Source organism: Onychomys torridus, chromosome 14, assembly GCF_903995425.1.
Source record: "Onychomys torridus chromosome 14, mOncTor1.1, whole genome shotgun sequence".
Taxonomy (NCBI): domain Eukaryota; kingdom Metazoa; phylum Chordata; class Mammalia; order Rodentia; family Cricetidae; genus Onychomys; species Onychomys torridus.
The window spans coordinates 83556467-83628555 of NC_050456.1; positions in this window are offsets into that span (position 1 = coordinate 83556467).

Below are 72089 nucleotides of genomic sequence, written 5' to 3' on the forward strand. Positions count from 1 at the left end.
CAATGAGAAGGCAGAACAGAAAGTCAATAAAAAGACAGACACACAGGAAATAGGTCTCTTTCTGAGGGAAGGACAGCAGCAGCAGTGAAGGGTAAGAAGGCAGTTTTAAGTCTCATCTCTGACCTCTTGGGCTTTTAACTCTGCATTTGGCTCTGTGTTTCTTATTTAATAAGACCGCTCATTACATCTACATGTCTGTAATATTTTTCCATTGTTTTACATATGTTTATCAAGAAACTTCTTCCTAGCCAGGCATAACTGTGGACACATACAGTCCTTATATTCTGGGGGCCTAGACAAGACAAGAAGATTGTCTGAGTTCAAGGCCAGCGTGAGTCAAGAAGAGGGAGAGGAGGTAGAAGAGGGGGTAAAAGAAAATTGATGAAAAAGTTCTTGCTTACTTTGTGGAGATACACCTGGAGTTTGTCTTCCTTCCTTTTCATGGGTGCTGGAATGTGGGGTATGCCCTTGACATTTAAATGGATGGCCACGGAGAAAGACATTTAGTTCTTTCTTTGACTTAATATATTTTCAGTTTTTAGGCATAGCGACAATTTTGCTGTTTCTGACAGCCACATAAATGACAGCAAAGAGAAAGTAAATGTCAGCAGAGAGTGCTCCTGGATGACCCAAGAGCTCTCAGAGTTGTGCGGCACACTTCGCTTTGTCATGGGCTACTCCAACAGGAAGAAAGGGCAGCAGGAGAAAATCCCAATTAGTACTGTACGTATTAGGCTCCAGACAGTTACCTCCACGACCATTCTCTCAGAAAGCTTTTACCACAGGCTTGCATTTGGAAAGAAGCCCTTTCATTCTCCTGGTGTGCTTGATGCACCCTTCAGGAGTGCACCAATTGCATCCAAGCAGATAAAGCAGGTTTTTATTTTTATGCTAGTTTTGTTTTATGTTCATCTTCTGTGTATATGGGAGTGGAATGGCGATGGGTTAGTGGAAGATGGTGAAGCTTGTTAATTTTTTCATAAGATCATTTTTCCCTTGACATGCAATTTGATGCTTAAGAATTTTTCTGAAAGTCAAAAGGAATACTACATTTTCTAATTTCTACAGCACTATAAATAGCCCACACAAAACATAATTGTATAAAAGAGATGACACCTCTTTATGGAAAAATTTCTACTGGAAAGATAAAAGGAGGTCAGAACTCTTATGTGAAGCATGTATTTTCAAGTATTCATAAAAATAGAAATCATCAGCAGTGTGAAAATTCTTCATGATAGACAGTCTCATAGAAGATACTGGAGCCAAAGCCATTTTTACAGGCGCCAACTGTAGTGAGAATGGAACTCAGCCAAGAAGTGGCTGCTGGGCATTTAGCTCACGTGCCAATAAAAGGGAGGAGTGTGTGCGTGTACACACACACACACACACACACACACACACACACACACACACACTCCAGCTTGGGGAGGTATTTGCCAGAAACATTTTTCAGGCCTCCCTCTGCCATCTGGTTCCTACAGCCAACTGTGAGGTCCTGCAGTGACTCCAGTACCCAGAGGTTGGATAGTATGGAACAGAGAAAGAAGAGGTCAGAGGAACACCCTGCAAAGCTGAGGGGTAGGCAGCTACAGAACCTTTAGGAGTTCAAGACCCCAGCTAACATGTAATGATGTCTGTGGGGTAAAGCTCTGTGGTAACTAGCTGGAAGTTGTTATGTGTTCACTAGTACTGACTTTGCCATTTAGCAAGCACTGCAAATATATACATGTGTGTGTGTGTGTGTGTGTGTGTGTGTGTGTGTGTGTGTGTGTGTGTGTGTGTATCCAATATTTACAAAATGTTTGAAAAGACCATAACTGCCTAGCTGGATTTATAGGCTTGCGAAGACATTGTAAGAAACATGATTTTTTTTATTTGTTCATTTGATTATTTTATGTGTACTGAATGTTTTGCTTGCATGTATTTATGTGTACCATAGATGTGCATGGTGACCATGGAAGTCCCATGGTGGAGTTGGATCCCCTGGAACTGGAGTTATAGTTGCTTGTGAACCACCATGTGGGTACTGGAAATTGAACCTGCTTCTCTGCAAGAGCAACAGGTACTCTTAACCACTGAACCAACTCTCCAGCCCCATATGAATTATTTTAAAACCATTTGCAGTAATGAAATTGAGCTAATTTCTTGAGTTCTTTCTATCTGGCAGACACTGGGTTAAGGCTTTACATACTCAGAAACTCTTGATTTTAGACTGGAAAATATTTGCAATAGCCTCATTTTACAAAGAAACAATCTTAAAGGAATTAAGTGGCTTGCTCAATACTCCACAGTATGCTATAATGTAGTTATAGCATTCGAAACCCATGTTTCTTCCTGCCTCTGCATGAGGTGATGTGGAGCCAGCCCTTTTGGCCGAAAATGAATTGCCTGTAACTTGCCAATGTTTTGAATTTACAACAAGGGGCCTATAGACCACTGACTGGCATTCCCCATGCCAACGCATCTCCTGGACTCACCCAGCTCAGCAGGAGAAGATATATAGCTGTATGTAGGTGCACAGATGCCAGGCTCCTCTGGATGATGGTGGTTGCTTCACTCCCCATCCCTTATCTGCAGGGCTTCTGTGATGAGACCTTGGGTCCCTCAGTTTTTGTGGAGAGTAAAGCATTACAGCTTACTTCTTTTCTCTATCCCTTGGAGGATGAGTGTTAGGGATGGGATGAAAGCTGTGAGTTAAGATTACTTCCCTGGCAGCAAACATTGCCCTCTGGTTGCTTCCAGGCTCTGCACATCTCTGTTGATTACTTCCTGCTGCAAGCTCCGTTATTACACATAACAAAATGGTGGAAGGGAGGAGAAGAAAAACTAGGTAGGGTCAGGTTCTCGTTCACCTCATCTCTCGGTTCATTTCTTCCATGTTCGGAACTTTCTTTGTCATCAGGGAGACAGAGAACTGGGTAGAAGTGAAAGCGAACTGGGCTAGGTAATTTACAACCCCAGGCAACCAGATTACTTTGTACCAAAATGGTGCTTTCTCAAAATCTCATCATTCATACCAGAAGTATTTCTTATGGAATGATACTCCTTAGCTTATGAAAACACTCTGTGCAGCTGAACTTGCTCAATATGTGATCACTTCACCTCCCTGAGGATTGAGGGAAGGGTATTATGCCATTATAGTGTTAAAACGCATCAGTGACTTGATCATTTGAAGTGCTTTAATAAAAATGAACTCTGTTAGCTGACTCTGATTGTCCAGTGCCGGAGTTACAGGCTTTTAAGACAGTTTCCAGTTGTCAGATATTTCCTGTGAGGATCTTAAATGTTTAGATTCCATTCTTTCTGGGCATTCTAAATGTGGGAAACAGGTATCTCAGTATCAGAAATATTAACAGTATTTCTCTGAGAACTGCCTTCCATAATGGCTTTTTAAAAACTGAAATCATGTCCCTTGGTTATGTATCAAAGTAGGAGGTAGAGACCTAAGATTCAGTCAGGTCAGATGAGGTATTGGTTAAAGAAATTAATTATTATGGCTAATTAGAGAGAATAGAATATGGCTTATAAGTTTCACCCACAGATTTCTTCATAGAGGTAACTATCAATAAAAATTATTCTATTTGAAATAAAATCTGTGTTCAAATGCATGTTTAGCATGTATCCCTTGATGTCTTTCTCATTTGCATATATGGATGTGCAAGCCATGTGACAACCCCACCCCCACCCCTGTTCATGCTGCTCTTGCTGGTGAAGTATTAGGAATCCTGCAGGCAGAAACAACAATTTCTACCTACGAAGCAATTATGTCTTCCCTTTGACAAGTATTTCCATTTCATCCTAAGGCTTGTCTCCCGTTTTAGCTATATTATAAAAAGTGTTTTCCTCAGAGGAAAGGCAATACCACAGCAAACAGATAAGAGGTATGTGGACTCAAAACACATATTATTGGATATCTTGCCTATAACCCCATGCTAACCTCCTGTGCTCTAGAAGTATAGAGAAAGTAAAAACCTAAACCAAAAGGGACAGAATCAGTAGGACAATTCTCCCCTTACCCCACCAAGCCTGCTAATTGGGATTCCCTTCAAACCAGATGGCTTCAAGGACTTGTGACCAGTGTATTCACATGGAATACATTAGAATTCTGACTTCCAAACCACAGGTATGGTTTGTTCCTTCTTGTAAAGAGCCCGCATACTAGCTAGGGGAATATGATGAACACTTCTACATCATAAAGATGTGGAAACAGCCTGGCTTCCATAGAGGCAACCTCCTGTCCCTTGCTTTTAGCTGTCTTGATAGGGATCACTGAGGGCCGGGTATAAAGTACTGGGCATGTTTTGAGAAGTAAGCAACACATTCTTGTGGTCACCAGGACGACTCTGTTAATTACCTCTTTTAGTGATGAAGGTCATTCCACTTTTATAACTAGAAAAGGAAGAAATGTCCCCTTTCATTCCCTTGTACTCCAGCAGACCTCTGAAGGTAGCTGAAACCAGTGATTTTGCTGTCTTTATTCTGGGTCTGGAACTGCTCTTCTCTGGGACTCATGTTTAAAAACAGGTAGGAAATGAGTCTAGTTGATCACTGATGTTCAGAAGGGCCTGGGAGCAGGTGTGACTAGAGAGGTTCATTTTATCCAGCACTGTGGAGCCAGTTTCTGGACAGGGCAGGCAGAGACAAATGGCAGCATCCTCAAGATGTGATCTAGAGACTGGAGACACTTCCCATGAGCGATGTGGAAAAGAGGCAGAACTTCACGTTAACAGTATGAGTTCCATATTACAAGCTCACCCTGAGCTCTGTGAAGATGAGATGGACAGCCTGTGATAGCTAAGTACCTGTGAGCTGGGATAGCTCTACCACCCTGAACAAAGAGGACTCAAAACCAAGATTTATTTGTTTTTCTTTTATGTGTATGAGTGTTTTTCCTGCATCCATGTCTGTGTACCCATGTGTATGCAGTGTCCATGGGAGCCAGATGAGGGTATCATATCATCTGGAACTGGAGTTACAGATGGTTGTGAGCCTCCATGTGGATCCTTTTTAAGAGCGACAAGTGCTCTTAATGGCAGAAGGATCTCTCCAGCATCAATGACGACATCAATAAAGACAAATCTCTTCATATAAACAACTCTGCCTACTTTATTCCTAACTGCAAGGTGTATGCAGATTGATGCAACAGACGGTTCTGAAAATGCTAAACTAAAAGTGTTTAGCACTGCTAACCACACTCTAGTTGTCCTTCACTTTTGCAGGGTGCTATTATCAGTCAAGAGACTTGTCTCAGAGCCTCTCCAAGGTTGGTAGCTTATACAAAGAATCTCAGAATCTTTTATAGGAAGCTTATTTTCAAATACATGGTGCAGTCATATCCTGCCTCAGAGAAGAATGGTCATGGTAAGTGGTGCTATATCATCGAATGGGTTAGATTTCTCCATCTTGTTTTCCCATAGGAAAACCAGCAACACAGAACCACTGACTTACATAGTGCCCTCTGGAATTATTAACCTTACACTATATGTGTTTTGGTTCAAATCTTCATCCTCTAGCTCTCTGGAAACATTTTCCTCACCCACAGATTAGAACTTACTCCTTATTTTTGCTCTTTTGGTAATGACTAAGTATTATCTATGGGGAAAAAAAAACACACTGTGCTAATATTATGATAAACATGGGCCAAGCAAATCTTCTTCAAACTTACAGGTATATATGGATTTATTATTGAATGTCATTATCTTCTCAAGAATTGTGGGATAGAAAATTTAAACAAAGCTGGCTGCTCATATTTCAGTTATAAATACATACCTTTCTATGCAGGAGTCTGTAGTATGATCTTGTCTGGGGTCAGTTACTGAATCTAAAAATACTCTGATCTTTATTTTAAATTGCTTGATCTTCCTTATCAGTCCTCCACACTTTCTTTGGGGAACTGAATCAAGCGTGTTATTCTTTTTATTTGTGTTTTCATTTCATTGTTGTCCTCCTAAGATAAACCTCCTCAACTGCTATCAACTGTAAAGAATGTTCTTGGCTAAATATAATAGATGTGTTTCTGAAACACTGCATGCAAATTGGATTTTTATAAACTACATCACATTTATACTTAGACTGTAATTTTAAAAGTGCAGTACAAAAGAAAGCACTTATTTCAAGAAAGGGTCAAATAATTTCTGATATCTACTTGAAATTACTAAATGGATATGATTTCATCATTTCAATTTATATAGAACATAACAGAATAGGATCAATAAAAGGACTTCAAAAAAATCCACTGTGTAATGGAGGTAACACTTAACCTGAATATTGAACACATTGGAAACCCTACCTGCATCTGGAATTTAGGATGGTGAATCAAAATTTATTATTTCTCTGATTTCCAATTATTTCACCCATAAATAACAAGATTAGAACCCAGTTCTCTGAAATTTAAGATTTGCAACTAGATTCTTTTGACACTTAGAAATTATTATGTAGTCCACATCTGACCTTTCCTGGCCTTTGTGAGAGCTTCAACTTTCTCCTTTCCAGACAAGGCAATGTACTTCAGGATGTAAATTATGTTGAAAACTGAAACAGGAACTGTAGATGTAGACTAGAACTGAGTCTCCTCTGTATGTCAGGTTCAAAACCAGGCACTCCACATGTACATGTCAGGTGTCATGTTGTCCCACACCAAAGCTAGGAAGACTATCAGTGAGGGGTCTAGTTCCAGTCAAGAAAATGATGGTTTTGAGAGGCTGGATTTAAATGCTTGGGTGACACTGGGGAAGGCACTTAATTACCTTGAGCTTCAACTTTTCTACAAAATAAGGCTCCTTCCAGATTCACTGTGAAACTAAAAACATGTTCAACATCTTTTAACACCCATTACAAACTGATCCCAAGTCTAACCTAATTCACAGCCAATGTTCTTCTCCCATTTGGAATGGGGTTTAGGTGAGGAAATGAAGAACTTTGAAATAATCTTATAGATAATGGTGTCCTTAAAAATGGGATATCTGTCTGTCTTCCTTTTGGTTTCCCTAACATTAGCACAGGTGCCCAGAGCTGGATTCTAGTCCTGGCTCAGTCAGGAGCTATGTGACCAAGGTAGACAAATGTTATCTTCTGAGAATGTGTTCCCCTCCTCTTCCTGAAAATGGCCACATCAGATGGAGTGCCATCTGCATGTTTCTGCCTCTGCAAGAAGCCGTGACTCATTTGCCCAGGACCCAAGAAACACATTCCAGCTCTGCTTTGCAAGGCTCTTTCTTAATAATTCTGTCAGACAGAGAGTGAGATAAAGAAGCAAATGGCTAATTGATCATTTTGAGTCCATTTCCTCATTCTCTGTTCTGTTTGTCAGGTATCTTGTCATTGGGACACATACGGAAGCCGGAGCAGGGAAACCTATAATAGACCCGCTTTCAGCCAAGATGGATTGAAATGCACCAAAGAAGTCGATGACAAGAGATAACTGCTGGTCTACATGTGTCACAGGCCATGTACTGCTCCATGTCAAATTTGAAAAGGCTCTTTGAGCATCAAAAGCAACTTCTCTGTACCTTCAGTATTTACTATCAGGAAACAAAATTAACCTCCTGAAATTCAGTGGTTGCAGCTGGTTTTGTCAGGTTGCAGTGGGAACAAGGGTGTGCAGGTGTCCCCTGTACACATCCACCACGCTTATATGCTGAGCAGGAAAGTGAAAAGCTGTCATTTATTCAGCATTATCTTGGCTCCTGACTAATCTTCCTTTCTTGTCAGTTTTTGTTTTCAATGAGATTGGAAACTTTAAGTCAACAAATGTTAATCAACTATCTGCAGTTGCCGGGAGTCTAAGCTCAGACTGTGAGAACAAGGGAAAGAAATGTGAATAAAACATAATGTTTGCCTTAAAGAAGCTGATGGGTTAATGATTTCCCAAACAGCATGATGTTTTGAGCTGTAAGAATTTTAAGAAATGAGAACCTACTTAACATTTTTTAGAGGCTGAAATACAGATTCCCTACAAAGTGAAACATCCAGCTTACTGGGAAGGGTGCTGAGAGGTCTGAGGGGGACTCCACATGCCCCATCTCTCACAATTGTTAGTGCTTACCACAGTTGCTTGGATTTTCTGATCCCAACTAGAGCTGGATCAGAGCAGGAAGTGGATGAGTCAAAGTTGGCTGTGCCTTCTGCCTCATTCTGAACAGTAAGTCAGAGGTTAAGAGCACCCCACTCAGCTCAAAAAGCTCACAGTAGATCTTTTGCCACAGTCAGGAGCTGGATGGAGGGAGAGTGTGAAGGGGTGTTTTCCTTCTTGCCACAGTGCTTAGTCATGAGGTGAGAATTCCACAGTTGCATATTATAATCTGAAATTTAACTTAAAAGTTGGTATTCAGGAACTGAGATCTGTGATGTTAAGATTCTCCCACAAACTGCTCTGTTTCTGAGTCACGAGCAGAGCCAGTGACCTCGATTAGAGCGTAGATATGCTCTTTGATATACACACATCATACACCAAACACTGTGACTGTGATGTGTCACTGTGAGTGTGATGTGTCCTGCCCATTGCCTGCCCAGCAAACATATTCTCCAGCATTCACTGGGGAGGCCTGGAAGGTGTACAGGCAGGAGCCTCAGACCTGGCCAGCCATGAAAGCAGTATAAGAGGGCTTCCCAGAGCCCAGCAGGGGCCCTATTCATGCCTACCAATATGACCCCTATATAGCCTACCACCTGTGGACCTTCCACATTCTATGAATGAGTACCTGAGTAGGCAGGCTGCCCCCAGGCTTATACCAAGTGACCTGTATGTGGGTTTATACTGCCACCATACAGTTGAGATTCAGTGTCTGACCCTCAGCCACTTTGGAGGATGAATACTCAATTCTGACAGGCAAGACAGGTCCAGGGACTGTAGAGACAGAGGGCAGGTAATAGATACTTCCTCGTGGTGGTATTGTGTTCCCCAAAATATTGTGCACTCTAATAAACTTATCTGGGGTCAGAGGACAGAACAGCCATTGCATAGACATAGAGGCACACACGCCTTTAATCCTATCACTTGGGAGGCAGAGATCCATCTGGATCTCTGTGAGTTTAAAGTCACACTAGAAACAGACAGGCATGGTGACTCGTGCCTTTAATCCCAGGAAGTGATGTCAGAAAGGTATATAAGGTGTGAAAACCAGGAACCAGAAGCTTTTGGCTTGGTTAAGCTCTTAGGCTTTTAGCAACAGTTCACATGAGGACACAGAGGCTTCCAGTCTGAAGAAACAGGATCAGCTGAGGAACTGTCGAGATAAGAAAGCTGTGGCTTGTTCTGCTTCTCAGATCTTCCAGCATTCACCCCAATAACTGGCCTCAGATTTGATTTTATTAATAAGAACTTTTAAGATTCCTGCCACACTTCCTGAGTGTTCTATAATGTGCAATGGAGAAAGGAGCAGTCATATTATATTAAATATATAATTCATGAGACTTTGATATTCCTCTTCCAAGATGTGCATGAATCTTACCAAGATCTGAATTTTGAGCTTACTAGCGACAATGCAGTAACATTTTCCATGAAATGTAGTGAAGGAATAAAAAAAATTGTATGAGTTTCCACAAGCAAGATACTTGAGAAAGGGGTTATAGTTCAATTGGTAGAATTCTTGCTTAGTACACATGAGGCTGGGTTCTATCCCTAACATTGCATAAATGGAGAAACATATTCTGGCTCTACTTTGCAGGGCTCTTTCTTAATAATTCTGTCAGACAGAGAGTAAGATAAAGAAGCAAATAGTCAATTGATAATCTTTAGTCCATTTCCTCACTCAGCTTAAAGAAAGTGGTACATTCCTATAGTCCCAGTACTGGGAGGGAGAGGGTGTGCATGCAAGAGGGCCAAAAGAGCAAGACCATTCTCAGCTGCATCAGATTTGAGGTGTGGAGTGTATAAAATATTGTCTCAATAAAACATACAAAATAAAACTTGAGGGTCTCCATCTTGCTCCCCCTTCTTGCTCTCTCCCCTGATTGCAGACCTGATGACTTCTCCAGTCTCTTCCTACTTTCTGTCTTTTAATCCCTCCTTCACCAGTCGATGAATAGTCCTGAAATCACCCATTCTTCTTTAAATTATTCTTTTTAATGTTATAAACCTTTCATAAAAAAATCTTACAAGTAAAATAAAACATCACACACCAAAATTAAATATTCTATATACTTATCCACCATCAAAGCCAAAAACAAAAAGAATTTTCATGATAGAATTAGAGCTGGATGAATAATTAACTTTATAAACACCTGAATTTCACATTTAAAGCTTTTGGGCTCTACTATACCAGCTCAGCTTTTATTTTATCAAGTCAATCTGCGATTCACCACAAAGCTTTCCTGGATGGAAATCTAGCCAATAGTGTGTGTGTGTGTGTGTGTGTGTGTGTGTGTGTGTGTGTGTGTGTGTATGTGTGTGTGTGTATGTACACTTATGTGCAAACAAATGTATGTGTGGGTATAATATGGCACAAAGGAAAGAGAAGTAGAGAAGCTAAATATAAGGAGATGAAGAAGGACTGAATGCAGGTCATGTATGTGTTAATCCCAAAGATGGGAGAAGAACCACCAACCCAAATCATCATGGCCAAAATTACTTAAAACAAGCAATTAATTTAGGCAAAGCTCTTTTATTCCTGTACACAGGCTGCCTCTCCCTAAATTAGGGTTCAAGAGTTCAGCACTAGATATGGGGAAGACAAGGTTTTTTAGCTCAGGAGTAGGGAGTTTCCAAATGGGGGATTTAGTGGGCAAAATTACTAGTTAGTCATAACAACCTCCTGAAACAAAGACATGATCACAAGGTGGTCATAACAAAGTGGTCACATTAACAGGGAATCAGAACAACTTTTTGAAACAAAGGTAGAGTTGCAAGATGGTTTTGAAACAAAGACATGATTGCTGTTTCCTGGAACAGGTACAGAACCATTTGTAGCTAATGTTACTGGTTACATATCCCAATCCTTGAGAAACAGAGGTTATCTTTACTATAAGATAGCTTTATCTAAGATGGAGGCAGGATGGTTCATAACTTGCTTAAATTTCTACTCAACCTAATATGACTTGGGTCTTGGCTCTAATTGGATGCTCTTTTCTCATCTTCACAGCATTGAGTAAAAATGGGGACTTCATAGTTTTAAGATTTTCTTAAAAATCTTAATATTTTAAAGGCAAATGTGCATTTCCTGTTAGGAGAAATGAACAGTAAGAATGTAGAGGTGGAGAAGTAGAAGTAATCCTCAGCAGTCCATGTGTGCTGTTTTCACAACTCCAGTAGTGGACAGGACACACTGTAGGTTATTCAACTCATAGGCAGGTGTTAGCAAGGCTTGTAGGCTAATTGACTTTGCTAAAAACCTAAGGAGAGTACTGATGCCAAGGTTCCTTATGCTCCCTCCCCCTGAATTTAATTTAATTGAGTGTGTTTAGGTGTTTTGCTTGCATGTATGTCTATGTACCACTTGCATGCCTGGTGTCCACAGAGGCCAAAAGAGGCTAGTGTTTCCTTTGGAGCTGGAGTTACAGGGTCTTGAGAAAGGCACTGGGAATGGAATCCAGGTCCTTTAGAAAAGCAGCCAGTGCCTTAACTACTGAGCTCTCTCCCAGCCCCAACAGGCTTCTTGATGATACTGAGTTTCATTAGTCTCCAATGGATAGTCTCAGGCTGGAGGTAAATGAGTAAAGCTCAATGAAATAATTCATGGGAGAAAAGTGTGATGGAGACTCACAGAGTCCCTTAAAGAATCACGAGGATTCCAGAGTTGGCTGGGAAGAGAAAAAAATTGCCAAGTACAGAGGTATAACTAAACTCTGAGGTCTTTAGATGGAAAGATCCTCCATTATCTTGGGAAATCTGTCTCATGGTCATTGCCTTTGCTCCAGAAGATGGCTTCCAGAAAAGTCTCTCTTTAAAGTCCCAGGGAAAGCCACTCCCTCTTCTATCTTCGCTCTTCCTGTAAAGACGAGGGTTGGATCCCCACATCAGCAAGAACCATAGTTTCTGAATTTTTCAGGGGCTCTGCTTTCCATGGACTACATTATTCACTGTAGTCATATTGGGAAGAGGGATAAAGAGATCTGGCATCAGTCCCCCTCCCCCATGAAGTCCTTTTTCTGGCCCTAAAGTGAGATTAAAGTTTAAATAGATAGACAAGAATATACACATCTAAGCAGTCCACATCAAGGTGTGGATCATTGATCCCATGGTTATCTGATCCAGTCTCATCCTGTAAGGTGATCTAACAAACTGTTAGAACCATGTGAAATTTCCTTCCTGGAGACAAGTGCTCCTTCTGGCTGGCATCTTGTCTTTCTCCCAGAATGAGATTCCTGAGGAAACTCCCATTTGTTTGGGGTCATTGTTTCTTTTTCTTTTTCTTTTCTTTTCTTTCTTTCTTTTTTTTTTTTTTTTAAGAATAGAGATTAAAAAAACAAAAAACTTAATGATTTACTTATTTTTATTTTATATGCATTGGTACTTTGCCTGCATGTCTGTGTGAGGGTATCAGATCCCCTGAAACTGGAACTACAGACAGTAGTGAACTGCCATGTGGGTGCCGGGAATTGAACTTGGGTCCTCTGGAAGAGCAGCCTGTACTCTTAACCACTGAGCCATCTTTCCAGCCTGGATTCATTGTTTCAATAGATTGAATAGACACAATTTCTTTTAAAAAATTATTTACTTGCTCATCTATTTATTTATTGTTGGGGTGTGTTCATGCCATGGTGTGTAGGACTGAGGCAGTCGATTCTCTCTTTCTACCGTGAGAGTCCCAGGGATTGAGCTCAGATCATCAGATGTGGTAGCAAATGCCCTTGTCTACTGAACCATCTTTCAATCATGAACTCACATTCTTTTTTAAGACAAGGTCTCACTATGTAGTTCTGGTTAGCCTGGTATTCACTATCACTCACTATGTAGACCAGGCTGGCCTCTAATTCACAGAGATCTATCTGCCTGTGCCTCCTAAGTACTGGAATTAAAGGCATGTGCCCCCATGATGGGTCTGAGCAGAGAAAGGAGAGGACTTTTCTTCACTATTTCCACATTGAGTTCTTAAAAACAAAACAAAACTCACTTTTTAGCAACATATCTTTATTTATTTATTTATTTTTCATTTTGGGGGGGGGGGTTGAGACAGGTTTCTCTGTAGCTTTGGAGCCTATCCTGTACTAGCTCTGTAGACCAGGCTAGCCTCGAACTCACAGAGATCCACCTGCCTCTGCCTCCTGAGTGCAACATATCTTTATAAACATATATTAATTTTACAAAATGATAAAGTTCATCATGACATTTTCTTACACATATACCATATACTAACATGTTCATCCCTCCATTATTCTCTCTGGCTCCCTTTCACTCACACTGATCTACTTCTTCACAGATAGTGCCCCCTTTTGCTTACACACCATCTTTTAAAATTATCTAGATTTTATATACAAAAACAAAAACAAAAACAAAAACAAAACAAACAAACCATGCAACACCTGTCTTTTTGAATCTGGCTTGTTTCAATGAACATGATGACTTCCAGTTATATCCATTTTCCTGTAAACAATATGATTATTGCTGAATACTACTTCTTTATCCATTCATCATCTATTGGGCACCCAGGCTGATTCTATAACTTGTCTACTGTGAATAGTCACCCTAATAAACTGTCTGGAGTTCTTTTTAGTCATTTAAAACTCTAGACTATCTCTCTCCTTACAAATTACACTGAAATTCTGATGGGAAGGAGCAAATAAGACGACTTCTTAAAAATGAGCCCTGATTTCTGAGCCTTCTGGGGGACAAATTACGTCTGAATATGTTCCAAGAAGGCTAGAAGGGAAAGAGCATTAATCCTAAACAAAGGGTTCCAAAGATGGAAGCACATGTACACTCTCCTTATAACTTATGACTCATGCATGAATGTTTTCCTTGTAAGGCACACTGGTGCTTGTGCTCATGCTTGGCAGTGGGCAGTGACCAACAATTACTTGAATGGGAATATTAGACCAGAGTGACACAGAGCCAACATCATAATAATGGTTAGTATTGGGGGACTTGCTATATGCCATTGGCTATATCATCTGTAACTTTCAATAGATTGAAACAATAGTTTTATTATTTATTTCCACAGGTAAGGAAGCACAGGTTACTGAGCTTGAGGTAACTGAGCTGAGTGCTGATTTTAATGTACTTATGGACAAACTTGCCTTTTATCTTACCACACTAATGCCGTAAGAAGAAGATAACCTTTCTAATGAGAAAATGGTGGTTCAGTTTGTTCTCCACGGTGTGTACCTGGACCACCATGGTATCACTATACCAGAGTCCTTTAGAAGAGTCTCACTTTTATCTCCAGGATTTGGACATTCCTAAGAGGCTGCTAGATACAAAGGGGTTCATAGCAGAAAGTCAGTCTGTCTGTGGAGATCCATGTGACCCACGTCATAGCTGCTGGGGAGATAGACCTGTAGGGTAGGATTAGAATAGTGTAAGTAACCAGCAACAATACAGAAATTTATCTGACAAGACAAGAAATTCACAAGTCTACAGCTTCTAAGCATAAGACAGATGCCCAGTGACATCATCAAGGGCCTACCTACTTCCTCTGTCTCCTTGTCACTTTTAAGATCCAGTAATAAATGGTGATGGGCTGGGGCAAATGCAACTGAGTGTTTCCTTAGCCTCATGAAGCAGGAGAAGGGCAGGCCAGACATACCCTGGAATATAATGAGATATTCTTTCAGTCTAACAACCTTTAATTTAACCATGGGTACACTATAGAGAATGGGGTGTGTGTCTAATGCTGATAAAAGGAAGTGAGATCTGTTAGGAATCTAAAGGGGGATGGGCTCTAAGGAAGTAACATTGAAGTACAACCATTGACAAAAGCAGCTCAAATGGTGTAACTTTAGTAGATGTAGCAGGAATCTTAAAAGTTCTTATTAATAAAATAAAACCTGAGCCAGATATTGGGGTGAATGCTGGAAGATCAGAGAAGCAGAACAAGTCACAGCTTCCTCACCTGGACAGTTCCTCAGCTGATCCTGTTTCCTCAGACTGGATGCTTCTGAGTCCTCATCCAAATGGATCTCAACTGAACTGCTGCTCAAAAGTCTAAAAGCTTAACCAACCAAATGCTGCTAGTGTCTGGTATTCATCCTTTAAATATCTTTCTGTTTCTGCCATCACTCCCTGGGATTAAAGGCTCACTTCTTGGGATTATAAGCATGAGTCACCATGCTTGGCTGTATCCTTGAACAGATGGATTTCTGCCTCTAGAATGCTAGGATTAAAGGCATGTGCTACCACTGCCTATCTTCTATGTTTAATATTGTGGCTGTTCTGTCTCTGACCCCAGATAAGTTTATTAGGATGCACAATATTTTGGGGAATACAATACCACCACAGTAGACAGCAATAATGACATTGGCTGGCAGAGTTACCATGACCTTGGGGCAGACTCCTCCACCCAAAAGAGGAAAACAAACAAACAAACAAATAAATAAATCAGCTTTTAAAAAGAAATCATAGTATGTTTTAATGCTTTATTGACAAAGTTTTTAAGCATAGGATGATGTTAGAGATTTACACAGTAACTTCTGTGCAAATATCCACACATTCAGAGAGATAATGCTATTAGCATCAAACAGTTCAGATAATTTGTACAAATTCATGTTTCCTTTTGTTCTGTACAAATCTCTAAAAGCTACCATTTGGCATCCTTAAACATGCTTACTGGGAGACAGTGCAATGTGACAGTGTGTGTATTGGGGTCTGTGATACCTGGGCAGAGTCCCTTGTCCTACCACAAAACCCTTGTCTTCCCAGGAAGTCCCTTAGTTCTCCAATGACTCAATTTCCTCATCCGCAGGTGCAATTGCAACGGCAAGAATAGCTATGAGAAGTGGATGAATTAATGAATGGAAAGGGTAAGGACAGTGCTGGTCCTGCCTAATGTGTCAATGAGCAATAGCTCCCTCCTGTTGACAACAGGAGGCTCCTGCCACCCCTTTCTTCTAGTGCACTGACCTTCACTCCTTCCTCCACTGCCTTTCCGGCCCTCAGGTGGTATTCAAGGGCTGTCCTGAAGACCAAGACTTTGCTCTCTCCACCCTCCTGGCTTAAAGCCACAGCCCACAGGCTGCTGGCATGTGATTTCAGAGGTTGGCCTTTCCTATTTCACAGAAAATGGGAGGCTAGCATTGCCAGCTGTCTGGAGTTTGCTGGGGAGTGTCCCCTGCTTCCCCCCCATTTTTTCACAGTTCACCTATCCTTTGTGTGATTGCACGCCTCTCCAGCACACGCTGCTTGCCAGCTCTCTCTCTAGTAATTATTCTGTTTTAGTCCACTGCAACATACCTGCCAACAATCTGAACGGTGCAGGTGGCGGGTCGTGGTCTGTGCCCCCATCTGCACACACCCTGCGGTGGCCACCTTTCAAGAAGCTCTGACACCATGGACAAACAGAACAGTGACAGGGCCCGCTTGCGCCAGCCCCACTCCATCTCCCTTCCCTTTCATCCCTTCCTGTATTTATTTGTTGTGTGCTCATTCTCTTTCAAACACTCCTGCCCCCTTTTGCCCCTCCAAGGAGGTAAGGGAAGAGCCACCACTGTGAGACACTTGGAAATGAAAGTGCTCTCAGCCTAGCAGGTCTCTCTTCCCAGCACCTACCCTGAGCAATTAAGCCTCACAACCCATTGGCAGCTCCTTTTGACTTCTGGAAGAGCACTTGTTTTATCTTGACTTTTGTCAACAGAGATGTCTTTCAGAAATGTATTCTGAATTCCTTTAGGGAATGTGAAGATAATAGCTAAAAAAAAATGATGTTTTTTACTCTAACATACCATTTTTGCTCATCGATTCCTTTTTCTTTATTTTTCTGAAGGAAAAAAAAAGAAAGAAATACTTTGGGATGGAATTTTCTAAGATTGGACTGAACTTAACCATTATCTAAGAGAGAAAAAACCTTAATTATTTTTAAATTGGTGAGCTACATTCTTTCAATTATTTTTGAATTATGGAAAAAATACAGTTTTCCCACTCTGACAATGGCCTCCAGCCATTTACTGGTCTGACTCAAACACAACGATCAGCTCCAGTCGGAGCAACCTGGTGCTCTGTGGACAGTGAAAAGGAATCCAAATTTGAAGTGGTGTGTCCACAGCTCTCCACATCACAACTTTCTGAAATTACAAGGCTGAGTGTGCAATTATTACATTTTTGTCTCAATCGTTTTTAGAGTGCTTCTGCTAAAACTCTCATTTTCAAGCAGTCCAATAAAGTATCAGTGGTCAAAAGGCAAGAAGACTCACTTTGGCTGCTCACTAAGTAAAGTGGGGGTGCAAAGACTTGGGAGGCCCTGCGGGTTTCCAGAATATTGTGTGATCACAATTCCTTTCTTCAGGCATGGAGCCTTCCTCTACTTTCCTCTCACTTCTACAAATCTTCAGTGTACTATCTTTCTTCCCAAATGAAAGCCTTCTTGTTTTTCCTTCTTTTCTTATTAATTTTTCAAGGGCAAAAAATGAAGTATTAGGACATATAGGTGGTGTTGACCATCCCGGCCAGGTGAAGGGCAGGGTCCACGTTTGCATTCCTTTCCTATCTGAGATACTCTCTGTCTTACTAAAGGTACTCAGCTACTCATTAGATATTCAGCATTCAAAACAACTGCCTCAAAGCCATGGGTGTCTTGCTTTATGGAATGCCTGTAAGAATTGCTTTTTATGGTCTAAAACGTCTTAAGTAACCTGTGTTCAAGAATAAAACAATGCACAGGAAATGTAGAGATCAGCTGAACTAATTTCTTTGTTTTACAAATGAAACTGGGGCCAAAGAAAAGATCATTGATCCACTCATATATAGTCAACATGTTTTATTGAGTACCAGTTATGCACCAGCTATATACACTCGTCTCTGGAGATACAGAGCTGAGCACAGCCCTCCACAAGTGGACTTGTGAAAGAAACTCAGAGAAATTGTGGTATCCCACACAATATACACAGCTGAAGTCAAGAGACCAGGAAGACAGGCTTAGAAACTACGCTTCACCTCTGCACAGTGTGGACTATGGAAGGGAAACCTCTGTGTGACTTGTGGTGGCAGAAAAACATCTGGGATCCAGCTTTCCAAGACCTATTCTTTGAAACTGACATCTTCTCCATCTCCCTTGGAAGCCTGATAAGAAAATTAAAAACATCCCCGACCTCAAGCTTTACTATAGAGCTACCATAATAAAAACAGCTTGTTACTGGAATAAAAACCGACATGTGGACCAATGGAATCGAATTGAAGACCCTGACATTAACCCGCATACCTATGAACATATAATTTTTGACAAAGAAGCCAAAAATGTACAATGGAAAAAAGAAAGCATCTTCAACAAATGGTGCTGGCATAACTGGATGTCAATGTGTAGAAGGCTGCAAATAGATCCATATCTGTCACAGTGCACAAAACTTAAGTCCAAGTGGATCAAAGACCTCAACATAAATCCAGTTACCCTGAACCTGATAGAAGAGAAAGTAGGAAGTACTGTTGAACGCATTGGCACCAGAGATCACTTTCTAAATATAACACCAGTAGCACAGACACTGAGAGAAACAATCAATCAATGGGACCTGTTGAAACTGAAAAGCTTTTGTAGAACAAAGGACATGGTCAACAAGACAAAGCAACAGCCTACAGAATGGGAAAAGGTCTTCACCAACCCCACATCTGACAGAGGGCTGATATCCAGAATATATAAAGAACTCAAGAAATTAGACATCAAATGCCCAACAGTCCAATTAAGAAATGGGCTATAGAACTAAACAGAGAATTCTCAACAGAGGAAGTTCAAATGGCTGAAAGACATTTAAGGAATTGCTCAACATCCCTAATTATCTGGGAAATGCAAATCAAAATGACTCTGAGATACCACCTTACACCTGTCAGAATGGCTAAGATCAAAAACACAGAAGATAGCTTATGTTGGAGAGGATGTGGAGCAAGGGGAACTCTCCTCCAATGCTGGTGGGAATGAAAGCTTGTACACCCACTTTGGAAATCAATATGGCACTTCCTTAGAAAATTGGGAATCCATCTCCCCCAAGACCCAGCTGTAGCACTCTTGGGCATATACCCAAGGAATGCTCAATCATACCACAAGGGCATTTGCTCAGCTATGTTCATATCAGCAGCATTGTTTGTAATAGCCAGAACCTGGAAACAACCTAGATGCCCTTCAACTGAAGAATGGATAAAGAAAATATGGTACATATACACAATGGAGTACTACTCAGCAGAGAAAAACAATGACATCATGAGGTTTGCAGGCAAATGGATGGATCTAGAAAAAAATCATCCTGAGTGAGGTAACCTAGACTCAGAAGGACAAACATGGTATGTACTCACTCATAGGAGGATACTAGATGTAAAACAAAGATGACTAGACTGCTACACAACTCCAGGGAGGCTACCTAGAAAATGGGACCCTAGGAAAGACACAGGGATCACCCAATCACAGAGAAATGGATGGGATCTACATGAACAGCCTGGACGACAGTGGGAGTAATGAAGGGCAAGATTTGAGGGAAAGAAAGCTTAGGGGAGCAGGAGATCGCAGCTGGATCAAGAACAGAAAGGGAGAACAAGGAATAACAGACCATGATAAATGATGACCACATGAGAACAGGAACAGGCAGAGTGCTGGAGAGGTCCCCTTAAATCCACAATGATACATCCTCTGTAGACTGCTGGCAATGGTCGAGAGAAAGCCTGATCTGACCTAGTCTGGCGATCAGATGGCCAAACACCCTAACAGTCGTGCTGGAACTCTCATCCAATAACTGATGGAAGTGGATGCAGAGATCCTCAGCCAGACCCCAGGTGGAGCTCCAATTGTCGAGAAAGAGGAGGGACTGTAAGAAAGTGAATTGTTGAGACCAAGATTGGAGAGGCACAGGGACAAAGCCAAACGAATGGAAGCACATGAATTATGAACCAAAGGCTGTGGAGCACCCAGCTGGATCAGGCCCTCTGGATAAGTGAGACAATTGAATAGCTTGATCTGTTTGGGAGGCACCCAGGCTGTGGGACCGGGACCTGTCCTTAGTGCATGAGCTGGCTGTTTGGAACCTTGGGCTTATGTAGGGACACTTTGCTCAGCCTGGAAGGAGGGGACAGGACCTGCCTGTACTGAATCCACCAGGTTGAAATGAATCCCCAGGGGTGTCTTGGCCCTGGAGGAGATGGGAATGGAGGGGGGAAGGTGGGGGTGGGGGCTGGAGGGGGGAGGACAGGGGAACCCATGGCTGATGTGTAAAATTAAAACGCAAATATAATAAAATAAATAAATAAAATTTTTTAAAAAAATTTTAAAAAAGAAAATTAAAAACATGACTCTAGTTGCTCCATTCTTTGAGTTTGGACATGCTTCCATTTGGCTTTCACTTGAACTTGGGAGTCACTTCCAAATGGGACCTGTACCAAATTGTATGAACACTGCATGATTGTGCTGCTTTTCCCAGAGTGATACCACCAGGACTGTGCTGCATTTTATTTGAAAGATGACTGCTTTTTACTACAGTAGTCCAAAACAAAGAAAGTAAATAAAAATACAGTTCTCTGTATGTCATAATAAATACACATCTGAAAAAATCTTTAGTTTATTTGGTTATTTATTTCTAGCCAGATTAGTTTCTAAAAAGATTTGAGGTGAAATGTAAATATTTACATGAGGCAGTAAGATTAATCAGATACTGCAATCACCACAAAGAGGGAAATAGAGGATTATAAACTCTGAGGGTATATATTTAAAAGATGAGTGCATTGAAAGTCTGTAGTCCACACAGCAATCAAGGCAAAAAGGAAGCTTAAAAACTGGGTCTATAGAGCTGTTCAGTGCCTGCCTCCCTGGATTTAACCCCCACCCCACCTATACTGGATGTGTTGCCTGACACCTGCAATCCCAAGACCTGGGCAGGGGCAAAAGGAGAAATTCAAGGTCTTCCTGAGCTAGTTAGGGACTTGCAGATCAGTCAGGAGTACAGAGGTCCTGTCAGAGAAAGCAAGGAAGAAGTCTGCGCTCAAAGAAGGACAAGCTGCCAGGAGGGACTCACTTCCCAAGCCTATTAACACATTTCTCTGGAAAAGGCAGCTTCATTTTTCTTGCCATTCTCAAAACAAGTTTGTTTGTTTGTTTGTTTGTTCGTTCACACTAGATTTTATTTATTTATTTTTAATTTAGAAAACCCTTCTTTCTCAAAGCAACATGAAAGGCTACCTAAAAATATATTGGATGGTGGTAGCACATGCCTTTCATCCAGAGTGAGTTCCAGGCCAGCCTGGTCTACATAGCAAGTTCCAGGACAGTCAAGGCCTCACAGAGAAGCCCTGCCTTAAAAAAAAAAAAAAGTGATCAGGTTGAATTCATATTTGAAATTTCCCACAGATACTGTATATCCAAAAGTAATACTATTTCTTTGGTAGCCACACAGTTGTAAAATGAATTCCTTGCCATTAATCATTTGCCTGTTTTAGCTGGTTTCTGTGTTAGTTGGTGGCAGCAGAGAAATGAAATATGTCACTCTCACAACTCTGGCTGTGACTTGAATGCAAACATGGGCATCTGTGACTCTGGTTATACTTTTCTCAACCTGAATCCTCTCACTGAATGAAGGATTCATCAATTCAGTAAACTTCTAGGAGGTGTTTCCTCCATGCCAGGTATAGTGCTGGGTGCTAGTGAGCAGCAGAAAGAGAAACGGGTTTTATTTTTGAATGGTGGGGAAGACCTAGGCGTGTTCAAGTTTGTGTGATAGGAAATTCTCACATTTCATGGTGGGTGGATCAAAAGAAAGTAGGACTGAGAGACAACATAGCGGTCCAGGGAAAACATGGAGGGATGCAATGACAATGTGGAAGACCAGGAATCTTCTTTGGGGTGAGGGGGGTGAGGAAGGGGAGGGGCGGCCCGTGAGCCAGAATAACTGAAAAGTAAGAGACTGTGAGCTGACAAGGAAGCAATGGTGGATGGTGACTCCTGGGTTCCCAGGCCAGCTCCCAGCAGGGGCTTTGAAGTAGCCAGACATGAATACAGGAACAAGAAACAGGCATTGGAGGATCATCTAGGTAAGAAGATACACAAAGGGCTTGATGATGGATTGACTTCTATGACAGTGATCAGTAAGACTTGAAGTAAGAAGACAGGAAAATGTGGTCAAGACATAGAAGGAGGCCAAGGAGGAGCTGTCTGAAGAGACAAGGGATGACAGACAAGGCCAGTTTCTTCTGAGGCAAGTAAGGCTTGGACTAAAGCAGCACTAGTATCAGAAAGAAACCAAGAAACGAAGTGGAATCCAGGATATAATCACACAACCATGCCTCTCTGTTTGAGCTCCCCAGGAAGCTGCTTCCCCAACTTCCTGCCCCTGCTTACTCAGCAATAGTAGAATGCCTTCTGCTCCCTCACATTTCCCTCCTGATACTAATAGAAGCTGCTTAATAAAACCCATTCCTCTTTATCCTACACCACTGTTTGTGGCCATCCTTCATCTCTTTGCTTCAACTCACTACAAAAACCAGTTTTTACTGGTTTATTTCAAAGATGAAAACACCCTCTTTGTTGAGGGTGACGGTTAAAAGACCCACCTCTTTCACTTAGCAAGTAGTCAGCAACACAGAAAAGAGTAACGGGAAAACCAAGCATCCTTCAGTACGTTGGTGCCTCCTGATTAGTGGGTATCTTTCCTAAGTGGAAAGCTTTTCGTATAAACTGCTCTATGCAGGTTTCTGTTCCTGTGAACTTGGTATGAGGTCTCCCAAACAGAGCTTTTTTTCATTATCTTACAGCCAGGCTGAGGGTATGTATTTTCAGATGGAGAATTTGGAACCCATGGCTGGGCCCAAGACCAAGGTAAAGACAGGGCTCAATATCCTGTTGCTTATAGCATCCTCTAAGTTCTGGAATGACCAAATGCCACTGGAATATAAGAGAGTGTCCCCAACCTATATATTTCTAGGGTTGAGGAGTTGCAGGGCCAGTGGAAGGCTGTCATAGCTTTTGGTTGATCCAGTGGTAAGCCAGGAGAGAATTCAGAATTCTCTGCCAAACTTTCTTCTGGTCAATGGAAAGTATCTGGTTCCTTCAACCAAGTGGGCCTTAAGAAAGCTCCGGTGTGCCCCCAAACCTATCAAAGGCTCTTCAGAGTTAGATCTATGGTTAGCTAGCCCCAGTGTTTTTCTGTGTTATATGCATGGTCTGGGGAAATGCAGCATGGCCACTCACCTAGGTCAGACGGTGTCAGGGGGAGACAGTAAGGTGAGAGAGGAAGAGCAGAGACACATGGAAGGAAAAGGCTGCCTGAGAGAAATTACTTTTCTGACCAGGGCAACTATGGAAGCCAGGGGAGTTTGTCTGTGGGCGAACTTGAACCATTAGTGGGCTCAGATTGCCTATCCCAGGTTTTGGTACCATATGTCAGATTATTTAAAAGACAGCTGTAGGGAGATAGATGTGAAGACCTGAGGTGTAACCATTGTTTATTCACAGTGAGGGGAACTCTTGTCACCTGCCTGTGTGGATGGCCAAAGTGCCTACAGAGGAAGCTGGGACTGATCCCTTACAGGGGCTGAAATGACATCTATAGTCTATGAGGGGAGCCAGGAAATGTAGTCTTTCATTAGGAAATGATCATAAAGTAGCTTGGTAGAAATAGAGTGGGTTACCACTGGGACTAATACTTTATAAAAGTCAAAGGAGCCGGGCGGTGGTGGCGCATGCCTTTAATCCCAGCACTCAGGAGGTAGAGGCAGGTGGATCTCTGTGAATTCTAGGCCAGCCTGGACTATGGAGTGAGTTCCAGGAAAGGCGCAAAGCTACATAGAGAGAGAAAAAAAAAAGCAACAACAACAACAAAACAAACAAAAAACCCCACAACACAACATGGCAAAGGGTAGCCAAAAAATATGAGTTAATTTAAAATGTAAGAGTAAGTTAGTAACAAATCTGAGCTATCAGCTGAGCATTTATAATTAATAAGAAGTTTCTGTGTGGTTATTTGGGGATTGGTTGGTGGGCTAGAAAAGTCTGCCTATACCCAATCAGAGGAGAAGTCATGTGTGCTGTTATCTGACTAGTCCATGACTGACCATGAGCCTTATGGTCTAAGGTAGGTATCTCATGTTTCAATAAGATCTTAGTATTTTTCACCCTCAGTTGGACTAGCTCTTACTCAAAAAAAGAGTGCTAAAATTTTAGATAAACTAATCCTAGTAGCATTATGATTTTAATTAATTAAATTTTTAACAATTATTTTATGTGTATATAACACACACATATCACGTTATGTCTAAGGATATCAGAGGACACCTTGTAGGCTTCTTCTTCCATCATGTGGGTTCTGGGGATAGGATTTAGCACTTTTCTCCGCTGAGCCATCTCACTAACCCAATCTTACGTTTTTTAGGCATATATATATATATATATATATATATATATATATATATATGAAATTTTTGTGACTTAGTTAAGGTTTCTATTACTGCAATGAAATGCCATGGCCAAAAATCAAGTTGAGGAGGAAAGGATTTATTTGACTCACACTTCCATATCATTGTTCATCACTGAAGGAAGTTGGCACAGGGACTCAAACAGGGCAGGAACCTGGAAGCAGGAGCTGATAAAGAAGCCATGGAGGGACATTGCTTGTTGGATTGTTCCCCATGGCTTGCTCAGCCTTCCTTCTTACCTAACCCAGGACCAGTTGGTCTAAGGATGACACCACCTGCAGTGGGCTGGGCCCTCCCTCATTAATCACTAGTCAAGAAAATGCCTTACAGGCTTGGCTACAACCTGATTTTGTGGAGGCATTGTCTTAATTGAGGCTAGCTCCCTCCTCTAGGATGACCCCAGTTTGTGTCAAGTTGACATAAAACTATCCAGCACAATTTGTTTATATTTAAATACTTTTCTTCACAAAACATGCAAGAGCAAAGACAAATAGCCCTCACATTGCACTGTGCTCGGAGCCACCATGATGTAACTACTGATGTTCTCAGGAAATTCTACAGAAACAGATATAAGAATTCTGAGGCATTTCTTACAGGACTATACGTCTCATTTGTCCTTCATGTGCCAAAGTAAAATGTCCTGTCTATTCTGTACATCTAAAACGGTTTTCCAAACATAGTTTTTGTTGAAAGGCTGCATTCTCTTTTAAAATAATAGTTTTTGAAGTGAAAGATTATATAATAATGGGTTAAAAAGTAACCCCTGTATTTTCTTCAATTATAATTATGTGGTGAGCTTAATGAAATAACTTTGAAAGGAGTGGGTTACAACCCCTCCCAAAGAAATTTCCCCATCTGAGAGAGCAGAAAAAGGTTCAGCCAGGCCTTTAAGGACTCTGGATATACCAACTCTTACCAGCATGGAGTTATTGGAATGACCCTGTTCTCTTTAAGATGACACATCCTTACTACGTACTATAAGTTACATTAAGAGGGACACCTCTTAGGTGGAGTCAAAGGACATTTTGGCAGTTAACTTCTACTTTTTCATGATAATGATTTTAAGTATTTCCAATTAAAGAAATTCATCTTAGAACAAGCACTAGCCTACAAGGGAGTTCACTGGATAGGTGCTATTTAAATACTTTAAAACAAAAATTTGCCTCACCATGGAGTAGCTTCCCTTTAATTTAAATCCCATAAAGCTAAATCAGAATCAAACAATAGAACGTTGTCAAAGAGGAAAGAAAATCCTACCTCTGCTTTTGTGGTGGATGTGAAGGAGTATCCAAAGATTTCTTCTCTGTAATTAAGTTATAGTTGCTTAGGAAAGGATTGTGGTTTTCGTTTAAACACGATTTCCAGGGAACTCTGAATATGTGGTTGGTTTTACAAAAATTATTTCCTTTGTTGCATCACTCCGAAGTTTCCAGCATTAGTCATTAGAGTTTGGTCTCCAGAAGACCATGTCCTAGAGAGCCAACCAGTCTTTGTCCATCAGAATTGGGAGGAGACATGTCCTGTGTATTAGTACTTTTTGCATAGTTCGGACAAGATACCTTAAATAAACAACTGAAGGGAGGAATGATTTATTTGGAATCCTGATTTCATGGGGGGGTTCAATCCATGGTTGTTTGGCTCCTGCTCTTGGGTAGAACATCACAGAGGCATAAGTGTCATCATGGTGGTAGGAAGCTAAGAGAGTGAGGTATTGTAAGAGCCAAAGTTACCTTTTAAGTTTTAATTGCTATGCCTTAGAGATCCATGAAATAAAAATGCCCTGATTTATAAGCCCCTTGCCCAAGGACAGATAAAGTTTCTGAAATGCTGGAGAGCATTATTTATGGGTGACAACAAGCCACATGTTTCCACTCCCCTAAACAAGTTTGTTTGACCCATCTGCAGTGGATGTGCTTGATCACATGTGGGCAGGAAATTCACAGGTAGGAAATATATTACGAAGTACACTTGCCCTTGATTGGATGTAGGTTTGAGGTACATCAGAGTGAATGCTTGCTTCTGATTAGAACTGATGGGAAATGAATTATGGGATTCCCTTCTTAAGCCAATGCAAATTGTGTTTCTGGACCATTTCCTGGGAACCTGGGTATGAACCTGGCCAGAGCCCATCTTCCTGGTCAATATTTAATTAAAGCTGGCTTCAAATTTGACTTTAAATTGTGGTCGTGGTCTTATTCTTAATTGGTGGGATTAACAGTACTGGCAAAAAGTGTTCTTCTTCTCCCTTTTTATTCTGACTGATGCTGGATCTGTGTGATGGTGCCATCCACACTCAGTTGATCCCCTCTGGAAATGCCTTCAAAGATACACTCAAAAGTGTGCCTCAATATCCTAAGTGAGTCTAAATCTAGATAGATTGACAATAAAAATGAGCCACCTCATGCTGCTGCAAAGGGATCATGTACTTTCTGAAAGGTGTGGTAACAGAATTACCTCTCTTACAGTGGCAGAGGGTACTTCTATGACTCTTCCTGGAAAGCCTGTCCTGGTAGGGCTTCATTTAGAGCTTGCCTACTGCCAGCCATTTCTCTGTGGCTGTGCTTATGAAGCTGTGCTAACATACAGATGCTTTATTACCACAGACATGACATAGCCCCTTCTCCTAATTAATATGGATTTGCTAAGAGGTTGAGTTTTCATTTTCTCATAATTTCTTTTCTTCCTAACATGATGCTTCCAAGCTTGGCAACATTTCATTTTGAATGCAGAAATGGATACACCTGTCAATTTCTAATGAACATGAGTAAACAAATTGTTTACTTCCACACCATCCTTCTTGATTTTTCTTGCTTTCTTATACATTTTGAATTCTTATACTATAAAGAGTACAGAATTAAAGCACACAGAGGAATATTTACGTTCAGAGAGACAAAAGTTCCAGAATGATTCATATTCAGAAGCACCCTGAAAAAATCCTGTCTCAAGACTCCAGTGATCTTCAGCCCTTCATGATACAGCACCTTGCATGTAGTAGATATTAACAGCCACTTATTGATGTGGAGGTATGATGTGGACATTCATCTTGGTAAGGAACATGTATCTCTCTCTCCATGAGGAGGGCCTTTGGCTAGCTTTATACAGAGGCTCAGCCTCCAAGACACATGATCTCAGCTGGGAAGTAGGCAGAGGAAGTCTGTGGAGAAACTGGCAGAGGTGCTGTTTTTGCCAGCTGTACTTTTATGGTCTACTTTCATGAAGATATACTGAGCAAAATACAGAAATTTCTCTTATCCCCTGTTCACCCCAGTACCACTGCTGATAAAAATCAGAGAAGTAAAATCTACATTGTCAAGTTTCTATAAAGTTTATACTCGTTGTTTGGAAAGGACATGGTTGGGAGCTGCCCAGCAAATCCTGTGAGATTAATGAACTAGAGAGAGTGGCAAATGGCTCTCTTGGGAGGGAACTACTGCCTCATTTAAGTGGCATTCAGTCTATGGGGATGGCACACCAATGGATTTGCTTCCCTAATCTTCAGACAGATTCCTAAAGCATATTACCAGACCAGTTCTACCTTGACTCAAGGGAATGTTACCATGTTACAACCAAAGTGTATTCCTTTGTTTTAAGGACACAGGTGTTAGGGAAATTCTAAAATATTAATGCCAGGGACTCTAAGGCTCTAAAACACACATTCCTATATACTAGGACATCACTGTTTTCTTATTATAGCTGAACACTTATTTATGATGTATTTTCCTCTTTAACAGATTACTTGAACAAAAGACCATTTGGCTAAGTGATATTTTTTTTTTTTAACAGAGTATCTTAGAATGCTAATGCCCTACATTTTCTTCATGGTACTCAATGGCTTTCTTATAGGTTGATATTGCCATTTTGAGGATTTTTTTTAAATGTTAAAACATTGTGGTAAAGTCAAAAAGTAGAGGAAAACGTATATATACATAAACATATATATCTCCTACAAGCTGATAAAAGCTATTCCCAACCAGGTAAAACTCAAAATGAACAAAAAAATTAGTACACATAATGCCATATGTTCAACCTTATTAATATCTGAGTAAATGAAAACTGAAATTGTAATTTTTACTTCTTAAGCAATATTCCATTGTGGAGAAGATTTGCTAAATCTGACTTCTGTTCTTTACTGTGTGGCCATGCCACTGAAATAAGTCATTTGCTAAACTCAGCCATCCAAGGCTACTTTCTGCCTTTTAGTTTATAATGTTGACTATCAGATGTGAGGAGTCAAATTATGTGGATGAATTTCTAAATGGTCTTATTAAATAAAAAACACAGAGACAAATATAGGGGTGAAGGCCTTAGAGAGATCAGGGAAATAGGGAAAGCCACCAGCCAACCTTAGCTCACCAACTCTGCAGCTTCCAAATGCGAGCTAATTCCTGTCTACCCATGCCTTTATTGCCTTGCTGTTCTGCCCTTTCATTGGCTATCTTAGTCCAGCTACCTCACTTCCTTGTCATTGTCTGTCTGTACAGACCTCCAGGTCTCTATGGTTGGTACTGGGATTAAAGGCGTGTGTCACCACGATTGGCTCTGTTCCCTAATATGGCCTTGAACACACAGTGACCCCGCCTGATTGGATTAAGGATGTGTGTGTGCTGCCTGACTTCTTGTTTACTTAAGTAAATGGCTGGCCTTTTCTCCTGATCTCCAGGCAAGCTTTATTAAAGCACAAATAAAATATCACCACATTTCAGCACAAATAAAATATCATCACAAAGTGAGATTGAATATATTAAAGCATAACTTAAGGTAATTATATCGAAGCATGGCTTACTTCATACTTCGATTGAAATAACAGTCCAGAGAAATGAAACCTTGTATTCTTCAAAGACCACAGTATTTCAACTCTTTGATTGTCAATTACAACATATTCCTTTTATTATTTATGTAGCAAGTGTTTATTGAGTAACTACTATGTACCCAGCATTGTTTTAGGTCTTAGAGATGCAGGTGGGAAAGTTGAAAACATTCCTGTTCTCATGAAACACTCTGCAATTATGTCTGAATTCCTTTACTTAGGAAAAGTCTCTACTTCTCCACACAGAATCCACAGTAGTATTTCAAAGGTTGATACTATTTGCTCTGTAATTATTATTATTATTTAATATGGATATTTAAGCCAGGCATGGTAGAGCATGCCTGTAGTCCTAGCACTTGGGAAATAGAGTCGGGAAGCTGAGGAGTTCCAGGTCACCTTCCCTTAGTTATGTAGTGAATTTGAATCTAGCTTAAGCTACATGAGACCCTTTCTTTAAAATTCAAAATAAATTATTTAAAAATTAAACATTGACATTTAGCCCTAAATTCCAACTCTTTATTTTTCTGTAGGTTTAGAAAAGAAAAACAAACTCCTCCTTCATCAGTGGCTCATTTGTGTCCAATGCATCGAGTTTCCTGACTTATCAGTTCCAGTTGGTGTGGACACTAAGGTTCTTCACAGTGGGGAAGGAGAGAATTGACTTCTGAATTTGTTCTCTGACATCTATACTTAGACGAACAGACAGGAGGCAGGCAGGCAGGCAGGCACGCACGCGCGCACACACACACACACACACATGTGCACACACTAAATAAACAAACATAAAAATTAATAGAAGAGAATAAAAGGTAAGCCTCTAGACACACCTGTGAGGGATTATCCAGATTACGTTAGCCTTCTGGCATGCCTGCAAGGGATTATCTTGGTTAGGTTAACTGAGGTGGGACACCATTCCCTGGGTTTGGGTCTAGGACTGCATAAAAAGGAGAAAAAAGTTGAGTGGTAGCATGCATCTCATGCTGCCTGCTGACTGCAGACACACTGTGAGCAGCAGTTTCAAGCTCCTGCCATTGTGACTTCTCGCTGTGGTAGACTGATTCAGAGCTGTGAGCAAAACAAACCCTACCTTCCCGAAGCTGCTTTTGCCTTAGTATTTTGTCTCAGCAATGTGTAAAGTAACTAATGTATTTAGGTCTATTTACTTATTTATTCAAACATTTGTTTATTTATATGTGTGTCTGTGTGCATGTGTTCACATGCCACACTACCACGTCATGAGTGTGGAGATCAGAGGGCAATTTTCGGAAGTCAGAATTTTCTCCCTTCCACTATGTGGATTGCTGGGATTGAACTCAGGACATCAGGCTTGGTAGTAAAGCACCTTTGCCTGCTAAGCACCTCCCTGGCCCAAGGCATATTGATTTTTAATAGGAAAATATGCACCATACATGTCTACCAATTGTTTAAGTACCCTGACCTTTGGGGAAGGGAACACTACACCCCCTCTTGTCCTCACCCTGCCAATTGCTACCCCTGTTTATGAAAAAATACCATTTCCTACTGTTTCTGTTCTTTCCCCTTTCTCCACCATCTGCTGTTACTGCCACCTCAGTGCTGTGGTATGAGGCATTCCACACCTACCACTGTAACTACTGTAACCGCAGCTTTGTGCTGGCAGCCTCACTGCCTGCCAGTCTGGTTTCTATGCTGTAGTTTTCCAAGAACTTTTAAACAGTCGGCCCTATGTAGATGTTGAATAGACTGCCAGCAAGCCATATTCTGGATGGCAGTACTGTGTTCTCTGTGAGAAAGAGACGTTTATGTTCATATTCATGAGGCTTCTGCAACACAAGGACTTCCTATGTATTCAGTCTGCGAAGTGCAGACAAGAATAATCTCCCAACTCCCACTCTTGCATTGGCTTTCCCTTTGTTTGCCTCTAGTTTGCAGAGCTAAGGATTGAGCCTGGGGCCTTACACACATTATATAAGTGCTCTATCAGCCTACCCCATCCTACTTTTCCTATCACATTTAAGAACCTGCATCCCATTTCTTTCATACGTTCATGTTTTGTCAATGAAATGTTATTGAGAGCCCACTATGTCCTGGGATCATCTCTTTGCTGTTTCTTCTTGGTGCCCTGTCTTGTTTCTCATTCCCAGATGTTCCTGTCCCTGGTTCATATCTGTCACCTTTAAGGAGAAATCCCTGGGACAGCTGAAGGAGAATTCTGACCAGAACCTCAGTGGCTACACTAACTGGAAACGTGATAAATCAGACACAAGTGGTAGAAGAAGCAATACACTCAAAGAACCGATGCTTCCTAAACTCTCACCTCAGTGTCTCTGATCACATGACTACAGCAACAACCAAATTCAACTGGATAGATGTCAACTTCCTGGCCCATCATCATTGCTAAAATCTGAACTATGATTTCTGCACTTTTTTTTTTTTGTTGTTGTTGTTGTTGTCAAATAACAATTTCTATTACTCAAAATTCAGAAGGTCTTAGTGGATCTTGTTCTTGATTTTGAGATTATAGACATAGAACGAGATTGTAGGAAAGTAATTAAAATTGAGTAGGGGCAGATAAGAATGTAGTACAATTGATAGAGTGCTTGCCTAGCAGGCACAAGGCCCTAAATTCAATCCCAGCACTACATAAACTGGGTGTGATGTGCAGGCTTATCATCCCAGCACTTCAAGGTTGATTTAGAAGAATCAGAAATTGAAGGTGAACCTTGGCTACTTTTGACTTTGAAGACAGCATGGGCTATAAGCTTTACTTTTTTTTTTAAACCCTGTCTTTAAAAAAAATAATTAAATAAATTTAAATAGTTCAGTTTACATAAATAATTTAAGAAGATGACTTTGAAGATGAAAACCTTGTCAACCTAAATTCTTACTACATTGTTATGGTAATAGTCAATTTTATGTGTCAACTTAACAAGGCTATGATGTCTAGATGTTGCAGGGAAGGAACTTTTTAGATAAATTTTGAACCACTAGACTCTTAGTAAACCGGATTCACTTCTATAATCTAGGTGAGCCTCACCCAATCCGATGAAGGTGTCAAAAGACCGAATTTCCTTGAAGAGGAAAAACATTTGCCTCCAGAGAGACAACATGTGCATTCTGCCTGCTCTCAAGGCTTCATGGTGGCTACTCTCAATTGTTAGCTTAATTGGGTCTGGAATCAACTAAGAGACATATCCCTGGGTCCATCAGAGCATTTTCAGGAAGGATGTCATCACCTGTACCAGGGAAGACCTGCCCCCAAAATTGGGCTGTACTTTCCCACAGCCCAGTTGTAAAAACATGAAGGAAAAGCAGGGATCCCTGCCTATCTGCCTCTGCTTCTTGCTGGTGGCTATATCTACCCCTTTACTGCTGCTACTGCTACTGTCATCAGAACTTAGTCTCTACCACTCCCAATGTGGACTGAAGGCCAGTGATTCACCAAGAATCTTATTGGCCTTCGACACCAGATTTGAACTACTAGGTGTGATGGCTGGTTTTATGTCTACTTGACACAAGCTAGAATTATCAGAGAGAAGGGAGCCTCAAATGAGAAATGTCTCCACACAGGCTGTAAGCGAGCCTGTAGGGCATTTTCTTAATTAGCGATCCATGGAGAAGGGCTCAGACTATTGTAGGTGGGGCCATACTTGGACTAGTGGTCATGGGTTCTATAAGAAAAAAGTTGAGCAAGCCATGGGGAGCAAGCCAGTAAGCAACACTCCTCTAAGGCCTTTGCATCAGCTCCTGCCTCCAGGGCCTGCTCTGTTTGAGTTCCTGTCCTGACTTATTTCAATGATCAACAGCAATGTGGAAGTATAAGACAAATATACCCTTTCCTCTCCAACTTGTTTTTGATTATGGTTTTTCATCACAGTAATAGTACCACTAACTAGGACATGAGGCACATACAGCTTCACTCACTGAGCAGCTATGGCATTCTAGGCATCTTCAGCATACAAATGGCCATTGTTGAACTATCCTAACACACAAATTACTATTGTTGAACTATCATTCTACCACTTAAGCCAACCTAATAATCCCTTTATGAAATGCATTCGCTCTTTTCACACTGTTGGTTTTCTTCTTCTAGAGACTCTTGGCTGACATAAGACTCAAAACTATTACTGTGAGCTTTGCAAGGACTTCTAGAAGTCCTGTAACTTCAGGTTTGTCAGCTCCCACAGTCTTGTGAGCAAATGAGTATATTACTTAAAATAAGTCTCTACTCCCTTCTCTCCTCCTTCTCTCTCTTTCCACTTATACATGTGTGCACCTGCACACACCCTGTTACACGAATTGCTAAATGGTCTTTTAATAAAAAAAACCTGATACCAGATATTGGGGTGAAAGCTGAAAGATCAGAGAAGCAGAGCAAGCCACAGCTACCACCTATTACCTCACCAACTCCTTAGCCTGAAAGAGCCCTAGCAGAAAGGGCTTCAGCTGAAAGAGCTTCCTCAGCCTAAAAGGCTTTAGTTCCTGTTTCCTCATGCTTTATATACCTTTCTCCACTGCCCTGCCATATTACTTCCTGGGATTAAAAGCATGTATGCTTCCCAAGCAAAAGCATTAGATCTCAAATACTGAGATTAAAGGTGTGTGCCACCACTGTCTGGCTCTGTTTCTCTCCTAGACTGAATCAATCTCATACAGACCAGGGAGGCTTTGAACTCACAGAGATCCACATTGATCTCTGCCTCCTGAATGCTAGGATTAAAGGTGTGTGCCACCACTACCTGTCTTCTGTGTTTAATCTAGTGGCTTGTTCTCTTCTCTGATCTCCAGCCAAAGTTTATTAGGGTACACAATATATCACCACACACCCCATTAGTTCTGTTTCTCGGGGTACTGGGCAAATCGAGTTACACACTATCATATTTCTGCCACATCCAGCACAGTTCCAGGAGCCTGACTGAGGCAGCCAGGGAATGAAGAAAAGATAAACACAGAAAAGCTGGGAGATGGTGGGCTATGCTCACAGATGGAGAAACCACAGCACCCTGGAAGCTCAGTTAGTTTATTATGTACAGTTGAAGAGAGAGGCGGGGCTATTGCACACAGCTGAACACAGAGTCAGATTTAGCTAATTTTAGTAGAAGTAGTCTCTGTAGGGGAACAGACTTCAGTGAGGAAGCTGCTGTGAACCTTTTCTGCATACACTGTCAGTATCGGCACACAGACCTGAAGGCTCACACCCTTTGAGCCTCATCCTAGAGGAAGACTTTGACATTTTTCCATGGGTCTATGGCTATGGTCTTCCATTTCTCACATCCTCCATTACAGATATTGACTCTGTTACTTTTTGTTGCTGTTATGATTTTTATATTTTATTATTTATTAATTGTATGTGTACACACATACATGTAAGTGCAGGTGCCTGACCAATGCCAGAGTATCCCTAGGAGCTAAAGTTGCAAGCAGTTATGAGCTATCTGACATAGCTGCTAGGAACTGAACTCCAGTCTTTCAGAGGAGCAGTGTGCAATCTTAACCACTGAACCAACTCTCCAGCCTTCCTCTATTTTTTTTAATGTTGATTTATGCAAAAAAAATTTTCTTTCCCAGAGAATATCAAAATATCTCCCCATGAAGATCAGACACCTCAAGTTTTTTGTCAATAACAATCTGAGCAAAATGTCCACAGAAAGTCTGCAGTGTTGCAGGTGAGGATGGACAAAGATGGACAGCAGCTCCCCCACTGTGGTTTCAGTTACCAACAGTTAAACCCTGCTCTCAACTATTACATGAAAACTTGTAGAAATTAGCAATTTTGAAATTTCAAATTGTGCACCATCCTGAGGAATGTCACAGAATCTGGCTCAAGATATGAGTCATCCCTTGACTGAGCATATCCACCCATGATGTATGTCACACACACCCTTTAGTCACTTGGTAATCATTTAGTAGAAACAGAAGCCACACTCACTTACCTTTTATAATTGTATAATGTCACAACTGTCCTATTTATTATCAATTATTTTTTGTATGAAGTTTTAGAAATGAAGCTTTACTATAGTTACATATTTGGTAAAGCCCTCATTATCTATAGAGTGTGGTACTACCTGCAGTTTTAGGCAAACATTGGGGATTTGGCATGGGTTTCCCATGGTTGAGACAGCCTTCTATATTTGCTAATCTGAAAAAAAAAAAAAAATCTGCACTCCAGGAAGTCAGTCTCCAATAAAAAACAATGGGGGCAAGGAACACTCTGGCCCAGCTCATAAAGTAGAGGGATTAACCTCTGCATTGACAGTTTATCTTAAACCTTGAACTAGGAGGATAATTCTAGAAGCTTCCACATTCAGGCTTTTTTTGTGTGTGTGTGTGTGTGTGTCTTCAGGTTTAGCCACTGATTGGCTTTGGTGAAGGCAGCTGGTAGAATCCTTGTTCCACTTTGCCAAAGGCCTCATCTTGTAATACCAGTGCACTGGAGCTTAATATCTTAATGTAAGAACTGGGGAGGACACAAAACATTCAGTCTGTACTATTTCTTCTCCTTCTTTCTTTTCTTTTTGTTTATTTGTTTTGTTTTGTTTTGTTTGAGACAGGGTTTCTCTGTGTAGCTCTGGCTGTCCTGGAACTCTCTCTTGAAGACAGAAAAGAGCTACTGGGGTTTGTGGGACTGGCGAGTAAGGGCCAGGCAGGAAAACTCTTAACTACAGGGGTTCGTGGTCAATCTTCCAGATTTCTGTTTTGCAGGTGGAGTTCACCCTCTCTGAGCTGTAGTTGTGTGTCTGCAGCTCTTCCAGGTGGCTGCCCTGCTCTCATAGCCTGAATGACGGGAACATTCCTGTAGCAGCAGCTTTCTCTGTGTTAGGGAAGTTGCTGCAGCATTTATCTTGGGTCCAATGCTATCCCTTGAAAGCCAGCATAGCTACAGACGGACACTTCCTTGAGCCCTAGTGTGGAGGGACCTTAAGTGAGTATTCTGAGGTTGAAGGACATGGGCATACATACAGTCACCAGTGTTATGTTGTCAAGTGGCTATATTAGAAGTGAAAGTCTGCTGATATCATCATTTTCACAAAAGCAAGATGAGAGGAAGGACAAAACCTTAAAATGCAGGCTATCCACTGAAAAATTAATACACTTTATTAAAACTCACTATATATGCAAATGGTTTCCAGACCTGGAGATGGAAAAATACTTCAATAATAGGAACTATCTAGGTAGTACTATCTGCTTTCTCTTGATTTGAAGAGAATCATCAGAATTTAGCTTATAGAATTAAAAAAAACCAAACAAACAAAAACAAAACAGCATTCAAATTTTGAAGGACCTTAAACTGAAAACACCCATGCGTCTCAGTTCAAATAGTCCTGTCATGTCCAGCAACACATTATTATATTAATAATGTTCCTTCCTCCTCCTTCCAAGTGCTGCTGCCACCTCACAGACCCCCCCCCCCCCAACACACACACAATAGCATCTCACTGTAAGAACTGCTAATAATTAAAAAGGAATTGCTGGCCAGAATCCCAAATGGACCTTCTCTCCTCCTGGTGTGATAAAATTTCCACTCCCCCTGCTTTCTCTTGTAGCACCGTCAACAAGAGAAACAGTTTGGAACACCAGAGCCCAGCAGCCTTTGAGGAAGAATATTTCCTCACAGAGTTGTGAGAATTACTGGAGCTTAGTCTCACACTTGGAACCACCGTGAGTCCTCCTCACAGGTTTTCTGTGAAAGAAGGGTAGGCCCCTTGAAAGAATAAAGCTGACTCAGAGCTATTTGGCCTTGGCAAATAACCATCTATCTCTTGGTCCATTTCCTCACTAGCAAAATATTTGAAAAATCAAGACAAAATGTACAGGTACAAAAAATGTTTGGGTACAAAAATGTTATGTAAAAAAATGTATGTAAACAGATATTTCCAAGGGTAATATCCAAAAAAGAATACAGAGCCATTTCCCTGCTCTGATACTAGAGAGAGCCACGAAAGGGAGACCAAGCGGAAGTGGGCAGTTGGCGCCGTTCGTCAGCTCTGCCCTCGCCACTCCGTCGAGCCCATGAAGTATAGCTCGATGGATAACTAACAGAGGATCACATTTATGAGGGACGAGTACTCAGAGCAGACAGCTACTTCCTATAGGTGACAAGCAATCTTCCGCCCGAGCGTCACCTGACGAGTCATTTTGGGATGTGATCACAAGGGTTGGAGACTGATGAAATTATCCTGTCCAACATCAAACACAAAGTGGTTGTAAATCAGCAGAGGCCGTGGCAGAGGGAGAGCAGCTCATTCTTTATGCTTTGCCAACAGTCTTCAAGCCCGGGGGGCTACACGGAGCACCTTAACAATATCATTAAGTGACCCTGTTAAGAGATTTAATTAAAACAAGGGAAGCATCAGCCCGTCAAGGGGCCTCCGAATCCTTCAGCTGTCTTGAGGAAGAGATTTTCAAGCAAGTTGTATGATTTAAAAACTTAAATGTGTTGAGGCTCAGTCTACAGAGCACAGTGACATGTATAAATAAGTAGACGCCTGTCTGTTATAGCTCTCGACTTGACCTTGCCAGACAATTGCGCGCTGAAATTAGACTATCACTGTGCTTTTTGAGGGTCACTTAGGGAAAGGCAAACAACAACAACAACAACAACAAAAAGCAAGCCGGCGCTAGCTGAACCTGGTCAGGGGTCCCGTAAAGTCAGAAATTGATCTTGCAAATGCGGTCTATCAAAAGGAGAGGGGATGAACTATGGATGATTTACGTGTGCTGTGTGCTGCACAGTACCTGATTTACACACGATCTGAAGAAACCTCGAGAAGTCATTTTGAAGTTTGTCCCATGGAAGGAATCATATTTTAAGAATAAAAAATCATGAGGTTTTATTGAATAGGGAAGGCGCTTTCTAAAGGTCCCATCTCCCCATCACCAAGGAACGGATTTATATGCTTTTGTCTTCTTCAGCGGAGAAGTTCTGATGTAAATCCTTTAGGGTTCACCATAAGAGAACCAGCTACTCAGAGGTTTCCAGGACCCAATAATCTGCACAAAATTGTGGGTGGGAGTGGGGGACTAAACAACGGAGAAACTCTTTTTAAATGGTTATGCTAGAACGGTAACTGAGTTCACACAGGTCGCCAAGCAATGTTATACAAGCCCAAAGCCTTTCTGAGTTACTTGTGGAACCTGCTATGCAAGGGCATTTGAGCAGCTCTGCTTTGAAAGACCTGTGCACATTCAAATGGTCTGCTTTGACAGGAACTGTGACGGGTGTAAAAATACCCCTTGCCTTTTATTCCCTTCTTAGCTCTCTCCCTTTGTAACTGAAATCTGAAATTTCGTGAGATCACGTGTTTAACACACTAATGTGTTCCCTGGCTAATGGACGGGGACATTTGTTTTACTTTTTAAATTTACAACTTCTTAGGAAATATCCAAAAAGGAAGGCAGGAAAAACAACAACAACAAACAAACAAACAAACAAAAAACACACACAAAAAAACAAAACCAAAAACCTGTGCACTGTGTGTGAAAAGGCAAGTGAATGTATCCCCGGGAGCCTGCTCTTTGGAACTTTGTTGATGGTTATTTTTGTGCTCATAGCTCTGCAGTGCCCTTTCCTCTCTGGGAGTTGAACTTTAATTATCTGGCACTTTGTTGGGGAAGGTATGTATTGGCTCCCGGCCAGTGTGGGCTAGGCCTCTTCTTGTCATTACAGTGTCTAACAGCATGTGCAGAACAGTGTCCCAATTAGATATTTAAGTGTCAGAAACATGATACACGGTGCATTTTTCTTAGGGGCTGATGAGTGGGAAGTTTCAAAAACATACAACAGGTAAGCTTCATTCACATTTTTTAAACATCAGCTCAAGAAAGCTGCAAAAGAGGCTGAAAATATAATGAGAGATGTCAATACCTCTGGTTTGTAGGGTTTTTTTTTTTTTTTTTTTTTTTTTTTTTTTTTTTTTTTTTTAATCTTAGAAACAACTCATAGATCAGACTGATGAAACCATTATTTCCAAATAGCGTTCTTTCTGTTATTGTTGCCATCCTCGGAATGACTACATTTCCGTGGTAACAAAGGGAATTTTTCTTCTTCATCTTCTACATCCGTGATGTTTCACTGTCAACTAAAGGGCTCTGGATAAATTAACATGGGGAATACTCTAAGCAACCAAGTATCCTACATACCTTTTCAGGTTAACTCTCCAAGCTGGAAGGGTGAACTCTTTTCTCTCCATATGTCAAAGATGGTAAGAAAAAAAGTATCTGGGAAAGGAAGCAAGCTCCTTTTATTTTTCTACCCTGTTGAGACAATAATTGTGTAAAATGTCTGGAATAAGTTAAAAGGCCCAAAGACAGCCTTTAATTTATGCCCTGCAATGGGTTAAGAGTCCAGTCGTCACCTCTGTTTCTATCAGTCACTCTCCTTACAATTGAGCTTAGTTATTTTAAATGGTGAAGTATTTAAATTCTCCTTACTGGCCTCACAATCAAACACCACATGGCTTACCAGCTCCCACTATCCTCCAGTTGCTTTTCAGACTGCTTTGCACAAGTTGTGGGGTGGAGGTGGTGATGAGGTGTAGAGGAAAGTAGACAGAGTCCCCGAAAAAGCCAAAACCGCCCCCACCACATTACACACCACACACACACACACACACACACACACACACACACACAAAATTAAACTTTCCTTCCCAATTGTGATTTTTGTCCAGTCTTTCATCTTAGCCTAATTAAGAATGAACTGTTCCTGCTTTTGACTGTTTGTTCCATAATTACACATTCCTTCTTTTAAAATATACCTCACTGACACCCCCCTCAAAATGAGCCCACATATTTTTTTCAAGGTATTGGCTATATTTAAAGGAAAAAAAGAATGTCTGAGGTTTTAAGAAGGAAACAGATAGCACAGGATTCTAAGGGGAGAGAACAATCATGTTCCTCATACCAGGGTAAGATCTGATTACCATAGCCATTTGGAGAACTCACAGATGATCATGTGATATAAAGCTGCATTTTCCTTTAGGAAATTTCTTTTTCACAGACTTCATCCCTGAATTAATTAGAATCTCAAAATTCCAATGGTCATATCTCTGAAACCAAGTTTGTATTTTATCTGAATCCTAGAATAGACTATTTATAGCTGAAAACATTGAGTTATCCAAAAGCACAGCCTTGTGTCTGGAGGGATAGCTCAATGGTTAAGAACACTGACTGCTCTTCCAGAGGACGTGGGTTCAATTCCCAGCACCCACATGGCAGCTCACAATTGTCTGTAACTACAGTTCCAGGGGATCTGATACCTTCACACCCATGCACATAAAATAGATTTAAGTGAATTGTTTTTAAGAAACCACAAAAGCCTTTGGAACTAGAAGAAACACAATGTTAGGTAAAGGCCTAAGAGCTCTCAGCTTTGAAGTCCTTCAGGGATCCTCAGAACAGATTTAATCAAAGTGGAGCGAAATTCACCACCAGCCCCCAAAGTTGATTTCAAGGTTTCTCCGGCTGTAGGTAAAGGAATTATAAACTGATGAGACAGCATTAGGAGAATATGCAGAATAATTACTAATTTAGACTAACCTACAATAAACTCAATTCAGGTGTCAGGTCATCCATTTTCATATAAATATATTTGATTGCTATGGAAGGTGTCAGAACTATCTCAAAACATTCACTTTTCTCCAGTGTCCTTTTAATGATCAGGAACTTGAAATGATGGTCAAAATCAAGCAGTGTGTTTCAGGTTGCACAGTGAGTGAGGGGTGGATAGTCTAGAGTGTGGACAAATGCTGGTGCAAAACCCCACTATGCTTTCCCAGGCACCACTCCCAGCACAGCATGGACACTTTCCTGCTTCTAGAAGATGCCCAGCTCTACCAGGTAGAACTGCCCCAACGCATGTGCACTTTTTAAACACTTCCCCTTTCATTTATTATTTCAGAGGTCTTTGAGGGTTAGGCTGAAGAGCTGGTCAGGGACAAAAGAAAATTTAACAATATAGAGCCTAACTTTACTTCATGTTTTAACAGTTTGTTCACCATGGAATTCTTGCAAGAATTATACTTTTAAAAATGGCCTTGGTCTGGGAAGTAGTTCAGTTGGTAGAGTGCTTATGTAGGATGCAGAGAGGCCTGGGTACCACATAAATCAGGTTGGTGGCACTCACCCATAATCTCTGTACTTGGGAGATAGAGACAGGAAGACCAGAAGTTTAATCATTCTCCTATACATCATGAAAGCATGGACAGCCTGGGTCATGTGAGACTCTATCTCAGAAAAAAAAAATGACTATTTTGATTGCGGAGCTTTGTGCATTCTCCAACTATCTTAAATTACCGTCCCTGACAAGTACCTTCTTGCCTCCTTCTGTCCCTTGTCCTGTGCGTGTTACTAAAATAATCTGTAGTTTCTCCCAATCAAGTGTTTTGGAGAGTCAGATTGTACCTGATGAAGGAGATGAGGGAAGGAGCCAGCCCCTCTTCGAGGATAGGCTATGTGTAGGTAGGCTTCCATAGGAGGGTGCTTACTTACTCACACGTACACTCACAGATTCATACATACATATACACTCACACATAGTCACATACACATATATACATACACACATATATACTCCCATTCACACACATACACACATCTATACACACATACACTCGCACACACTCACACATACACACTCACACACACAATCCTATTTGTATAGTATTTTGGGAATACAACACTTGTTCATGTTTGTTTGGGTATTGTTTTAAAAAGCTAGAAACACATTGTACAGGTTTCTTCTTTGCCTAGACAGTTTGTGGGGAATGGTAGTACAAATACAAATATTATAAAGAAGAAATCTTATGAACAATAAAAGGCATTTTAACTCAAAGTAGCAAAGGCATTTTTAAAAAGTAGGATATATTTTCATACATTTCCTCTCTTGCCTTTCCATCAGCATGTAGCAAAAACAAAACAAAATATTTTTCTAAACATTTCTGTCAATATGTTTTTTAAAATGTAATAAAATCTGAACATTCTATTTTACTGAGTTGTCTTTTCTGTTGCAGCTGGTGGGCTTTACAGCAGTGGGGACTGAGCCCTGGGTCTTGTGCCTGTGAGTCATACACTCCGTCACTGAGCCACATCCTCAGTTCTTATCAAATTCTTTCACTCAAATGTAAATTAAATTGTAGTTAGTGGAACAAACTACATGAAGATTGTTCCTATGCTGTGTTTAGCCTGGCATTTAATGTGTATTTTTCATGAGTCTGAGCTTGTTTCAAATGATAAGGTCTTCATCACAGAGGCAGTGTGATAGGGTCTGTCAAAAAGGAACAGAAGACTCAAGCAGGGGGTCTTGTCATTCACCCGACACCCTATTCTTTCTGCTAGCACATGCCAGGCAGTGGGATCTGCTTTTCTCTTATCTTCTTACTGCCTGAGGAGAGTGTTTGCCTTAAAAATCAAAACAGTTACATTGGAAAATGACATTTCAGAAAGAGAAAAAGCTGAAGCTACCTGGAAAGAGGGGAGAAAAACAAAACAACAAAATGGATAACCTTGGTGTTTGGTGATCTTGAAATGACGCACATTGTCATCGTGGCTTTTGATAGCTCACATTTTGCCAGGTTTTCATTTCATCTTAGCCAATGCCCAGAACAGAAAACACAACGAGTGGGTAAAAAAATAATCTGTGAACCATAATAAATGGATTTCTGCCAATGACAGGTCATGATACCGGGAAAAAAAATCGGTGATGACCCTCTTTCCTCTACACTCATTTATCTCTTCCTAGTGTCCACTGATAGATTCTTGCTGTATGATTTATTGCAGAAAAACACCACCTAGAAATGGGCTTTTGATAAAATTGTTCAAGGATTCCTGAACAATAAATCCTAATCTTAACATGCAATGCTGCAGAATGTTTCACCTTTCTTAAGCTATAAATAAAATATGCCAAATGCGATGATAAATCCATACATTTAAGCTCTATCTATGTAGTTTAGGAAATAAAGTCATAGTGTGTACGGCTGCTGTTAATAGCAACTCTAAGTCTGGGAATATTGATGGCAGGGTTTGTGCATTTGCCATCCAAATATTTAGCACTCTGTGCTTATGAAATTTCATGGCTTTTCATGCCTGGAAAAGCTGGTTCTGCAAAGAGCCTATGTGGGTTAAGCATAATCAGTTTCTGATGGCTTGAATCAAGAGATGCTTCCTGAACGCAGACAGCTTGTTTTGGGAGACAGCTGAAAATCTGAGTTCATGCAGAGACCTTGTTTTATAATTAATTGTCTACTGGAGGAAGTGATGAAAGTCTTATTGTGACCCCACTAGTGACACGAGGTGTGAAGCATGCAGAACCCTAGTATTTAGGCTTCTCATCATCTCAAAGACAGGTATCTGCCCCCGACATGGTAGAGAGCTGAGGGAGCCTTTGCCCTGCCTTGACACTGTTTGATCCTCTCTGTGTGTAAAACTTAAAGGCTGATTTTAATTACTGAGCTCTGAAGGCTCGTAAACTAGTGCCTGTATCTATCTAGTCAAAAGCTCTGAGGCCAGATTTTAATCTGGCTCAGAGTTTCTCCATCTTGGTACTACCAACATTTGGGGCTGAAGAATTCTCTTGCAGAGTGCTCGGCAGATCTCTGGCATCAAACACAGGTTCGAACATCCTCCTACCTACATTCCCATTTGTGCTAACTAAAATGTTTCCAAATGTCCCCTGCAAGGCAAAATCATTTCTGGGTGAAGACAGAGTGGGCAGGGTTTTGGTAGGTTAGGTAGAGCACACCTACCCTAGCACTGGAGAGGGCAAGGCCAGGGAGGGTTAGGCCAGTTCAGGCTACAAAGCAAGAACCTGCTTCAGAAAGAAAACACAACAAAACCACAACAAGGACACCAACAAAAACAAAAGGCAGGCAAGCAGAGGTTGTCAATCATTGGAAGAGTATATATTTAGCATTTTTGAGGCCTTGGGTTCAATCCCCAGTACTCCCACTAATAAGTTAATAAAGATCCATGACATTGAAGGAAACAGAAATACTTTTATTTTCAGAAAAAAGGAAAAATATGAGCTGAAAAACAAAAGGCCCTGAGTTTGGAAAACTGAAAGTAGGATTTAAAGAGGCCTTAATTTGCAGAATGATGTCCTTCATTGTCACTCACAGAATAAAGGGAAAGACCCATGAAATGCTGGTGGCTTGCCTGGCAGGTAAGAAATCTTGTGTTAAATGCCACATGTGTGTAGTCATTTACACTGACCCTGGCAGAATTAGGATACAGAATGAGTGTGTTCTTCAAAGGGTGTTCACCCTGGGAAGAAACAAATGGAAATGGGAATCAAAGAACCTAAGGCAACCTTTTTTTTTTCCTCCAACAAATTGAAAGTGGAGAAAATCCATTATATCATGTGTAGTTTCTTTGTGTCCTCAGATATTTATTGAAGGTCAAAGACAGAGATGCCTAATGGGTTATGATTATGTGAAATGAAGTGAGAAGCAATGTTTTATAACACAAACACTTTCTCCTGTGACAGTGGATTATGCTCACTAAAATGCCTCGCAGTTGCTTTCCACCAGTATCCAGGCCTCAAAGCAGGAAAATAATATGTTATTCCAGAAATACATAGAAATTGGGGGTGTGACTTGCTCAGAGCTAGGGCTCTTGTCTCAAGACTCAGGAAAATTCCCCACCATGCTCCATCCAACTTGAATAACCGTTTACTTAAAAAATATCATATTGCTTCCTTCACATCACTTTTTCCTTCTCAGTTTTCAAAAACAGATATATTTTAGTGATAACAATTTTATGAAGATTTATGTCAGAGCTCCCATATTTTCTAGCTTAAAATATCTTTATGATAACAAAGATGGGGGGTAAAGTCTTTGAAATGAAAATAATTCTGTGTTATTAATCAATAAGACTTTTGAAAGGAACTTGTATTTTATCTGCCACAATGACATCTACATAGACTTTGAAAATAGAACAGTTCTGGGAAGATAGCTGAGTTGGTAAAGTGATTTTCATGAGTTCAGTTATCAGAACCCACCGAAAAAATCTTGGTGTGGTAGTTCACATGATTAATCCCAGTGCTGGTGAGTCAGAGACAATGATCCCTGGGACTTGCTCACTAGCCAGTCATGCTGAGTTAGGTAAGCTTAGGGCTAGAGAAAGCACCTCCCTTGAAAATTAGATGGATAGTTTTCCTGAGGAAAGCCTCCATATGTACACACATGCACAGACACCTGCAGGCACATGAGACAGCACACACATAAATATGCACATACCCAAATAAATAAATAAATAGAATAAATGTGGACATATTATTTATGTAAGGAGTTTATTGGCTGGAGATACTGAACAAAAATTCTTCTTAATCCATAAATTGGGAACATAGGATTTTCTTGAAGAATGTTTCTTACGTTAACATATCTAACACTCATAATATTATGGCATATGTTTCCAGTTTCTGCCAATAGGTCTTGGGGTTCTTTCCCTGTGATGCCTACCAGTTTTGTCACAGGTAGCCGCTTGTTTCTCTGTCAGAGGACCACCCTTACAGCTGATGTAGTAAGGAATCATAGTTCCTAAAAATTTATGTTTAGAAGGATGGACCAGTGTAGACAACTGACATGTTCTTGGGACTGATCCTGATCCCCAATGGAAACATCTTGGGGTAAATCTCACTGACTTCAGTTCTACCCTACTCCTTTACAGAGTTGAGCTTAGCTTGCTTGGATGATAGTCACTCACACTTCACCTGATGTGGCTTCCTTCCATTCTGCACCCCAACCCCCCATGCCCCATTCCTGGAGACACTGATTAGAAGTTACTTTCATAAGAAGGGTCACCTTGGTATCTGTGTCTGTATGATGCTGCCTAAGGTAGATTTCATGTAGACAATGGCATTATTATTCATTCATTCAACAGTGTTTCTCAAGTGCCCCTTGAATGCCAGGTTCTAGGGATAGTGTGATGAGAAAAAAAAAAAAAAGATGATCCTTGCCCTTGGGAGGAAATGGTCCAAGGGACACACTTGTTCACTATTCTGCCTTAAGGTTTAACATAGGACCCACCAAAATGTGTGCACATCATATGTTTGGTATTAATGCATACAGATACATAGAATAACATCAAACATCTAATTTTGGCCTGTAGATACCTTCACTTCCTGCCTTTCTCACTTACCTCTTAGCATCTTCCTACTCAGTAACTTTCTCTGTTTTAGTCAATGTTCTTCTGCTGTGAAGAGACACCATGACCATGGCAACTCTTATAAAAGAAAGTGTATAATTGGGGCTTACTTAGAGTTTCAGAGATTTAATCCATTATCATTATTGTGGGAAACATGGCAGCATGCAGGCAGGCAGACATGCTGCAGGAGAAGCAACTGAACATTCTACATCTGAATCTGCAGTCCGCAAGAAGAAGGAAAGCCACCGGGCTTGGTTTGGGCTTCTGAAACCTCAAAGCCACCTCTAGTGACACACATCCTGCTCCAACAAGGCCACACTTTTAATTCCTGTCAAGTAACCACTCCTTAATGACTGAGCATTCAAATATGTGCACCTATGAAGGCCACTCCTATTTAAACCCCATCTCTCTCAGCCATTCTGGCTTGTCTCTAATTTCTCACTCATGTCAAGTCTTATCAGCTCCACCCTAGGCTGCATTCTCTTGGGCTTTTATCTGCCCCTGGAAATCTCTTCCTGCAAATATTTCATTAGCTGATCCTTGTAGTTCAGTGCTCAGCACTTGCTAACTCTCCATTGAGACCTTCTTTGACCTCACATAGCTCTTTTCTATTTTCTTGATAGCACTAAACACCACCTCATGTTTCCTTATTTTTTTTTTACTTGCTTATTTTTTGCCCATGTCTCTTTAAAATTTTTGTCCTATGTGAACAGTGCCTTGAGAAGCCATAAGTAAATATCAATTCTGTCTAGTACCTAAAATGCGCTTGGATCACAGAAGACACTTAAATATTGGTGGAATGTTGAGGAAAATGAACATATGTTAATGATCAGATGCAAATGTGGGTATTATGAAGAAGGTAGGACATCACCATGGAGATCAGTGCAGAGAGATCAAAAAGGGGTTAGTGGTGATCTCAATGGAGAAAGCAACATCAGGCTGTCAAAAAACACTCCTAGGAAAAATGACTACATGGTGCCAGAGGAAAGGGGGCTGGAAGAAAGACATACTATTGGAGCTTGCAGAGCCAGAAAGAGGGAAGAATGAAGATGCTAGAAACATATGTCATGTAGGCTAGGGTTAACAACCTAGTCTGTGTGTGAATCTGGCTTGACATTGGGAAGCATTGGTGGCTCACTTTGAAGATGGAGAATTCGAGGTGCTGCTGCTACCCAATGTCTTGAGAACATGTTGCCTTACATACAAAAACCTGGGAAAGATCAAAACTTAAAAGCCTAGATGCGATGTCATCCATCTGTAATCCCAGCACGTTGGGTATGGATACAAGTTCTAGGTCATTCTTGATTATATGTCACACCTGAGGTCAGCCTCGATGCATGGGATTCTGCCTCAAACAACCCAACAGTTTTTTAAAGTTTCAAAATAAAGTTTGGGAGCTGGAGAGATGGGCCAGTGGTTAAGAGTACATAGTGCTTTTTCAGAGGAACTGAGTTCCATTCCTGACATCCAGATTGGGTGATTCACAACCACCTGCAACTCTAGCTCCAGGGGGATCCTAAGGCTCTGGCTTATTTGAGCATCTGCACTCATGTGCATATACCAATATCCCTCAGCACACATAATTAAAAGTAACAAATTCTTTTTAAAAAGTATAGTTTCCACTAGATGCTTATTGCCGTTGTACCATTGCAAATGAAAAAAAGTGTAAGAAGACTGGGGTAAACTGCAGGTGCAACAGACATGGCCTTTCATCCATCAGGTGCTGTACATGTAAAGGTCTTATTAAATAAGAAACACAGAGCCAAATTCAGACTTAAAAGCCCAAGAGGTGAGAGCAGTAGCTAAGAGCTGAGACTAAAACCCTTTCTTACCCCTGGCTGCTGCTACTGTCCTTCACCTCCAAAAGAGGCCTACTTCCTGTGTTTTTGTCATTTTATTGACTTTCTGTTCTGTCTTCTCATTGGTTGTAAACCCAACCACATGACCTCCTCATCACTGCCTGTCTATACAGACCTCTAGGTCTCTATGGTTGGTATTGAGATGAAAGGCATGTGTCTCCATGCTGGCTGTATCCTTGAACACACAGAGATCTGCCTGTCATATGATCAGGATTAAAGGTGTGCACCACCACTGTCTGGCTTCTGCTATGGCTTGCTATTAACTCTGACCCCCAGGCAACTTTATTTATTAACATACAAATAAAATTACATTTCAGCACAAATAAAATATCACCATAGGGTGCTATTGAGTCTTTGGCCTTTATGGAAATACCAGACCCTGTGCTGGTATCAGAGGGAGATAGCAGTCTTTAGATGTGTCCATAGTGCTTTGGTACCTTTCCTTTTCCAGGCAGAATCTATGTCTCTTGTCTTTGAATGTGAGCTCTGAGATTCCTTAGCCAGTAGATGAGTTAGGTGAAGTGAATAAGCCTATTTGAATTTCTGGGCTCAGATTTGAAGCAATTATTAACTTCTATATTAAATGTCTCAAACCCTAGCCACTACAGTGTGAGGAAGTCTAGAAGAGTCCATGGGAAGTCCCAGAATGTCTGCCACCCAACTCCACAGAAAAGGTATCTGCTCTTCACCACATGCTCCAGGGAGGAGCTTTCCTCATCCAAAAGGTAGGTTTGTGAGCAAAACAACTCATTTACATTACAGTTAGTTGCTGTATCTCAGGGCACTTTACTATGTAGCAACTTCAGAAGCAAGGAAACTTTTGTGTCATTTCCTACATAGACTACCATGTCCTTTATTTCCACAGATTGAAGAACTGCTTCCTTGATACTTACCAGTCTTCCTGCTTCCTGTTATATCTTCAAACTGGAACACCTAGCTTCTTCCATTCAATCTATAACCAAGCGCCCAGTGTATGCTGGAGTGTATAGTGAGTATAAAGTCTATAGTGGAGTTTATGTCATACAGACTAATTGCTTTGTAGTTTGATATTTGAGTACATTTGGTTTAAGAGCAAATGCTCATAATTCTAGGACTCCTGTCAACACTGAAGAACATGTATTTATTTAAAATTGTTTTCCTGTTACTAGATTTTAATTATGAAATTTAACAAGCTTCTACCCTCATTTTCTGAAATTTCCAAGACTGGTTCAGCGATAACTGCAGAGTCATCATATGAATGTGAAGTTAGTACTTCATAAATACCAAATTATTATCCTACTTATAAATTAGCCATTTTGCTTTAAACATGTACTATTAGTGCTCATTTTATTTTAATAGATAAAAATGCAATAATTATAAACAGATGTTGGTATAAAAACTAGAAAACAAACACCTGAACATAAGGAAAAACATTTAGAAAATATTGGAAAATTAAAGAGTCACATATATTTTCTCCTTGAGGAGTCTGGTCTGGTTCTCTGAAGATTAGTAGAAAATGTTTTAAATGACCAGGTGCTATGCAAATACTCACCTTTTGAAGAAAGCTCACTTGTCCACCTGCGTATGGAAGAGTCAAGGAGGGTTTTCTCCAGTCTTTTCATTTTTATGGGCTACAATAATGGGGTAAATTTCAAAGAAAAAAATTTTTTTCCACTAACTTTACAATTCACACTTAGTAAGGCTGAGATAATTTATGACGGCGTGAATGTTTTCTACTTGGCATCTCCAGGCCAAATCTGCCACATGACTGAGCTAGTTTCCATGAAGAAGCTAGAAATCTGACGCCATGGTAAAGGAAGAAAATGAGTCTACTCGCTTAACAAGCTTGCTGCCTTTGGATCCTGGTGGCAGGAACTAAATGAGACATGAAAGGAAAGGTCAGGAGAGACACTGAATGTCTGTGCATATTAAACAAGTCAAAATGAGCCATTTCCAAAAAAATGGGTGAGGGCAAAATGCTGGGGTATAGGGCTATGAGTGGCAAAGAAAATTGGGCAGTTGCAAGTACTGGAGTAGCAAAGCAGTTTGGCAATAGATGGTTCTGGTCCAATGAAAGCATCCATTCTTTGTGTCCTGCAAATAATCTCATCCTCCATCAAAGCACACATCTAGGTAGGTGAAATGCAAATGCCATATTTAATGGTTCACTCAAGACAATACTGCAGTAAGTGTTGGAAAAAGATTTTGAAATAATAATTTACAACATTAAAGCTAGGTGTTTTGTTCATATTACTGATGAAGAAAATAAAGACCACTCAAAGATATCCACATTCTGATTGCTAGAGTCTGTGACTGTTAGTTTACATAGCAAAGGGCATGTTATAGATTTGAGGAGATAAATGTTTCCGTGAGATGTGACTGTCCTGGATTATCTGAGGAGACCCAAGTAACAGAACCCTTAAGAGGAAAAGAACAAGAAGTTGGCAGAAGAATTGGAAAAGATGGTACAAAAAGGGCATGAGAAATGCAATACTATGCTACCAGCTTTTAAGGTGGTAGCCAGAGCCTGAGCCTATGAACATGAACTTCCAGGAGTAGGGAAGGCCAGGATGGATTCCACACTAGACTGTGTGGATGGTAGGGTGCTAGTGACTCCTTGCTTTGGGTCCAATGACATATTTTGTATCTCAGCTTCTAAAACTATAACCTTAGGTCCCTGACGTCTTTCTTGTTTAATGTTGCTATTGTTTTGTTTGTTTGTTTTACTTGGGACTGCTTTTTGCTTGAGAAATTTTTATGTGACCCTGAAATTTCCATAAAATAGTTATACAAATAAAACATTTACTGGTAGTAAATTATAATGAACATAATTTACAATAATTTTTTGGTAATTTTTTAATATATTAAAGACCAAAGTAAATTTACATGCTAATGAAATGGATGTGCTTTTTTATTTTATTTTATTTTATTTTTATTTTTGGAGCTGAGGATTGAACCCAGGGCCTTGCACTTGCTAGGCAAGTGCTCTACCACTAACTAAGCTAAATCCCCAACCCCATGCTTGTTTATTTTTATGTAAAAATTTAAATGTTGACAGAATATTTAATGCTGCAGGACATAGAGAATCTTGAATATTTTTTCAGAGTTGATTATATTTTTATTTTATGATCTAATCATCAATGCTGAGGATGCTATTTTGCATAAATACATAAGACAAAATGGCAGAAGTATGTTTAAGTCAATTTCAGAACCCAAACCAAATGGAATAACTTTTAAAAATTAAACTCAAGTTAGTGACCCCAAACTAGTAATTTTTAAAATAAAAATTTGAACACAATACAATCCTAAGATAGACTAATGTGATACGTGCTAAGGAGTGACAGGGAACATATTAAAAGGCTTTGTTTCCACATTTGAATCACTGTTTAAGAGCAGAATACCTTAATATTGAATCTGAGGGGGAGTGTTTCAGGCATTGTCCTTTCATACTATATGCCTTGAAGGCGGCATGCGCATAGAAAGCATCTGTGTTGCATGTCCAGAACCAGCTACAATGAAACTGCATGCTTTAACACAAATGATCCCTGAAAAATAATACCTGGAATCATTACATGAGTTCAAATTAATTTTTGGTCATTACACATTCAAAACTCTTTTAGTACCACCGGATTTCCTGAAACCCCCACATTCAATTATGTGGTCTTATGTACTATCATATCCCACAGTTTAAGAAGCTGGGTTGTAAGCAACTCTGTGATGACTTGTTACAACAGCCTGAGAGAACAATCAAGCTACAGCAACTGTGTGTATGTGTGTTTATCATTGTAGGTATACAATGAAGCTATAGAACTGAAGGTAGGACATTCTTAGGATGACAATAAGCACTTGGACCACTGCTTGATTTGTTACTTCTTGTGTTGAAAACTGTTGAGATACAGCTTCATCTGCACTGCTGTGGAAGCCTGGGGGAAGAGATGCCATCTGTTTGAGTAGTAGGCTCATCTAACCCACCATTCAAGTTTGCAGCTTCTACCTCTATGTGTGAATATGTGGCAAGCAAGTCTCTGTGGGTTATACACACATCCCTCTTTATTGTTGTTGTTGTTGTTCAAGAGAGTTTCTCTGTGGAGCCCTGGCTGTCCTAGAACTCACTCTGTAGACCAGGCTGGTCTTGAACTCGCAAAGATTTGCCTGCCTTTGCCTTCTGAGTGCTGAGATCAAAGATGTGCACCACCACTGCCTAGCTCCAGATTTAATTAGCTAGACAAATTTAATACATTTGTTTATGCTGTGAAACATTTTTTAATGATGCAAAGATATGTTGCAGTCTTTTATGATGTATTTTTTCAACTCTGTAAAGCCTGTCTAAAATACCTGATGGTCTAGTAAAGAGCTGAATGGCCAATAGCTAGGCAGGAAAGGCTAGGAGGGGCTGGCAGGCAGAGAGGATAAATAGAAGGAGAAATCTGAGAGGATGAAGGAGCAAGAACAAGTAGAGGAAGATGCTAGGGGCCAGCCACCCAGCCACCCAGCCACCCAGCCACCTAGCCAGCCATGGAATAAAAGATAAAGTAAGATATACAGAAGTAAGAGAAAGGTAAAAGCACAGCGGCAAAAGGTAGATGGGATAATTTAAGCTAAGAAAAGCTGACTGGAAATAAGCCAAGCTAAGGCCAGGCATTTATAAGAAAGAATAATCCTCTGTGTGTGATTTATTTGGGATCTGGGTGACGAGCCCTCCAAAAGAGTAGAGAGTAAAAACAACCAACAACGGTGCTTAGACCATGGATTCAGGCTACACTGCACAAGAGTCATGAAGCTTCTATATTTTGTTGACACCTGCTTGGAAATCCTGATTCAATGGGTCTGGTATACACTTCTCACACTTTCCTAAGGTTCTCTACTGAGTTCTCTCTCACTAATTCCTATGAACAGTTTTACGAACTCTCATGTCATCTAGCCTATCACCTCTAGTCATCTTCAAACTTCTTCACTAAACTTCAGTCTCAGGAGAAGATTTACAAAACATATCTGTTCCTATCACTTACTGCTCACAGGACGATGCTGGCCCTGCTCTTCTTTTGAACCACAGGGCCAAGTATGATGAGCCAATGACAGCCTGGCAGGAGGGTTGGAGGCTTTCATGTCCCCACATGCTTTGGCATTGCCCATCTTTTCCTTGATAAAGAGAAACAGTGTTTATACACCTTGTGTCCATGTGACCCTGCCCATCTGCCATTCAGATGGCTGTATCAGGCCCTTTCATATAGCAATTCTTGGGCTTCTTCTGTCCACCATTCAGGTGTCCTATGACCCCACTGTCCCATCTTCTACTTAATACCTGTATATCATCACAGATTTTCAGAAATAGCTAAGCAGCAAAATTCTCAATTCTAGAAGAGATCAAAACTTTGTTGCAAGGAGCTTGTCGTGTTCAAGAAAGACTGAGAGCCCTGATGGATTTAAAAAAAAAAAAAAAAAAACACAACAACTCGTATACATCTCTAATAGTAGCTGTCTCCCGGGTTGGTGTGACAGGCAGAAGCAGGGCAAATGCCAAACTACCAATGATAGTGACAATCCAGTGGGGCCTCCATTCAGCAACTACTTAAAATTCTTTTGCATAATTACGCACATCTCTCTTTAAAAATATGTACATATTAGTTTTAGCACAAGTAATGATAGCTTTTCTGACATAGGATGTCTTTGGTTTTTTCTCAATAAATTGCTATTTTTTATTTTTTTATTATGGGTTTTGGAATGAAGATTGATTTTTGAACCATTTTGGGGGATAATAGCTGACTTCTGTGCTACTGTGCCACTGCACAGCTCCCATTTTGATAATTAAATATAAACACGCTCCCTCCAAAGAACACAGTCACTTAAAATACAGCTTCATTAATAATCGATTTACATTACAGAATCTCTGCTCATGGAAACGACAGCCTCCTAAGGCTGTCATGACACTGTCAGTCTTGTAAAGCAGGTAAGAATTACTTCCTGAGCTCTAGAGTCACAAATAGCAATGGTTTCCTTGGAGACTCAGCTGCAAAGCTACTCACTGTGCCTGCAGGACTGGCCTCCCCAAACTTGGGGATAGTTTCTCCCTGGAGGTGAATTGGGCTTCCCACACTGAGAAATGCTGGGCCCAGTCCTAATGCCTACACTGTAGATGATTGCCACCACCGGGACTGTGTGGCAAAGGATACCTGCTCTCAGCAGGGTAGAGGTACCTGATGTTCAGGATGTGGACTAAATGGCAGGCAGAGCCAGAGCCATGGGCACCTTGGTTTGTAGCATTATGCAGAGAGCAGCAAGCCTCATCATGAATGTGTCACCTCAGAGGAAAAGTTTCTGGTACTAGCTAAGGGCCAATTCTTGACAGACAATTGCCAACTCATTAGGCAGAAGGATACTCTGGAAAAGGACACAAGAACGATACAAATTTTTTTGTGTGTTTGTTTTTCAAGACAGGGTTTCTCTGTGTAGTTTTGGTGCCTGTCCTGGATCTCACTCTGTAGACCAGGTTGGCCTCGAACTCACAGAGATCTGCTTGGCTCTGCCTTCTGAGTGCTGGGATTAAAGGCATGAGCCACCACCACCCAGCTACAATTGTTTTGTTGTTGTTGTTTAAGGGACATCTAACCATTCTGGTCTTTGCTGTTGTGGAACTATTTTTTTAATATATATAGTATGCAAATATGATGCTCTCATTGTTTTAATAAAGAACTATTAGCTAAGCAGGAAGGGGTTAGGCAGGACTTGCAGATAGAGAGAGAGCTCACTGGGATGAAAAAGGGCAGAGTTACCAGGAGATGCAGAGAGAAGCAAGATGAACTTGTGCTGAAAAGAGATACCACCATGTAGTAGAACATAGATAAGAGCTGGTTAGTAACAAACCTAAACTACTGGCCAAGCATTTATAATTAATAATAAATCTTCGTGTGGTTAGTTGGGAGTTGGCTGATGGGACAGAAAATTCTGCCTATACTTTGCTTTTTTCTGTACTGTGGAACTAAACAGCTTTTTAATGATCTGAGTGTTCTGCATGCTATCTCTGAGTTTGGTACTGTAACTGAATTGGCATGCCCTCCCTCCACTTCACCCATACTCTTCCGAGCATCCTTGGCAGGGAAGGTATAGGTTTATAGGCAAGATCTGAAGGAGACTCAACTGCAAGATGTTTACTGCTGGCCCCTATTGCCTATTCCCTAGGAGAGTGGTCAGATGCAGAGTTCAAGAAGAGACAGAAACTTGAAATTAAGTCCAGATGCTAGGGGTCAAGAAACATTATAACTTTTGCATAAAATGAGTGCATATAAAAATGTACTTCTAGAGAAGATAGGTACTTTAAAAATCTTGTCTTTTAGTGTCCAATTCTTCACACTGTATGGGATTGCATTACCGAATGAGAGCAGGGTCATTTAAAAAAAAAAAATCTAGCAACAATGGAAAATGTTATGAATGTGAAACTCCAAAAATTAAATAGAAATCAAAAGTAATGAATCTGAGGCTGTTCTGGCAGTCCTGGCCTGTTTTACATCACATTACTTCACTGCAGCCTTGATTCTGAACACACAGCATATTGCTTTGTGATGGCCATCACACCAGGAAACACTAAGGGCCAGTACCTGAAACACCTCAGCTCAGATGCAAGTCTACAGAACATAATTAGTTGAAATGTTTTTACCCTTCATATAAGGCTGCCTGCCCGTTTAGAAGCTAATGGTTTAACTGTAAAAAAAAATAGAGATTTCTAATATTTCTAATGTCATTCCTTAGCATGCCAGTATCAGGTTATATCTTTGGACTGTACTGGGCTAAAATATTTGATTTTAAAGCCTGCTATTTGAGTTGTTGATTTCTTTAAAAAAAAAAATCACTAAATGATTGTCAGTTTGAGATTAGGACAGAATTTTCAGCAACTTCTGAAATGATGCTAAAAATACTTCTACCATTTTGTACTATTATTCTAAGTGCCAGACTCAACATTGGCAATAATAAAATCAAATTTTTGATAATTCTGAAAATTTTATACTCAGCCAGGTGGTAGTGGTGCATGCCTTTAATCCCAGCACTCAGGAGGCAGAGGTATGTGGATCTCTTTGAGTTCAAGGTCAGCCTGGTCTACAGACCAAGTTCCAGGACAGCCAGGGCTGTTACACAAAGAAACCCTGTCTGTCTTGGAAAAAAAAAGATTACACTCTATGTCTTGCAGTATCAACTATTCAGTCAAGATTTTATTTTTATGTAAAAATAAACAAGCATATCTGCCTCATTATTAGTAGACAGATTTGCTTTAATCTCTAATAAATGGTAATGTATGCATATTAAAGAATTTTATTTATTAATTTATTGTTTTTTTGAGACAGAATTTCTCTGTATCAAAAGCATTCCTGGCTGTCCTGAAACTCACTCTGTAGACCAGGCTGGCCTCAAACTTACAGAGATCTGCCTACCTCTGCCACTCAAGTGCTGGGATTAAAGGCATGCGCCATTACTACCTGGCTAAAGAATCACTTTAAAATGTAAGTCCTTATAATTTGTTGCCAGTAAATTATTTTATATACCTATCCACCCAAAGTCATGTGAACATTCCCAGGTGAAAAGGTTTAGGAGTGGAGGAGGTTAAAAAGCCTGATAAATGCACCTGCTTACAAGGCAGAACAGCTACAGGATCATTGGTTGCTCTTCTGTTAAAGTTAATGGTTACTTTAGTCTGCCTCACTACAAGTCTTGAGCAGCAAAAGGAGGAGAGGTGAGCTCTGAATGCCTTACCTTTGTACTGACCACCCACTGAGCCACCTGCCACATCCAGAAGTATCTGTCAGGTGTGACTTATGCCAGGAAGACCCATCTTGATCCACCAACTGTGAAAGCTAAGTCATGCAGTGAGACATCAGTTTTCTTTATATTATAGGTAGTGTTCATTTCCTTAGGAAAGATGATTCAAATGTATTTACGACAGCTACTCCTTGGAGTGTACATATCAACAACTCACGATACAAATCTTTGTCTCCATGATTTCTTTGTGTTGGTGTTTGTCCCAGCTTGCTTTCTATTGCTGTGATAAAACATGGACCAAAAGCAGCTTGGGAAGGAAAGGGTTTATTTAGCTTACACATCCTGATCACAGAGTATCATGAAGGGCAGTCAGGACAGAAAATCTTGGAGGCAGGAACTGAAGCAGAGACCAAGGAGGAGTACTACTTTCTGGCTTGCTCCCCATGGCTTGCTCAGTCTGATTTCTTATACAAATCAGGACCACTGTGGTGGACAGCACTACCCATAGTAAACTGGGCCCTCCCACATCACTCATCAACCAAAAAAAAAAAAAAATGTGCCACAGACTTGCCTAAATGCCAATCTTATGAAGGTGTTTTCTCAATTGAGGTTCCCTTTTTGCAAATAATGCTTGTTTGTGTCCAACTGACAAAAACTAATCAGAATGGTGTTAGTGAAAAACTCATTGCTGGGTGTGGTGGTTAAGATCATGAGCCTCCACAGCAGGCAGGTATGGATTTCAAACCATGACCTCAGTTGTGTGGCTAGAGGTAATTCTGTTAGACTCAGTTTTCTCATCTGAAAATGGGCTTTTTATAGAAATTGACTGAAAATAATACTGGAGAATAAAGATCGTAGTATACATACAATATATAACAACAGCCATTCACTGCAAGGCAAGCAGAATTTTGCCGGTATTTAATATTTACACATACATCAAGTCAGGCATGGTGGTGCATGCCTTTAATCCCAGCACTTGGGAGCCATAAGCAGGTAGATCTCTAGGAGTTTGAGCCCAGCCTGGTCTACATAGTGAGTTCCAGGACAGCCAGATCTACAACAGTGAGACCCTGTTTTAAAAACCACCACCACAACAACAACCAAACAACAACAAAATTTTATATATATTTAATTAATTCTTCCTAGGTTTTCAAAAATGTTTTATGAACAATATATTCATTCATATAGCTTATTTTTAAAGATAATTTTTTACTAAATTATACTATTTTGAGTTTATTTAACTTTAAAAGTTGTAAATATTGGTGCTCGAAAGATGGCTCAGTTGTTAAGAGCACATGCTGCTCTGGCAAAGGATCTGGGTTCAGTTCCCAGCACCCACATCATGACTCACAACCATCCTTAGCTCCTGTTTCAGGAAATTCAAGGAACTTTTTTGACCTCTATGGACATCAGGCACACATAAAATGTACATATGTACATGTAAGGAAAACATTCACACAAGAAATAAAATAAATATTTTTTAGAGTTTGTAAATACCTTTTAAAAACAGCCCTTCACAGTCAGTCCATTCTAGGACTTAGTTTGCCAAGTGTGCCAATATGTAGTTTATTGGATGTCAAGTAGATCAAATGACCCTAACAGTTCATACTCTCCACTATGATCTTTGTTAAGACAATACTTACTGATTGCTATGGCACAGAACAATAATCTAGGTCTTCTGAATCTTCCTTAACACACATCCTTACCATTCTCATCATAACCACAGAATTGTTTTCAGATAAAATAAATACCATATTTTTTACTTGTAGAGTTTATATTAGAGTCTGAGGAAAATTTAAATCACATCGCCTGATTGTTTAGACTATTGTGTTATGCTGGGATATGCTAATTTTCTTTAAAAATATGCATTTTGCCTTTGTAGAGCTGTGCATATTTATGAGTTTCCCACTTGGTACAGAGCCATACTCTCCTAAGACTCAGAGAGTCTATTAGTGACTTTTCTATTGCTGTGATAAAACACCATGACCAAAATAACTTATAGAAGAGTGATTTATTTTGGCTTATGGTTCCAAAGGGCTAGAGTCCATGTTGACAAAGTTAATGCCTGGTGCCAAGAACAGGAAGCTGATGGAGCATGTTAAACCGCAAACAGGAAACAGAGAGAGTGAACTAGAAACAGTGCCAATTTTTAAATTCCCAAAGTCTGCCCCAGTTACACACTTTCTCCAAGGAGGCCACATTTTCTAAGCCTCTTGCAAACACCACCACCAGTTGCGGGCCAAGTGTGCAAATCCCCAAGACTATGAGGGATGAAGGTCATCTCACTCGACCAACCACACAGCGGTTAACAATGTCTCCCTAGCTTCTTAAAGCTTAATATAGCTAATGTCAGCGATTATTTTTTTCAAATCAGTTTTCCCTCTTATCTTATTCATGCATTTCTTCCTTCCTTCCTTCCTTCCTTTCTTTTTCTTTCTTTCTTTCTTTCTTTCTTTCTTTCTTTCTTTCTTTCTTTCTTTCGTTGTTTTTCAAGACAGTTTCACTATGTAGCTCTGGATGTCCTAGAATTCACTGTGTAGACCAGGCTGACCTAGAACTCACAGAGATCTGCTTGCCTCTGCCTCCCAAGTACTGGGGTTAAAGTCATGCATTGCTATGCCCATTTCATGCATTTGTTCAACTAATTAAAAAGAACTTTAATGCATCCCAGGATTTGAGCTGCAGACTAGATAAATCAAGGAACAATTCAGCACTAGCCTTTGTTTTTAGGGTAAACTATGTTAGTGGATAGAGGAATACACAGCACTTCTCTCATGGGGAGTGTGTCAAGGCAAGAAAAGAGATGTGAGAGAACATTTCATTTCTCCCTAAATGGGCCTGAAAACCTTTTAGTGATCTTGGCTTCAGCTCCCCCATGAAAGGCTTCTCATGCACTTAATGAGCAAGTTATTTGAACAAATTTTTCCACTTTCCATTTTTGCAATTGCTGTGGAAAGTGAAATATGACCAAAATTCTTTGACAATCTTCCCACTGAAAATTGAGGCGTATTCCTTTCTTCTGAACTGCCTGCAAAAGCAATGTTGGTCTGGGATTATGAAACCAGGTCCCAGGAAGCCTTGAGCTCTTCCAGAATCCAGCTGCCATTCTGTGGAGCAAAGGTCATGTGTCCAGACTCCCATCAGAATGAATTTCCAGAGGACACCCAGCATCAACTGACAGTCACAAAGAAGAATGTTATCAGAGAAAGAAACAAGGAAAGGAACAAAGAGGAATTTTGGTTTATGCTGTAAGGCATGATGGGGATAAAATGCCTACAACATGATTACAGTTTTATTAAACACTGTAGACAAGTGCTCTACCACTAAGCTATTCCCCAGTCCTTTTACTTTTTAAATTTTTTATGTAAGTTCTCACTAAGTTGCGGAAGCTTACCTTGAGCCTACAATCCTCCTGCATCAGCCTCCCAAATAGTTAGGATCACAGACCCCAAACACCAGGTCCAATTTGAGTTCTACTTCTGAATCATGTGTTAGGGGTCTGGGTCACTTCTTGGGTCTAAGCTTGAAGGGATAAGGTTCATAAGCTAAAAGAGGCTGTTCTTAGACAGTTCAGGTTTCATCATCATAGAATAGGTGTCAATGTATGAAGCACTTGATCAATGTCAGTGCCTAATGGTGAAATTATTTAGGCCACTCCACGTAGTTAAAAGGGAGGTTTATTTTGTGGGGTAACTTACAATGAAGGGGTAGGTTGCAGGGTCTGGCAAAGGTATGGCGCAGTCCCGAGGTGTTCTCTGGAGAACTCTGCTCGGTCTCCCTCCAGCGTCCAGGGTCCCGGAACCAAGCCCGCGACCTCCTCTCGATCCTCCGTCCTCCGTTTCCTTGTCCGCCCTGCCTTGTGGGCGTGACCATTACAGAAGCCTCAGTGGGGGTTGGAACTTCCGGGCCAATGCTGGGATGGCTACCCACTACAAGTGCCTCTGTTTACTACTGTCAGGAATTTCCCACTGAGTAACCCACTCAACATTTACTAAACTAACTGGTGGTTTGAACGAGGATGCTCCTCCACCCTCAAGTAGGTTCCTATTTGAATATCTGATTCCCAGCTGGTTGGCTGTTTAGGAAGAATTAAGAGGTGTGGCCTTGTTGGAAAAGGTGTGTTGCTGGGGGTGGGCTTTGAGGTTTAAAATGTGCTCTGGAGGCTCAGTCTCTCCTCTCTGCTGCATGCTTGTGCTTCAGATAAGAGCTCAGCAACTCCTTCAGCACAGGCCTGCCTGCTGCCTTGCTCCCTGCCATGATGCTCATGGACTCACCCTCTGAAACTGTTAACAAGCCCCACCTAATTGCTTTCTTTTGTAAATTGCCTTGGTCACTTCACAACAATAGAACAGTAACGTAGACAATAGGAGATACTACTGTTTTTTCATGTTATTAATGGAGAAACCAATGTTCAAGGAACCCCAGAGTGCTTTCTCAAAAACAACCACACTACTGGAAGCCACCAAGACAACATTCTAATCCAGGTATACCTAGAGCCTGTTTTCCCCCAAATAACAATGCCTCATTAAGTCTTGGTAGAAGCTGAGTGCCTACCATCACCACTACCTCTATCTGCTGCAGCTTCTAGCCATGCTGTCTCCACAAGGCTGTACAATGATATCTTTTGCAAGAACCCTGGCTGCTCTATATCTACAGAATACAACACCCTGTTGAAGTATCACTCAATTTGAAAATCACTTGAACATACTAAGACAAGAAAAGGGAATTGGAAGTCCTCACTGTCCGGGCTTAGCAGCAATTGTTTTACTTTTCTTAGGAACACCTGCAGAGAACTGACTTAAAGAAGGACCCTTGTACAAACAGGCTTATATGTAGTAAATAATGATCTGCCATATTAGAATAGCATTCTATAGTTTGCAAAGCCTGTACCTATAAATCATCTTTACCACTAGAGGCCATCTATGAAGCACAAGGATAGGCTTAGACATTATTAATTTAAAAGAACACCTGAGGGGGCTGGAGAGATGGCTCAGCAGTTGAGAGCACTGGCTGCTCTTCCACAGGATCCAGGTTCAATTTCCAGCACTCACTTGGCAGTTTATAGCTGTCTGCGACTTAGTTTCAGGAAATATGACACCCTCACACATACATATGTAGACGAATTTCTAAACAGTCTGATTAAATAAGAAACACAGAGCTGACCCAAGCACACCATATGCAAATGCCCAGACCCCATGTGGTCAAGTTCTCACTCAGTGTTACTTCTCATTTAACCTATGCAGATGGAACAAAAAAGACCGTGCTCCTCTGTAAGTAAGGAGCTCACCTCACTGTCCTTCATTGTCTGCATCCTATTGCAAGATATTTCATTACACTGTGTAAAGTTATGTCGCTGTGGTCAGTTTAGTAAAAAGCTAAACAGCCAATAGCTGCAGGAGGTATAGCAGGGACCTCTGGACAGAGAGAGCTCTGGGAAGAAGAAAGGAGGAGTCCCCAGCTGGATGCAAAGGAAGCAAGACATTCAGGAGGAGAGATAAGAACCACAAGTCATATGGCAACATAAAGATGAATAGAAATGGGTTATTTTAAGTTATAAGAGTTAGTGGGCAAGCCTAAGCTATAGGCTGAGTTTTCATAATTAATAATAAGTCTCCATGTCATTTTTTTTGTGAGGTCTTGGCCCAAAGAAAAATCTGGCTATGCCACCCCTCCTCATCTCCACCCTCAGTATCTGGCAAGTAATGAAGCTTTGTACTTGGTGCTGAAAGGGTCCAAACCGGCAGTTACAATCCCTGATACCTAGGGCTTTCTGCTTTTCTTTACAACCCATTCTCAGCTCTTCTTACCTCCTGTAGAGTTCCTACAATCTGTAGGTGCTGGGCAGGTACCCATCAGAACTGAAGGTGTGTTCCGCAGAGTGGTGGAAATGACGTGTTGGGGTACAAACCTTCACCAGCAGCAACACAAGGTGTTGAGCTCCAGGAGCCTTCTGTGATCTATGTTCCTTAATCCAGCCTGAGATGTATACATACTTTACAACCATTTATTAATGTGACAGAATAGTCTAGAAATCATATATTCCCATGTTAAAAAATGTAGCTGAATTCCAGTGAAAATCTGAAAGATATATATATCCTGGGAACTGAAGTTGGATATTGCCTACATTAAAAGGGAAAAGAGAAGAAATATTAAAGGAAGACAGTTGGGGATTTATTTCTCCTTTCTTTCCCTAGTACACAGAGATTTTTCCACATGGAAAACTCTCTGTCTCACACATACCCCAGCTACTTTCATGTTACCCTCTTAGTAGTTTGCAAAGTGTAGATCCTGGGACAGCATCATCAGCATCGGCTAGCTTGTCCAGCCCATCCAAGAGCTCACCCTCTACAACCCAAGGAGAAAGTCTGCAGGTGGGGCCCAACAATCTGTGGTTTAATAGCCCTCCAGATGATTCTAATTCAGCTTTAAGGTCAGGAACCATTGCCCTGTCTGAATACAACAGTGTGCCCTTTGATACATTAACTGGTCCATCAGTAGTCTGAAACAATATACATGCTTGTCTAGGTCCCCAGGTCAAGGAGGGGATGGCTGAGGAATGGCAACCATTTAATTTACTGTGCCATAAAATTAAATTTAAAGTACTACATTAACAGCAAGGATTATGTCTTCTGAATGAAATACTGCAGAACTGCAGGAACTCTCAGTCACATAAATGTCAGGTAATAGCAATAAAGGCAGTGGTGTTTAATCCATTCTTACTGATTTCTCAGCTTTTTTACTAGGCAAACACCATGTTTTCATTTTGTTTCCTTTGTTGTTTAGTTTCCCTACTCTATTCTTCCTCAGCTTCATACAACATTACTTGGCTAAAAATATGTCTAGATCTTTTATGACTGATGGAATGATGTGGTGGCCAGATTTCTGCCCCTTAGTGAGGGCAGCTTGGGAAATCTGAAAACTCACTTAGATCTCAAGTTAAACTCTGCGATGGACTCATTTTCTCCCTGAGGATTACCAAGGAAACTCTACAAGTTATTTCATTCGTTAAAAGTTATTTCAGTGCTATCTAAACAGCGAATGCTCTATCTAGCTATGAGCGAAATGAAATCCCCAAATCTGATAAAAAGTTAATCAAAACAGAGGTGTGTGACTCATTCAAAAGACAAAGCATGCCTATTAAAAATGTTCCAAGAGAAGACACGTGGATGGAGCTGCTGGAGGCCACTCTAACTTGTGTTATGATCATTTAAAAGGGATTTTAAATGACTATTTACATCACTGTTCAATCAAAGGCACCTTCTCTGACAGCCTTGCATTAGACAGAATATTTATCCTGTGCCTGAAGCGTGGAGCACCTCCTGGCTTCCCAGCCAGCCCACTGATGCATTGTGGTTGACCTTTCCTTTAATAGCAAGTCTATAATCATATTTTGTCACTTTCTTTTTTCTTACAAACTATTTGGGAAAGAAATAGGATGTGAGACATAAGTTCTAAATGAAGAGTTACAGAAATATGGACAAGTGTTTGTTATGGGCCTCTTTATACCATTCTTTTTTTTTTTTTTTTCAATGAAGCAGAATTGGGTTTATTTGCATTTAATCTGCATTTTAAATGTATAGGTTAAAAAAAAAAACATTGAGGTTATATACTTGGTGTGGCTAGTATTTGAAAAATAGCTTTAAAACTTTTTTTCAACTGTATTAACAATTTTCCTATTCTCTAAGAGCCTGTTTGACATAAAGTAATTCCAAGTAATCATAAAGCTGTGAGCAAACACAGGACAGAAAGACTTTTAAAAAGCTGAAGTGTCTGACCCTGGAAAGAGCGAGCATCTCAGGCAGCTTTGGCTAATGTCTCAGAGGAAGGGGAGGCTTCCACTCATGGTCTCCAGCTCTTGAAGCCAGCCATCCCATGCCACCATTATCCAGCAAATCAAACTGTTTGCAGCCTCCCTGCCCAACTACTGGTTTTCTGTCATCCGTTTTTCATGCTCATTTCTGACTCATCTAGATGTCTTTTTTTTTTAACCAGTCCTTTCAGATTTGGTCTGAAAATGGTAAACTTAATCATTTTAAGTCAGAAGACATCTTTGAAGAAAACCGTGTCCCAAATGTGCATATTCTGGGAGGCGCTTGCAGATGAAGCAGGACTAACTCAACCTAGGCTCCGCTTGTCCAACTCTCAGATCACTGATTCCTGTTTTCAGGGCCAGAAATATCCATCCAGTGAAGCTGAACTATGTAATAGAAATGTCAAGATCATACTCTCTGGTGTCAGTAGTCATTTAGTTACCAGGTAAAATGCCACTTCCCATGAACATTTTGGTGAAAACTCTTCTTACATCTCCTCACCATCATTCTTGTTTATAATCTATCAAAACAAATGCCAAGAACATGACCTTCTGCCATTTAAAAATATATAGTGGATCTGGGTATGGTGTCACATACCTGTAATTCCAGCGCTTGATAGGCAGAGGCAGGAGGAACCAGGGTTCAGGACTAATCTCAGCTAAATAGTAAGTTCAAGGCCAGTCTGGACTACACTAGTTCCTGTCTATAAACAAACAAACAAATACAAAACATGTAAAAATAAATAGGTGGTAGATGGACATAGAAAGCCACAGTTATGTTAATTTAGTAGGCATTCCCTTTTGGTTTGTGGAGCTTCTCATTAGTCAACACTGATCACCTGTACAGAGCAAGAATTTTTATCTATGAGTATGCACAATGCAACCCCACTCAATGGAGAATAGGTTAAGGTAAATGCACATTAGTACCTTGGAGCACTTGTTTGGGTTAGCCCAAGAAATATAGCTATGGAAACATGAGCATCTATTTTGAACACCCTTATGCAGGAAGACCGAGAGGCATGCTAATTTAATCTCCTCTCCTAATGTTACCAGCAGAGTAGAAATGGACGCTGTCATCCCTGTAATCAGTTGCATGGTGCACAAGGGCACTGGTCTCTTGTGCCTCATCTGAGAGCTAATCTTTCATTTCATAGCAGATCTTTCCATATCAAACAACACAAATGACTTAATTTGCATGACAGGATTTGTAACGGGGCAAATCTAGTGTCAAAGTCGATTAAAGATTACACCAGAGAACTATCATAATCAGCCCTCTAATGAGCCTAAATAGTGCATGTAAAGTCTCCCTTTTTGCCATTCCAGTCATGTATAAAAGGGAATACGATTCTTTTCATCGATGAGCCAATCCTTTGGTTTGCACATTGCACCCTATGTAGAGCTAAAGTCATGTCAGTCTGGTTTCAGAGGGAGAGAAAGGGAAATAATAAAGCAAACATCACTTCACAAATGACATTGCTTGGTATAAGCCAACGTTTGAAGCCCTTAATTCTTCTAATCTGCGGAATAGTCAATGCTAATGGGTTTTTGCCATTGTGAAAGCTGATGCATAGAAAGAAAAACTTTAATGAGCTGCCTGGGCCGTGTGCTTACAGATACCTGTCAAATGTCTGTCATCTTAGCTATCGCTGAGGCATTATAAAGAAAGTAAGAAGGAAGGAACGACAGTATTTGTACAAGCATTTTCATGCTAAAATGGCACAATTTTCTTCCTGTCATAATTTCATTGTATCTGAAAGTCAGGAAAGCTTAACCCTTTCCCTAGCCATGTATCATGCCATATAGGAGCAACTGGTTTAAAAACAGCCCTGTGATTTTGTAAACAGTGTTTCCTATTAAGTTTGTTTTTGAAAATGGAATTACCTATTCTTTTTTAAAAGACAACAACAAGCTATTGAATCAATTGCTTCAAATTAGTTGCACCCAGGGAGATTGGGAGTTTGTTAAATGCAAAAACTCTGCAGTGTGTAAGGCTGTCATTTAAATAAATTCTTTATGAGTTCTTAATTTAATATTTCTTTGTATTTTTGTGTGCCTAATACATATTCCAGTGCAATAAGGTCAACAAACTCCCCTAGTCTCAATTTTTTTTATTAAAAAATACAGGGTGTGTAAGTGTATCTTATTATACTAGCAAGCTCTGCTATCAGAAAGCAGTGCTCTCTTTATTTTCTTGGATTTTTTAAAGCACAGCATAAAAGTGCAATGTGAGTTGAATCCTGAAGAGAATAAAAAGTCCCTGCCCAGGTGTGGTTTGCTTTTCCAAAAGAAAAGAACAAATAACTGCATGGATATTCGTGCACTCTGCACACATGCACCCAGAGAGGGGAGAGTCCAAGGTTTAGGTCAAACAGTCTTAGGCTGTAAAGAAAGAGAATGACCTCTAGTCCTTCTGATTCTGCTTTGTATTGCAGTGATCACGGAAGGGGACTGGTCTCTGATCTTTTCTGTTTGCCACACCCCCAGCCTAAATAAAGCATGATGCAAAGAAAAGGGAAGGAACTGCTTTCTAAGGAGGGAGGAGCCTCTTCCTATGTGCAGCATGGCCAAGTTCAGGAAAGCACTTCTGTCTTCCAGAGGTTTTCTGACTGTGCCTATGAGAAAGGCTTCTGAATTTTCTCCTTTCTGTATTTACAAAAAAAAAAAAAAAAAAAAAAAAAAAATTAAATTATTTTAAAAGTCACATATTGAGATAATCCTCCAAGCTTACAGTGTAACCATAAGAATAAAAGAAATATTTATGAATACAATAAAGTCACGTGTGAGTTTTGTACCTGTGAGTTTTGTAAATAACACAAACCTGTCATATCACTTTCCTGCAGAAGCAGATTTGGGTACATTACAATGGTTACATTACTGTTACACTAGTCTGCCACCTGAATTCCAACAACCTCAACACAAGGTCATTATATCTTCTAAGAGACTCTAGGCATGAAGATGTGTGCTCTGATAAGATGGTCACTTTGCTCTTTGTTCCCAGGGAGGGGTCCCTAAGAAGTGCTACACACAGGACCTTAGTCCCTCCATCTGGGGAAGCCAAGAGAGCCTTGCCAGCTGTCTCAAGCATTACCACAACCTCGTCCCCTTAGACTCATTTGCTAGCCCTCCCCATTTTGACCCAATGAGAACAGCTTTAATGAGCTCATTGGGTTGCATTGTTCCTCCCAAACTATTGTGACTTGAAAGAGGAAGTATTAAATGTTTATGCTGCAGGTAAAATCCCAAGGCCCTAATTTGTTCTCTTTCCCCTGTTTCCTTTTCCCAGAGTGATAAGTCAAAACAAACTCAAGGAGAGGGCAAATTTTAGTCAAGTGGCATTAAAATTTCAAATTAGATAAACCAAGCCAAAAGCATTAGAATAAGGATGCCTCTAGCATTCACTGCCTCCGTGTGGCCCAAACTAGTCCCCAATTAGCTCTCAAGGTTGGGTTTATAGAGAAGAAATGAGGCCAACTTTAACTGGAATGAATTGTCTTAATAGTCTTTGGTCAGGGATGCTCAGCTATTTTGAAAGGAAACAAATTCATTTCACCAGAACAAAAAGTATCCTCCTTGGGACTTCTTGTGATTTCTAAACAAGGAAACCTTTTAGGTTAAAAATGAACAGCAGAGCCAACCTCTGTGACTATGGGGTCTTTATTTATTTAATTAATATTTACTGAGGTCCCTTAGTTTGCCAAGCCCTATTCCAATATAGGATTATGTTCTTTGACAAAGCCCACCTCCATGATGCAGGATCCTCAGAGCTCTCAAGCTTGCTTTCTTTAACAATCTTTGTCTCTCTGAAAAACACATTTTTCCTATAGAGTCCTATTTACCTACTGTGTTCAGTGTAAAAGTCTGCTAAGCTGGACATGGTGACTCAGACCTACAGTCCTAGAGTCTGGGAGGAAGTGGTGAGGGAAGTGGATAGCCAGGAGTTTGAGGCCAGCCTGAGCTGTGTAACACATGTGTGGCCCTCCAGGGGTGTGTTGTGAGACTCTACCTGGGAGATGAGGAAAAAGGGGGAACAAAATCTATTAAAGAGTTCTGATATCTGTACTAGGCCCAACACAGCTGTTGTTATGCTTTTTCCTGTTTTAAAATAAAAAGGTAAATTAGAAACCCTAGTTGACATCCATGTTGTCCTATCCCATGGAGCCTAGGAAAACCCACCTACTTCATTTAGACATGTACTCATATAAATCACTCTCTGCTTACATTTCAACCTCTATTTATCAGGAGGCCCTAGTTTCCCCCAGGGCCATTGTGTCACAGCTCCAGAGTCTTTATTCCACATGGGAAATAGAACCCTCAACCCTCAGTGCTCAGACTTGAATAACATACACTAGCCATATATACACAAGGTTGGGGCAGAATGGAACCACTTGAATATGAGCAACTCGGCATCCCTGCCCAATCGCTCATGTCTGGCTACACTATGGATGAAAGGACTATGAGCCATCTTCCTGTAGCCCTTGTGAGCAGAGACATTGCATGTGTATTTCAGAGTCACTTTTTCTGGCTGTCCTAAACCCTCCTCGCCTGGAACACTGCTTCTGTGACCCAGTTGCTATACTTCTGATCTGCTGCACCCCAGAGGCTGTCACAAGTCGGCCTCCTTCCCAGGAGTTGAACACACAATAGAGAAAGGGCCCTGGCTGGGAGGTTCAGCTGCCATTAACCCCTACCAGCTGTGCCTGTGGGGAGCCTTCTGGCCTGAATGTCCTTTCTCTGCGGCCGCCTTCATGCCACTAATCTAAGCTTTGTTGGGGAGGAATGCTGACAGGAGAAAAGAAATTTTTCTTGTGTCCATGCAAGTGTGTGTATCCATGTGTAAGTGAAGGAAGAGTGAAGGCTAATTTCTATAGTTGGCATGAATGGAAGGATTGGGAAAAAAACCTAGTTAAAATGTGTTTACTCGCTTAAAAGATCCAGTCAATTTAAATAATTTCAGTAGTGTGCTCTATTTTTTTTTTTTTTTTTTTTTTTTTTAGGGACGGGGAGAAACTAGTCACTATTATAATTTTCTTTAAATCCTTTGAGATGTTTGGGCATGTTTAAGACTTTTAAAACTCACTGCCAACAGACAAAAAAATTGAGTTGAGATTCGTAAAAATACTGGCATAAAGTTACAGACGTACAGAATTACTCAGTTCTAATGGACCTGAAAAAAATTAGAGAAAAGGAACTGGTTATACGGGCCACACTTCCCTCTGAAAACTCCTCGCTAAACATTTAGACAAGTGGGGCTTTTGTTTTTTCTCTTAGAATTGAAATGTAGAGTTTAATTTTATCAACCACCTTTAATGACTTTAAAGAGAAAGCTATATTCAAAAGAAGGGAAAAGAAACCCATCCAATTTTGTTTTTAGTGAGTCAGAATATTTCAATAAAAGACTTTCATTTTTCTCTTCAAGGGATTTTTCTCTTAAAGGAATTCAGACAAGACCTGAAGTGGTAACTTTGCGAATTTAGGAAGCCAGGTAAGGGATGGTGACCACCAGAATGCTAATTACATGGCCAAACAGGAATCGTACTGACTTTGAATTTTTGAGAATTTCATTTGCTTTTCCAAAGGTACTGCCATTGAGAAAAACAAAACAAAAACCCTTCAGTTTAGCCCCTTGCATTATCCTTTGAGACAACAGTTGGCCTGTTTCAAATCAAATTAAGAACAATTCATGTAGAAATGTCTGTTCTGGACAATTAAATGTATCATAGTAGGGCAACTGTCTGATACAATAAAGTGCTCCTTCGCAGCTGTCCCCATGTCTAGACTGTTGTGATCGCTGGCCCTTCTGGCAGCCGTAACCACAGAGCTTGCCCATCACCAGTTCTATCCAGAAAATTCAGTCAGATCTTCACTCTTACTACTTCAACCACATGCCTGTGATAAAGCAGACTTAATGAAACCATCGTTTTCTGAGTTTGCATGCTTGGGTGGACTGGCAGAAGTAGCAGTGTAGCATTGGGGGTATTCTTCTCCAACTTTAGACTGACTGCCCTGGTTCTCATTTAATAAGGGGCAATGAACTGATCAAATCAAACAACAAGAAAGGCATCTTCCCTCACTGTGCCTATCTCCTAGCCACTTAGGTCTGTGAGCTTCCCAAAAAGAAGAAAAGCTAGCATAGATAGAATAGGTAAAAACAGTCATGAAGTTCGAATTCTAGTCATTGGCTTATTCATTCAGTCATCTATTAGGTTAGTGAATGCCTCTAATGTGGAAGACACTCTGCTAGGCTGCTTAGCAAATAAGTTCTACACACAGCTTGCATTCAAGATATTTTCTATCTTATCTAAGAAATCCTGTATTATATAAATGTACCATTAAGTAGAAAGATTAAAATTCTTTCTGCTGACAGGTGTTCAGTTAAGTTCTTGCCAAAAAGTCTTAGCTACCTACCACCTCTCACTCTGGTTCTCATTGTTATTCTGGTAATTACTTTCCACTCTCCCCCTTTATAGCACTAATAATTCTTTGAAGCAAAAAAAAAATATAATGTAAGGGATGGGGATGTAGCTCAGTTGGTACGCTGCTTGCCAAGCATGAATGGACCTGAGTTCGATCCCCAGCACCACACAAACCAGGTGTGGTAGCACATATCTGTAATCCCAGCATCTGAAAGATGGAGGCAGGAAGCCAGAAGTTCATCTTGAACTGCATAGAGATTTGAGGCCAGCCTAAGCTAGAGATGACCCAGCCTCCCAAAACAAAACCACACACACACACACACACACACACACACACACACACACACACACCAGGAGCTAGGTAAAAGCTCAAGAAATTTTCCTTAAGGTTTCTCCAAATTGTCTTACACATTTGGATGTGAATTGTGTATTTATGCTCCTGTTTAGGGAAGCGTTTGAAGTTGTTTGTTTGTTTTTAATTATGTGTATGGGTGTTTTACCAGCATGTATGTTTGTGCACCACATGTGTGCAATGCCCATGGAAGCCAGAAGAGGGCATTAGAGCCCCCTGGAACTGGGTTTGTGAGCAGCTGTGCAGGTGCTGGGAATGGAATCCAAGTCTTCTGGAATTGCAATGTGTGTTCTTAATCTCTGAGCTGTCATTCCAGATCTAAACTTCAGAGATTTTACAGCAGAGAAGTTGCTGAAAGGTCTGGGTATGTCTCCAACTTAGCAAGTGGCAAAGGACTAACAAAGTGAAGAGCTAATGTCTAGGTATAACTCCCCATTCCTTCCTTGTCTACAAGGACAAACAAGTGTATTTCCTACTTTAAGGGATTTCCTCTAACAAGCTTCACTCATTGTGTAGACAGGTACTCATTAGATGTAGATAAAAGTA